The sequence below is a fragment of the Anolis sagrei genome, chromosome 1 (assembly GCF_037176765.1).
Source record: "Anolis sagrei isolate rAnoSag1 chromosome 1, rAnoSag1.mat, whole genome shotgun sequence".
Classification (NCBI taxonomy): Eukaryota; Metazoa; Chordata; class Lepidosauria; order Squamata; family Dactyloidae; genus Anolis; species Anolis sagrei.
This window is the reverse complement of record NC_090021.1, coordinates 277,089,351-277,161,439: the sequence shown is the minus strand read 5'-3', so window position 1 is coordinate 277,161,439 and position 72,089 is coordinate 277,089,351.

Here is a 72,089-nt window from a genome sequence, read left to right as displayed (position 1 = left end):
CAAAAAGGTGCCCAATGCCCAAGCAAGTGCAAATACATTAAAACAATAGAGCATAATACAAATAATGACAACAGTGAGCTAATCACAGAAAATAATTAAACATCAAAATAAGAAACAGGATACAAATAATCACAAAAACACAATACATTCAAAACAAAATCAACATTAAAAACATCTGTCATACTAATAACAATTAAAATAGGTGAACATTGGCTGTTATAGTTGCTCTTTAAAATGCACCGTAATGGCCACAGAGTACAAGTAAGTCAGCCAGCATTCCAATGGAATAGTTCTAAAGTGTCCTAGTCCTCCTCCTCCCCATATGCCAAACTGCAGAAGTGCATTGTAAGAGGTTTTGAAGGAGAGGAGGGTAAGGGAATTCCAGAGATTGGGAGTGATCACGAAGAAGCCCCCCTCCCTCATTTCCATCAGCTGTGCTTGTGACAAGGGTGGGACCAAGAGCAGGGCCCCCTCCGCTGACTGCAGTGCACAAGATAGTCTATGTAGGGCAGTGGTTTCCAACTTTTTTTTTTGACCAGGGACCACTTTGACCAGGAACCACTCTCCAACATTAGTACCAAAAGTATTACGAATCAGTTTTTGGTCAATGTTAGATTTGGTTTGGTTATTTGGGGTGCTGATTCAGAAAATTGCATTGGATAGACCACATCAGTGGTAATTTCTGATACAGAACATATGCCATCCAGTAGTCGCCATCTGCTAGCCCACAGAAAACCATATTTAATAAGCTTCGGCAGTATAAGAGGGTTTCGCGAGGAGTCACTTTTGCTGCAACAATGTAGTAATGGTGAGGCTGTGGACATTATTTTAGTTCTTGTGCACCACTGGTGGTCCATGGACCACAGGTTGGGAACCACTGATATAAGGAGATGTGGTTAGACAAATAGCCTACTATCATTACAGTTTTGGACATCTATTCTTCAGTAAATAATATTCACACATTTCTTGTCCTGTATGAAAGGATTGTTTAACACAACATGCCCCATAAAAACAATTGTCAATCACAATACCATTTTTCACCCTTGAGCAAGCATGAAAAGACTTTTTTGTCAGGAGAAAATGTATTTGATCCTCAAATAATGTGCTTGCACAAAAAAAAATCTCAAAGGTTTTGGAGCAAGCCCCAAAAGACAATCCCTCTATTCCCCCCTCCCATATACATACATACACATACAAAAACGCTCATGATTTCATTTATCAAGAGGAAAATTTGATATATTTTTTTAAATTGCATGTGAGAATAAAACATGAACAAATGTATATCTCTGGTTCTTCATTTCTACAGGGTCAACTGTGAGGAAGAAGAATCTATATACCTTTTTGTATATTTGAAGAGTAACTCAACGTCTTGAATTTTTGCTGATGAATGGCAGGTTCCCTATATCAAGCTGGCAAACATGCATCATGAATAACCATTTCAGTGAAATGCATTTGCCATGAAATGCTTTTCATCGATGCAAGCAGCTCTTGGTAGCATACTCACACACACACACACCATTCTATTGAGTGTTACCCTTCATGTGTTGAATGTTATTCTTCATGCCACCACTTCAGATGCAGAAGTAAATGTGCATTAATTTTCCATCCCATATATTTATATCAAGGTTTTACTGTGCAAATACTGCAGGGGAAATGATCTTGTGGTGATCTTTTCACATTTTGTCTTTTGAAAGAATGCTGCCTGATTTGCATCTTAGCAACTGTGCCTAAACAGATAAACTATAATTTCTTTAATGTAGCGAGACTTTGGCAATAAATTATAATAGAAATTAGTATCACAACAACATAAAGCAATCTGGCAACAAAGGGAAGCTGCTTTAAAGCATGGAACATTCCAGATGCAACCAAAAGAGTTATTCTAACTACAACCAACCTCAACTGATGATGGCTAGTGTTTTTGACCCAACATGTCAGATGATGGCCAGCATTTTTGCCCCAAAATGACTGAAAAGGAAGAGCTAAGAGTACTGTACTCTGGCACCATTAAAGTATTTCAAAATATTCAATTTGCCTTCTCCTTTGGCATCTTTTATTTATTTAGTACACTTGTATACCGCTAATATCTCAGCCTAAAACGGCGACTCATTGCGGTTTACAACATTTAAAAACAACAATATTCCAATTAAAAATATAAAACACATACATATACAATACACAGTATTGGGCCACCAATACAGACCAATGCATCTCTTAAATTAAAATCATAATCCAATTTCGTTGTCTGTGATTGCCAGTCCTTGATCAGAGATTTCATCGCATCGGATTAGCCGAATGCTTGCTCAAACATCCATGTCTTGAGTTTTTTCCGAAATACTATCAGCGAGGAGGCTGATCTTATCTCTATAGGGAGGGCATTCCAAAGCCGCGGGGCCGCCACAGAAAAGGCCCTGTCTCTCGTTCCCGCCAGCCGCACCTGTGAAGCAGGCGGGATGGAGAGAAGGGCCTCTCCCGAAGATCTTAGGGTCCTGGTGGGCTGATAGGCCGAGATACGTTTGGATAGATATGTTGGGCCAGAACCGTTTAGGGCTTTAAAGGCCAATGCCAGCACTTTGAATTGGGCCCGGTAGCTAATCGGCAGCCAGTGGAGCTGGTACAGCAGAGGAGTTGTATGCTCCCTGCGCCCTGCTCCTGTTAGTACCATGGCTGCCGCCCGTTGGACTAGTTGGAGCTTCCGAGCCGTCTTCAAAGGCAACCCCACGTAAAGAGCGTTGCAGTAATCAAGGCGGGATGTAACCAGAGCGTGGACTACCGTGGCCAAGTCAGACTTCCCAAGGTACGGTCGCAGTTGGCGCACGACCGAGATCCGGAGGGTCGAATGCTCCCCTGGTCACCGCCGAAACCTGGGGATCCAGGCTCAGCGATGAGTCCAGGATCACACCCAAACTGCGAACCTGTGTCTTCAGGGGGAGTGCGACCCCGTCTAACACAGGCTGTAACCCTATACCCTGTTCGGCCTTGCGACTGACCAGGAGTACCTCTGTCTTGTCTGGATTCAATTTCAATTTGTTCTCCCCCATCCAGACCGTCACAGCGGCCAAGCACCGGTTCAGGACCTCGACAGCCTCCTTAGTAGCAGGTGGGAAGGAGTGACAGAGTTGGACATCATCTGCGTACAGATGACACCGCACCCCGAAACTCCGGATGATCTCGCCCAGCGGCTTCATGTAGATGTTAAACAACATGGGGGACAGTATTGAACCCTGAGGAACCCCACAAAACAAAGGTTGTGGGGTAGAACAGGAGTCCCCCAGTAACACCTTCTGAGACCGACCCTCGAGGAATGACCGGAGCCACTGCAAAGCAGTACCTCCGAGACCCATTCCCGCGAGGCGTCCCAGAAGGATACCGTGGTCGACGGTATCGAAGGCCGCTGAGAGGTCGAGTAGCACCAACAGGGACACACTCCCCCTGTCGAGCTCCCGACGGAGATCATCCACTAAGGCGACCAAGGCTGTCTCGGTACCATGCCCCGGCCTAAAGCCAGACTGTGCTGGATCCAGATAATCCGTGTCTACCAAGAATGCCTGGAGTTGTGAGGCCACCACACGTTCCATGACTTTGCCCAAAAAGGGGAGATTGGAAAAAGGCCGATAGTTGACGAATTGAGTGGGGTCCAGTGATGGTTTCTTCAACAGCGGTTTTATCACAGCTTGCTTTAAGCTGGCTGGAAATATGCCTTCCCGAAGGGAGGCATTAACCACCACCTTAACCCACTCGGCCAATCCCCCTCTGGCCTCCTTTAGAAGCCAGGATGGGCAGGGGTCTAGGATGCATGTGGTAGCTCTCATTCCTCCAAGCACCTTGTCCACATCCTCGGTTTGAACTAATTGAAATGAATCCATCAAAATTGGACAAGCAGATGCTCGTGTTACATCCTCAGAGACTGCCGTTAATATGGTATCCAGTCCAGAGCGGATCAAAGCGACTTTGTCTGCAAAGAACTGAGCAAAGGCTTCACAGCGAGCTGCCGAGTCATCAGGGCACCCATCCTGAATGGTGGGTTTTAACAGGCCTCTGACAACTCGGAACAGTTCAGCCGGACGGTTCTTTGCAGACGCAATAGTGGCCGCAAAGAAAGTTTTCTTTGCGGCTCTTATTGCCGCGGCATATGACCTTAAAAAGGACACAAACCGTGTTCGATTTGGCTCGCTCGGATCCGAACGCCACACGCCCTCTAGTTCCCTCTTCTTTCGCTTCAACGCTGCCAGTTCCTCAGTAAACCAAGGGGCTGGTTTAGTTCGGCTACTTGAGAGGGGACGTTCTGGAGCGATCGTGTCTATTGCCCTAGTCATCTCCCCATTCCAGAGAGCGACCAGGGCATCAACAGGATCACCAACTGAGGTGGCGGGGAATTCCCCAAGAGCCATCAGGAATCCCTCCGGATCCATAAGCCTCCTGGGGTGGACCAATTTAATAGGTCCTCCACCTCTGCGGAGGTTAGGGGGTGCAGTAAGTCTAAAGCTGACCAGGTGGTGGTCGGTCCATGGCAACGGAGAGATGGATAACTCCTCAACACCGCCGCCTTCCTCCCATCCCTGACAGAAAACCAAGTCCAATGTATGTCCAGCACTGTGGGTGGGGCCAGATACTTGTTGGGACAGCCCCATGGTCGCCATGGTAGACATGAAGTCCTGAGCCGCTCCTGTTAGGGCAGCCTCGGCGTGGACATTGAAGTCCCCCAGCACAAGCAGCCGTTGGGACTCCAGTGCCAGGTCCGAGACCACCCCCGCTAGCTCAGGTAGGGAGACTGTAGTGCAGCGAGGTGGACGGTACACTAGCAGAATCCCTAATCTGTCCCGGTCACCCACCCTCAGGTGGATGCATTCAAAATTTGTTGACTGCGGGATGGGGGTCCTGGTCAGAAGAATGGAATCTCTGTAGACTACTGCAACCCCGCCTCCCCGCCCTCCGGATCTCGGTTGGTGCTGCACAGAGAACCCGGGTGGACAAAGCTGGGTCAAATTTACACCTCCTGCTTCGTCCAGCCAGGTCTCTGTGATGCACGCCAGATCTGCCCGTTCATCCAGGATTAAATCTTGGATGAAAGTTGTTTTACCATTGACAGATCTGGCGTTCAACAGCACCGCTTTCAATCCCGAGGGACCGCCAACCCGGTTACACCAACTTACCGTATCAGGAGACCGATTTGGGATTACTAATGTTGTTCTACGTTCCCTAGGCCGGATTAAAGGTCTCCCTTTCCCGTATCTCCCCTTCCCCACCACGACTTCTATGGGGGCTCCTCGGTTAACGGAAGCCTCTCCCTCCTCCATGACCCATTCAACATCCATAATAACAACCCAAGGATCATTGTAGACTGTTTGAGCTCCAATTTGCCATGGCTTTGCCTTCCAATCATTTCCCGTTCCTATTATGTTATATTCGGGTCCCCCTGAGCTATTCCATTCCCTCTGACCCACATATGTAATTAGCAACCAGATTAACAAATGCCAGGGAGTGGATGATGACATAAATAGCAGCTGTTAAACACAATCAGGGGGTTTGGTTAAGGCTCTTAGAGTACAGATGGAGACTTATGTCAACACACACGATGGAATAACAATTAAAGTGCGGTGGCTTAACAATTAACTCCAAAGTGCTTAATGAAGTGCGTCATGGAGGCCTAATTCAACGCTAGATGTATCGAATCAATTAAAGTGCTAAAGTTGGTTAAAGTGCCACAGAATAGTAATCTAAAGTGCTAATAGAGTAAAGTGCTAAGATCACGCAATTAATAAAGTACTCCGCACAACCACGCTGAAGTTAGTCAGCACAGTTGAGAAGGTGGTCACACAATCAAGGGTAGTTAGCACCATCAGAGGAGGTCAGCACAATTAAGATGATCAGCACAGTTTAAGACAATGGTCAATACCATCAAAGATAGTCAGCACCCTCGAAAAATGGATTGCAAAGTCAAAAGGATCAGCACTGACAGACGGATTAACAACGATCAGCACAGTTTGTCCAAAATTGGATCAGCGAGATGCAAAGTTAGCAGTAATTTGGTCACAGGTGGCCGACTCAGTCTTCCGGGAGGTGGTGGATACCGGGCAAACAGCGAAGAGTAATGGCCAGGTAGCTGTTAATTCAAAAACTGGCTCTATTATCTGTTGCCCGTCGGAGATGGAGTTTCTTCAAGGGCCAGAGCGTTAGGAAGATCAACTAAGGCTTTGATGAAGCAGCCTGGCTCTCAAGATGGCGGCAGCGTATCGAGGCCGGCGAGATGGAGCCCAAAATGGCGACACGACGCCGCCCCATGGCGGTCCAGCCGAAACCCAGCCGAAACAAGCCAGAGCAGGGCCCGGGAAACAGTCGGCCCCGGCGCCAGCCAGAGCAGCAGTCAGCCAATGCAAAGGGTTCCGCTGCCTAGGAGGCCAAGCAGCCCGGAGCAACCAACAGCGCACCCGCACGACAGCAACGCCGGTAGAGCCGCTCGGCAGCGGTAACCACAGCCCCGGGGGCCAGGTAACCCAGCGCCGGAGCGAGGCAACGGGGCAGCCAAACCAGGAAGTCCCGAAGGAAGTCCTGAAGGAAGTCCTGAAGGAAGTCTTGAAGCCACCACGGGCGGCAGCGGTAACGCTGAGCAACCCCAGCAACCCTGGAACAGCAGCGGCACCGACGCCGAGCAGCGGAGACGCCGAAATCTGCTGCGTACCGCGCCGCCGCAGCAGCCGCAGCAGCCACCGGCCCCAGCAGCGTCCCAGCTCGGCCTCCACGCCAGAGTCGGCGGCCGGCGGCCGAGCCCACGGGGCGCACAATCGGCTGAATCCAGGAGGGGGAAGGAGGAACCCCCCGGGGGGAAGAGAGAACCAACCCAAGGGACCGTCTACGTACAACTTTGGGTAATGCCTCTGATGGAAGACTGGCAGAATCTCAGTATCCAAGCTGGAATGTAGAAACAGTAGATCCCGAAATCTCTCAGTGTTAGGGTAAAGGGATGGCTTTCCACAGATGATACACCAGGACAATGCAGAATGACATACAGTGTGGGGGAGATGCAGCCAGGACGCTGACCCTCTCCTGTTCTTGCAGGCAGGCTGATAGCAAGGTGTAGCTGGGAGACAGAAGTTCTTAAAGCCTCCTTTCCTGGCTTGCTTTCTCACCAGTGTGGGGGAGATGCAGCCAGGACGCCGACCCTCTCCTGTTCTTGCAGGCAGGCTGATAGCAAGGTGTAGCTGGGAGATAGAAGTTCTTAAAGCCTCCTTTCCTGGCTTGCTTTCTCACCAGTGTGGGGGAGATGCAGCCAGGACGCTGACCCTCTCCTGTTCTTGCAGGCAGGCTGATCTTTTGGGGAGCTTGGGACAGCTGGGCTGGAACACTCAAAAGGTCTGTTGCCACTCTTGACTTCAGAGCCTGAAAACATATCTCCTCCACATAGAAATGAATAAAGAGTTAATTCTGTGATTTTAGTTCTTTGAGAAACAAACCACAAAGACACTATCAGAATCTATTTCAGAAGTCTATTTTGATTCATCAGCATCTTAAATTTGTTAAAATACATCAAACAATGCTTTATCATTTCACTTTTGCACTGAAGATTGAGGAACATATTGTCTGGCTGACTGCACAAAGGCACCAATTGTGTTCTTCTTGTGCTAGAGTTTATTGGAGGGGGGGGTAGCCCTTTATATGTCATTTCCTCCCCTCTTTACCCAAGGTATCTGGCATTTCAGAGGGCACAGCTATTTGATTTTCTTTATAAGAATCTAGAGCACAGTCAACAAAAGGATTTGAAATACACATATCTAATCAATTAGTTCAATTTCAGGTGATGAATCAATTATGAATTCTTTAATTGGTTCAAAGCACTACTGAAATTAAAATCTAGGCAACCGATTGCTTTTCTGCAGCAGTGTGCAAGTTAGATGAGCCCACCAGGGTTTCTTCAAATGCTGTGAATGCATCTTGGCACCTCTGTGATGCTACACCGTGGCTGATTCATCACTGTCAGCCCCCTTCTGCATCCTCATTCCTGAAGGCAAAGTATCAGCAAAGGTCAGAGCCATTATCTGAGACATTGTCAATCCTGTTAATCCTTTTCTAAAATCTCCACATTGCTGGGTAAGTATCCCTTCTGGATTAACCTGAGATCGCTATAATCTCATTGCACATTTTTGCACCAGAAAAATATGGACTAAGCATAGTGCATAAGAACTGATGCAAACCCTGACAAGATGATAAAGAGAAAGTTAATTTAAGCATAGAGCTAAAAATACCAGCATGTGCGTGTGTGTGTGTGTGTGTGTATGTATATATGTATCTATCAAACTATCATCGATTTTTGGGTCCCTGAATCCAGGTTAGTTTGTCTAACCAAATTTAGAAGGAACAGAGATGGTACAAGACAGAGCTATCAAAATAAGATGGTATAGTCAGCAATCTGTGAGACCTATGAAACAGATTACATTGTGACAACTAATGATACAAAATGAATTTGCAGCAGATAGTAATATAGTAAGATTTCTGGTCTATATGAAGTTGTCTTTGGATATACTTCAAGTAAAAGAATCCAAGAGTGGCAGATCTTTCTTTTCTGGGTTACAGTGGGTCTTTTGGAAGAAGGTCCTAGCTACTTCACAAGCCCTCGACACTGCATTAGCAAAATCCAGCATGCCTGAAACATGGTGCCCACCCAATATCTAACCCAACATTGCTAAATGCCTATTCTTTCAACCCTTTGGATGGGGTATACTGTGCAGCAACTTCAGAAGAAAATCTACCATATTTGCATCCTGTTTTCTTCAGTACTGTGCTGCTGGGAAACCTTCATATTACTGGAACTGCTACTATTGCTTGGACTTCTGGTATGTATGAGTAGATGATGCTTAGATTTCTATGTGTGGAGATCACTGAAAATATACCCTCCAATGTTTCACAGATGAAAACTGGTGTGTGTGTCTTCAAACAACATAAGAGAGTGGTGAAGAATACACAAGTTAGGGGAGGCTACAGCAGTTTGCTTTTGTCTGAAACTATGGAGAAGGACAAGATTTCATCCTCTTCATTCCTGTCCTCCCTGCAGCATCAACTGAGTGCCAGCTTCTTTTGGACTTTGAACCTTTGGATTGCAGCAATTGAAGGAGGATGAGGGGCAAAGTGGGAATAGGAGAAAGAAACTGAGACATTTTAAAAACAGCTCAAAGATGATGGAGTATTAATCAGGACTGTCTGTCACATTGGGACAGTTGGAGTGTATATAGCAACACATGCTGATGAAACCCAAAGAACTATCATAGTACTTTGACTTTAAAACCCTTAACATTCTATGTATAGAAATGACTGTGGGCCTGTCTACACAAACAAGATAAATAACACTCACCTCATACTGTCTTGATCCTAATACACTAGATACAACACCTTTAGCTGTGAAAACACTTCTTTTAGGCTTTGATGTGCTATACCAAAAAATCATTTCTTGCTCCACAGTTTCCAGTAAAAAAATGATCTGTTGCTGTGTTTTGCTACATATGTACAATCTAAATCAGAGTGACCTGAGGAAAGGGCAGCAAGCTTTGCCATTTCTCAAAACATGCCCAGGGTTACCTGCTCAACAATGAAAGGATCAGGCTATCTCCTCATTCTTGATCTCATGGCTTGACACCTTGTTCAGAGATCCATGCAAGTAATCTTCCTAGCAAGGCTCTGCCAGAATGCTGTTTGGCTGAGAATAGCTGCAGGAGGAGAAATAAAAACAATGCAGATTTGAATTTGATGTATATGGATACCAATATAATTTCAGTATAGTATATATTACAGGGAGGTGTGGGGCTAACAGAGTCTGAGAGGCAGTTGTGTTATTTTTGGTAGTGTGGACAAACCCCATTTTCAATATCTGGTTAAAAATCTAAAATACCTGTGCATATCCTTGATTATCCTGGAAAATTTGTGCTGCCATTTTTCATTTTTCTCAGAAGAAGCTGCTTCTACTCTATTAGAATCAAACAAAGTTGCTTCCGGAAATTCTGCTCCAAATTCTCCTTTACTAATGTTGTTAGCATATATTTTTCCAGATATTCTCTCAGTGACTGCATATTTGATATTTGCATTGTGCACTCAATTATATTTAATTTCAACATTTGACATTTAGCAGTTGATATTTCACAGTGCTTCATAGCAGACATACAGTGGTATTTAATATTTGACACTATTGATTCCAGACACATGTTGGTATATCAGAATGATTTTCAAACCTTTCGACACTTAAGAGAAAGCAGCAGGAAAAAAGAAAGAACACATTAAAAGTGGATAGAGCTTGTCAAGTAGTCACAGCCCCAAGTTTAGAAGACTTATTTAGCAGGACTGTTATTAATGGGATGTCCTAGAGCTCTCTCATTTATAGGATTACCGTGGAAATTGAAGCTAACAATGGCAATTAAGAACAATAACTTCTTATTGACATGAGTTCTTACATCTAGTACAAATATATATTTGCTTCTGAATATATACTGTAAGCTTCCATGTTGGAGGAAAGCTGAGACAAGAAAGAAAGAAAGAAAGAAAGAACCAATGCCTATCACAGAAATTTCTGAAATATATTTTACAGCTCATGCTAGTTAAGTGTCCCTTATCCAAAATGCTTGGAACCAGAACTGTTTTGGATTCCAGATTTTTTAAAAGTTTTGTAATGTCTGTATTTGCACAAATGTCCATAATGAGTTATGCTGAAGATGGGACCAAGTTGCACTATACAATTAATTTATGTTTCATATGTACTTTATATACATTTTAATAGTCCTCTGTGTGAAATAACATTTGTGTACCGAGCCCTCAGAAAGCAAAGAAGGACATTCATTCAAACAATTTTGGGGTGTTTTGATGCTAAATGTGTACTGTACTCTAAATACATGAGAAACTCCCGAATGTAACTATCACCCACTATCTGAGAAAGTGGTCTAGAAAATGCTTGTTACCATGCTACACGTATATAGCCTTCTCCAACCTGCTGTCTTCAAGATGTTTTGGATTTCATATGACCAACAAGGAAACAAGCCAAATGTCTGGGATGAAATATGCAGTTCATTTGGAAAATACACAATGTGGTTCCCTATTGTGATCAGCATTGTGATGGAGCCAACAGTTATATGGCTACATCTATAGTAGAAGTGGGACCCAGTATGACATAGTAGTTTCAGCAGTAGGCTATAATTCTGGTTGACCAGAGTTCCCTGCTCTACCAAGGAAACTCACTTGCTCAAGTCTCAAAGGAAGACAAAAGCAACCCATCCCCCAACACATTTTTGCCAAGAAAACCCTATGATAGGTTTGCCTTGGGGTTACCATAAGTAAAAAATGACTTTAAGACAGAAGACAACAATTGTAGAAGTAAGAAACAGAGGGGATGGTTAAGATAGAGAAACCTGTGAATGACAGAGAAAGGCTGGGGAGAAATATTTCATATGAATTATAAGGCTAGGCAGTTTGTAGAAGCCAATGGATATGTCAGAAGTCACATCAGGTTATATATATTTGCTACTTTTTAATAGTTCTGACATTTCAATCTGGAGTGCATCAAATGAAAAGCAATCAAGAGGTGTCAATGAGTCTAAATTCTAAAGTAAAAATGTCACATTAAAAATGTACATTTCATTTTGATTCTTTTAACATAATTTAAAATGTGAATGCCAAAACTGGAAAATGTAATAAATTGTGTTTGAGAACCACAGGGAAGTGAGTTGGGTCAACTGGATTGGAAAGGCTCTTATTTTTGTGGTGTACAAACCTATCTTTATTCTTGCCATGTTATTTTTGCCATTGGTACCACACTTTCTGTTAATGAAATAGTGCCCAGGATCACACTTACTTCTTTAATTGAGATATATCTGTATTTAACATGAATGGTCCTAGAGAAGTAAATGAATCATCCAGATAGCACAATCTATAGCGAGGGTGGTCAGTATGAGCCACATGAAACTCAAGACCCCAGGACAGCTACCAACCCTCGCTCATGGCTCCTGAAACTATATCTTTTTCTGGACTGTTCTAGGTTTTCCAGGCTATATGGCCATATTCTAGAAATATATCTTTTTCCCTCAAATGGTCAGTTGTGCCACCTAAACATCTCTGGGGGATATGAGTTACCAAAATTGTCTATTTTTTTAAAAAAAATCTGTTTTGTTTTTGTTACTTTTTAAAATCAACAAAAACAAAACAGGGCTTGGTTTTCAATGTTGGGTCCAATTTGTTTAGGGCAGTTAGAAGGATCTGTGAATCCAAGGCTTGTACAAACACTCCAAACATGGGGGAAAATAGCTCAGTGACCAGGATAACCATCATTCCAACCTATGGGAATAATTTTCTTGACCATTTAGATCACTCTGATTCCCAAATCCTTACACAAAACAAAGCTCTCCTAAAATGCACCCAGGGATCACTTTTGTATTTCACTGCCTCTGTTACTTTCCTATGACTTCTATTTTGGCAGTTAGGCTTAGTACATTATTCCATGTGTGTATTAGGCTTGCACACAGATTCAGGTTGGTCAGTTACCTTCAGCCAATCTGGCTTGTTTGGCTGGCCATAACAGTAAAGGTTCAGCCATCATGTTTTTTTCACCCAAATTGGGCCACACGGTAGCCGTTCATGGCTCCTCCTCTCCTATTCGGCATCACACAGTATGAAAAGAAGTTGCTGAGTGTTTGCACTGGGTTCCCCTGTGAGCCCTGCCTATTGGGCCAACCAGAATAGAAGAACATTGTGACATGTCTTATGCAAACTGTGTCTATTTAATGGGGTGAGCGCCTCCACTGCTCTCAGTTGCATCCTGGCTCTAGAGAGGTGCTTCAGTCCAATTGCCTTATTGCTCACTCTCAGCTTCATTTTTTGGCTTGGCTTGGCATGGCCTCTTTTAGCATTGAATCTTTTCCATTTTCATTTATTTTCCTTTACTGTCTTGATTTTTTAAATTTAGGACTGGGAATTGGGAAAATACAGGATGGGTGGGTGGGGTGCGTGCATGCACTTGGGGACTTTGGAGAAAGAAAGAGCATCTCTTTGCTCTTGTGAGGCATTGAATTTTAACATTATTTGTTGTAAAATGCTTTAAATCCCCCCTGGGGTGAGAAAAGTGGTATATAAATACAGTAAATAAATACAGTAAATAAATAAATAAATAAATAATCGATGTGCTTTTCTGTAAAAATATTTGGATGGCATCTGAGAGCCTTGAATTACCCTTTAGCCTTTTTTTTCTCCTTCTCTTCTCTCCTTCAAAAATACTTTTAAAAGATAATGATAATCATAATGATAATTATTATTAATAATAATCCCAGAAAACAAACAGAGAAGCCTCATTATCAGAAAATTACTACCTAGTTATCTACCTACCTATAATTTTATTCCTTTGTAAAGAAATTTTCTCTGTTTATATTTCTCTCTATTCTCTTTGCCTTCTGAATTTCAAGTAGTAGTAGTAGTAGTAGTAGTAGTAGTAATAAGTATTAGGAACAATCCTTTGGCTGTTGCCATTAGCAAGAAGAACTACAGAACTTAGTTCTGGGCTTCAATCTGTGGAGAAGCTCTGCCAGAACCCATCATTTTTTGTGAGAACAAAAAATGCAAAAGCTTTGGAAGAAGTTATTTATTTATTATTTATTTATTTACCAAATTTATAACCCGCCCTTCTCAGCCCCTGAGGGGGGGACTCAGGGCAGCTTACACCAGCAACAATTTTATGCCACAAGATAATACAAATAAAACATTAAGTTAAAAACACATTAAAACATTGTCATCAATCCATATAGCCATATAGAAGTTGCTTGATATTGTATTTTTTATTTGTAAAAAAGCAAATGTAATAGTGAGGCACTGGGCTATATGATGTGGAAGTGCATCTTTAACATTTGGCAGGAAGGAATGCTGCCCTGCTGCTGCTCCTGGAGAAGATACAGGGTGGGGCCTGCAGGAGGATACATCTGGGGGGAAATTTAAATGAAATTTTATTTCTAAAAAGAATCCTAAAAATCAGGGGATGACCCAAATGTTATGAAACTTGGTAGGCTAACATTGGTTGATGTGTCTTCCAAGTGTGGTCATTTTTATCCCAATAGCCCTAAAAATGATGGGAAAGGGAGCCCGGCAAGCCTCCCCCATTGCCGCCAATGGGCCAAATCTAGCCACATTTTTCAGCTGTGGACTAAAACGGTTATTCAGCTTCCTGCCCATTTTTGGGAGGCGTATGAAAACAGATCCGGGAGTCCCCTAAATTCGGCCAGCAGAAATGGATCAAGGTTTAGCTGAAATGCACAAGCCTAGTGTATATGTGTGTGGGGGGCATCATATTACCATGGTGTTCAGTCTTATAGCATTACAAAGCACATAGTTCCATTTGTCATTCCTCATCATATGTTCTTTCCTTTTCTCCCAAAATCATCCATTTTTGGATTTATCACAGGAGCGAGTGTAGTTCCCATTCACTCTTTTATATATATATTAAAAAACTTTGGGGATATTGGGCTTTGTCCTCCAATCCTGCTGCTCTGGAGGAGACCCCAGGCACTGATCTTAAAGAGACACCGCTCTGGGGATAGTGGGTTTTCCTCCCAATCTCAGTACTCTCCATTGCAGAAGTCTGAAATTTGAAAAGCTAGAAGTACTGACAGGAAAAACAAAGCTATTTTTGACATTTTGGTATTTCAAATGATTAAATTAATTTTAAAAAAATTACCATGCCAGGGTCATGAAGCAAGATTTTGGGAGATAAATAGATAATAAATAAATAACTTTATTTATATTCCTCCCTATCTCTCCGAAGGGACTCAGTGCGGATTCCAGCAACAGAAGGCAAACATTCAAAGCCTATACAATAAAAACTACAAATACATTGACAGACCACCCAAAACCCATAATAAACCAATATATGCCACTTTAGACTCACATATATCAAATTAAACCCACATGTGAAAGCAAATTAAACAAAATAAACAACCTGGAATTTAATTTAATTTAATATGATATAAAAGCATGAACCTACATTCAGAAAGAATTTACAGAAATGTCAATGCTTGGTAAGGGACCACTCATAGGAACCTTCCTTACTCCATGTCACTGAAGCAATTCAACATGAGCAAATTTGAAAGCTCCTATCCCACATGTTTTCTTTTTCTTTTGTTGCTCTAGTTATATATTGATTCCGGAGCTCAGGAGATAATTTCTGCCATCTCTCCCCCCCCCTTTTCAAGGACTTCTGAGACACTTTCCTATTTATTTATTTAAAACATTTATATTCCACCCTTCTCACCCTGCAGGGGACTCAGGGTGGAGCACAACATATATACGGCATTGAATGCCAAACATTGAATGCCAAGACATCAAACCATAAATATACACAAACATTAAAATCACTTATATCCACATTAAAAGTTGCTTAAAAACCATATCAGGACTCAATTTTCCTCATTGCACTGCCCCAAAGACTTGGTCCCACAGCCAGGTCTTCACCGTCCTTCTGAAGGACAGGAGGGAAGGGACTGATCTAATATGGCCAGGAAGGGAGTTTATGATGGGCTCAGAAAGGAAGCTACAATGTGGGGGGGGGGGGGGGGCATCATGGGATAATGTCCTTGTAGATCATTGCTTTATTGACATGCGGAGGGGGAATAACAAGCCAGGCTTATCTGCTCACCCATTTTTCCTTCTTAATGTCCACATTAAGACATTTTGGAGGTAGCTGGTATTTACTTTGCTTGTTGCTGAGTGGCAAAGACAACTATGGAAGGATCAGCTACAGTAGTATTCCAGTTTTTTTCTCTGAGCTCAAGGTCTATTGCATTGTTTATCACAGATTCACTGCTTCAATCTGACAACCAAGGTCTGTTTCTTCTGCCTACACATGGAGCAGAAGATAAGGAAGAAAATTGTATTTGGACACATCTAAAGAAGGCCTTGTAAAGAGGAGTTTCACTATCACAGGCTTTGTTAATTGAGGTATGCTAGAACAGCAGATAACAATAAGACTCCCTTGTATCAAGGTTATCTTCCTATTGAAGCTCAGAATACAGTGGGATGTTAATCCAAGTTCCACTTCATCTACACTGCATGTGCTATTTCAAAAGCATATATGTAGCCATAATCTAGAATTTCCTTATGCATAGTACATTAACCACATTACAGAAAACTACATTATATGTTTAGCATCTACAGCTCTGGATTGCAGTTTTATGCCACCTGGTATATTAAGTAAGGAAAAGTTAAATTAAAAGGGTTCTAAAAATGTGAAATATGTTTCTAACTAGCAGTTTCTTACAAAGGAGGGCCACCTGTGTGATATTAAAGTTGAGAATATTATTTCAATGATTACCTTATCTATGCCAGTTGCCATAAAATAACTATGAAACAATGCTCAGAGATTCCAATAAGTATAAGAATAAAGAAAATGAATACATTAAACTAACTGCCTATTTCTTGTAAAATGTAATCCTCAAAAATACTTAGCAACATTATGGCATAGGAATGATTTCATTCATTTCTTATGCTTGACATAAGGAATTTTCTAAATGATTATCACAAGATGTGCAATTTCTACAGTATGGGAAGACCAACCATAGATTGTTATCACTAAGAATATCACTAACAAATGATCAATGAATATCTTTGCAATTTTGTAGAGTCATTAGAAAGGTCCAAACAATGGGGCAAAGTTGACTTTCTTCTTTCGATGCCACATACCTGGGTACGTTTAGCTTGCAGAAGAGAAGGTTGAGAGGAGACATCTTAGCCATGCTTAAATAAGTGAATGGATGTCATAAGAAAGAGGGAGCAGGCTTGTTTTCTGCTGCCCTGGAGACAGAGCAATGGGTTCATATTACAGGAATGGAGATTCCACCTGAACATTAGGGTAAATTTTTTGACTGTGAGAGCTGTTCAACAGTGGAACTCTCTACCTCGGAATGTGATGGAAGCTCCTTCTTTGGAAGCTTTTAAACAGAGGCTGAGTGGCCATCTGCCAGGAGTACTTTTCCTGCGTGGAAGGAGTTGGACTAGATGGCCCATATGGTCTCTTCCAACTTTATTATTATATTATTCTAACAATGGATATGTTATCATCAAAAACAGTAGATTCATTGTTTGAGTTAAGGAAATAGCCAAAGATTGTTGGATCAACCTAAGCACTTCAGCACTGTACAAATCTAGTGTTGCCAGTGTGACAGCTAGAGGTGTCTTATAACTTTAAAGGTTGTACAGAAGATGGTATTTCAGAAGGTGTTGCTTGTCCCATGACCAGGTAAGAATTTTAATGAGACATCCTCTCTCCCTTTTTTGCATGGGTTTTCTTTTATTGCAGTCTTGCCTTGGGGTATTAAATATTTGTGAAAGTGTTACACAGATTTTTCAGGTACACTTTCCCAACAATGTCTGCATGTGATTGTGTGTGTGTGGGGGGTCTCCTTTCTTTCTTTCTTTGCTCGAAAAGTAGCTTTTGCATTCATCTGCTGGCCCAGAAATTTCAGCTCTAATTGCACATTATCTAGCCCTCACACAAAGCCAAGGAGCAGCCGTGAAAACGATAAAGCTTTCTCTTTATTTCTGCAGCAGAGTATCCTTTAATAAAGAGGAAAACGGGATACAGATTTGAAATCCCATTGTCGATTTTACCTCTTCAGTGATGATGCTTCTTTATATATGAAGTAAAAATGGGATTATAAAAAGTTACCCCAAATGTCTTCAGAATGGACACCTCTGACAGAACAGATTCCTCTGTACCCCCCTTCATTTTCCCCAAACAGCCCTCTAAATGTGCCCTAGAGATATGGAGGAGTCTCCAACAAAGTATGAGGGACGGGGAGAAGGAAAAGAAACATCCTATTGTGTCTAGATTAAGTGGAAACCCTTTATCAAGTATGCAGGTAATTCTTTGGGTGTTCTTACATCCTACACATACACACACACACTGTATATAGTAGTGAAAAAACTCTCCAATATACAAAATAAACTAACAGGCTTTTCAAATCTTTCACAATTTTACCTCCATTCCATAGGTTTGCTGCTGTTCTTTCCAACCTCTAAACACAAACCTCTGAATTCATGCAGAGGGTCACATGCCCAAATAGATAATTCTTTTTCTCATACATGCAACAAAATGTAGATTCAATTTTATTTTATTTGTGTTTCAAACTGACAGGAGTATTGAAGAGTATTGAAGATACAGTTGACCCCCTATATTCACAGATTCTGCATTCATGAATTCAGTCATTCATATATATATAGCCATTTTATATAAACAACATCACTTGACTATTCTGTATATAATGAGATGAGCATCCACAGATTTTGGTATCCATGGTGGGTCATGGAACCAAATCCCAGCAGATGCCAAGGGCCCACTGTATTTCCTTTCAGCAACAAAACTACAAAAGTCAGAGAAGAAACGAACTGAGAGATTTGTCAAGATATCCCTAGATTTTGCAAACCTGTCTCTTTATGAAAGGAAGTCGAGAAATATATAAAAGCTGAACAACGGCAACACAATTTCCATACAGCTTCCTTCAAACCGTCAAACCATATGACCTGTGCAGGCACATGAAAACCTGTGTGAGGAACCTGACAGGGCTGGAAGAGAAAGCGTAAGAGAACAGATCTGAAAATATAGCCTTAACCTTTCCTCCTCTGCCCTCTTTTCAGACCTCAAACTACTGCTCCTCAGGGAGGGTCAGATACCAACAAAAATGCTTTCATCTATCAACTTTGAACTTGTGATGGGAGTTATATGACAAAATGGATCTTACAGAACATTCTTGCTTCTTTCAGTATTGAGCTTCTTGATAGTACATGGCAGGCAGACAGTTGCAAGACTGAACAAAACAGTTTCAGCTGCCAAATCAGATTCATGAACACACACACACACACACAATCTCCTATATTTTCAGAGATTACTACCTTGTTTATAATGACCTTCTTGTTCTGCCTTTTCCAATTATTATGATAGGGACATGATACTTAAAAAGTCTTTCCCCCAATTCTAAACAAGCAATTCAGATGTCTTCTGAGGAGCATTTTTTCCCTCCCAGCCTTTGGTGCCAAGTTTTGAGTCTGCTGTGACTGGCATGGTTTTTAGGATGCTGCTTCTTTTGTATTTTTGTATAAACTGCTTTGGATTTTTGCTCCAAGTTCTATATTTTGGTTTGATGTTAACACCAAAGGAAGTGGAGATACATAATGAGATCAACATGAAAACAGAAAACATATTAGTAAGGCGACAGAGTGGGTCAACAATTAAATCATGTGCACTCATGATCATGCTTATTCATGCCGGGCTTTTAAAATGCATCATATCCTGCAGGAAAGGAAAATACTATCTTAGGTTACATTAATAGTAGCATAGCTTCCAATCTGAAGCAAGGAATAGTCTACCTATATTCTGTGATACTCAGGCCTTATCTGGAATCCTGTGTTCAACTCTGGGTGCCTCATTTAGACAAGGTAGAGCAGATTCATGGAAGGATAACAATTATAATGAGAGGTATGGAGAACAAAACATACGAGGGAAAGTTGAAGGAGCTGGACATGCTTGGCTTGGTGAAGGGAAGACTGAGGGTGACATGATCACACTCTTTAAATAACCCAATGGCTGCCATAAAGAGGGGAGCAAAGGTTTGTTCTCTGCTGCCTTGGAGGTAGGAGTAGGGATGCATCTACACTGTAGAATTAATATAATTTTAACTGCCATGGCTCAATGTGATGGAAGCTGGGGATATGTAGTTTGGAGAAGCAGCTACATTGGCAGAGAAGGATACACATCCTGTAAAACTATAACTCTTATTTTTTGTGTGTGTCTATGTCAGGAGCAACTTGAGAAACTGCAAGTTGCTTCTGGTGTGAGAGGACATTGCCCAGCAGATGCCCAGATGTTTTAATGTTTTACCATCCTTGTGGGAGGCTTCTCTCATGTCCCCGCATGGGGAGCTAGAGCTGACAGAAGGAGCTCATCCATGCTCTCCCCGGATTTGAACCTCTTCAGACCAGTTGGCACAAGCGTTTAACCCAACTATGCCACCGGGGGTTCGTACAATTCTTATGATTCCATCGCACCTAGTCATGGCAGTTAAAGTGGTGACAAACTGCATTGTGTAGATGTACAGTGTAGATGAACTCTCAGTCTAATAGTTTTAAGTAATAGCTGAATCGAGTCATCATTAGAAGGATCTTAACAGTGAAGATAGTTTGGCAAAGACACCAGTTGCTTATAGAGGTGGTAGGATCTCCTTCTCTAGATGCTTTCAAAAAGGGGGCCAGTAAGAGATCCTCTAGCACAGTGGTTCTCAACCTTTGGTCCTCCAGGTGTTTTGGACTTCCGCTCCGAGAATTCATAACAGCAGGTAAGATGCTGGGATTTCTGAGAGTTGAAGTTCAAAACACCTGGAGGACCTAAGGTTGGGAACCACTGTTCTAGCGGCACACCCTGCATTGAGCAGTGGGTTGGACCTAATAACCCTTGGGGCACCTTCCAACTCTGTGATTCTATTATTCCATGCTAAGAAAACCCCATGATTGGTTTTCCTTCAGTTTACCATAAGTCAGAGTTGATTCTCTTTCTTAAATGCTTAAGATTCTAGGTCAAAAAGGCAGAAATAAAACAAAACATCTTATTTCCACACAGCTTCTTAAAAAACTGGGCATAGCATCATTATATATGCAATTCATGTTTATAAAGGAGGTCAGGAACTGTTGTAGCTGAATTAATCAATTACTTGGTGTTAACAGATGTTTCTCTACTGGCTTGTTCTCAAATATTTGAGTTCAGATTTGACAAGGTGATGATAGTTTTGAGGGCAGATTGTTAGACTGGCATAAAAATTGGCTCAAATACACCTGTGCTGTTATTTCTAGATCTGTTAATTGTCTTTTGGACACTATACTGCAGGCTACAAGTTTGGAGAACGTTTTTAGTGAATTTTATTTATTTATGCATTAAGAGTCAGCCATCCATTTTCACAAGGATAGGGGCATAGCCCTGCCATGACACTGAAAAAACTGAGAATATTTCCAAGGGTGTGGTGGGGGGGGGGGGGGGGGAGAGAGAGAGAGAGAGAGAGAGAGAGAGCAGACAATGGGCAGCTCCCACCATGGTCTGGGAGGAAGTTCTACTTGTTGTGTCCCAGAAGGAGGAGCAGGCAGATTCACTTATCCTGCAGAACCCAGCTAATTTCCCCCTCCCTGCATAGTAAGGGAGATATGGGAAAATGCAGCACATAGGAAGAAGAGGGGTAATTGACCCTGCACATGCCTGCAATGTCACGTACCCTGCAGGTCCAGCTCCTTTTCATCTTCCTTGGTACTGTGTGTTTCTGTTCCTTCCACATTTTCCTTCCTTTGCCTGGGTGAACCGGGCACTCGCAGCACACAGGGCAAGGAAAAGGAACCAGAGCCACAGAGTAAGTGAAGTCACATGCGGGGTCTGCTCTTCTTCTTTCTGTGTGCTGCAAATGTATGTTTAGCCAGGGCAAAGGAAGGAAGGAAAGCACTAGAGAAAACACACAATATACCTGGCTTTAGAACAGCCACCCTCCTCACCTTCTGAGGATAGGGATGCTGTGTGAATATTCACAAAGCAGCACCATCTTCTGTAGATGGTATCGCCTTGGCCATGATCCCTCACCTCCTTCCACCTCTTGAAGAATGTTTACATGATACCCCCAACTTCAGGAGCTGGGAGTGTCAGATCATGCTCATAAGTAATCAGAGCTGTGAATGTGAAGGGCTGACTTTCCAAGAGCAGCAGTGGGTCCAAGAGCACTCTAGAAACCCGATATTTCAGTGGGAATACAACCTTATCCAGAATAGGTTGTGATCCCAATCCCAGGTTGGCTTTACTGCTGAGCAGCAGCACTTCTGTTGAGACTACGTGACCCCCCCTCCAAAAAAACTTAGTATCTATTCCAATCAGACACAAGAGATGAGGATATTTAATTTGATTTTAATTTGCAGACCAAAGCCATTAGGTGACAGGAAAAAGAAATGTGCCACATTGCTGAGATGTGTAGTTTGGTTTTACAGTCAGCACTTTTGAGCGTGTGCAAAGTTCAGTCCTTTTATTCTCTCTTATAAGTTCTTGTATCTGCTTGTATTCCTTCTCAGAAGCTTGGATTTCCCCCTCTCTCCCCCTTCCTGCTGAGCTCTCAGGCTCCCTCCACACAGCTGTATAAAATTCACATTGAATTGGGTTGTATGGCAGTGTGGACTCGGATAACTCAGTTCAAAGCAGATATTATGGATTATCTCCCTTGATATTCTGGGTTATATGGCTGTGTGGAAGGGCCCTCAGTTTCCAGCTGGTATTTTTTCTTCAGGGCCCTTTTAGGGCCCAAAATGTGTGAGCTCTCGTGCTTCTACCGGAGACATCCAAATGATGCCTCTAGTAAAACCGAATTAATTCAAGACAATGCACTAACTTACAACAATAGCTGCAACACAAAACAAACTTCAAACAATAACAGTCTCACAAAGTGCACGATGACATAATCTCTCAAATTTCTAAACATGGTCAAAGGCTTGTCTAAAAAGCCAAGTCTTTAATTATATACAGAAGGCTTGGAGAGTAGGGCCTGTTCAACCAAGAAAGGTAAAAGCCATTACAAGGCAATGCCTAACTTGCTTGGTAATGTTAACCCTATCAGATGATGTCAGCAACCTGCAAATGACTAAAAATCCACTGCTTTCATGCCAATTTCTGGCTCAATCCTTCTCTTGACATCCCTCAATCATTTTCATGGGTACTGTATAAAATAAGCATAATTTTGCAATTGCAGGAAAATCTCTGGCTAGATATTATTAAGTAGATGCAGTCCAGAGATTAAAATTTGCTGAGTCAAATGTTTTGAAAACTGCAGTTTCTTTTTTTAATTGAAGAAGTACTCCACAGGGAAAAGATGCTGAAAGTAGTAGAACAGAACATTTTAGGTAGAAAAATAGAGAAGCCTTGACTTTTTACATTGCAAAAGTATAGTTTCAAATGCTGTTTTTTTTAAAAAAAATATCTGCAATTAATTTTATTTACTTATAACCCACCTTTCTCCCAAGATTGGGATTCAGAGCTAGTTACAGTATAGTAAACAATTGTGGAAAACCACCACCAGAAACAAAAATCAAGTATATGAGCCAATGTTGTGTGGTGGTTTGAGTACTGGACTACAACTCTGGCCCCACTAGGTGACCTTCGGAAAGTCACATTCTCCCAGACTCAGAGGAATGAAATGCCATATTCCCTCAGTCCAAATTTGCCAAGAAAATTATGTTACGGGTTTGCGTGTAACAGAAACTGAAAATGACTTGAAGTATCTAACACAGGACGCTTCCAGACAGCACTAAATCATGAATTTTATACAGGGGCAAAAAATCCTGGAACTTAAGAGGAGGTCCACATACAGACCTGTTGGTCACGAGATTTCTGCGTCTGTTGTGCAGACTTTATGTTTTGTTGTGAGATTTAGAGGCTCCCAAGATGGCCGCTGTGGGACTTTTGCCGGAAACTTCAGTGCTTTTTTAAAAAACCAAAAAAACCAAGATGCGGATATGTGGGGAATCATGGCAGCAAATCACTGCAAAAGTTCAGTTCTTTGTCCTGACCAGAGAAATTGTGCCCTCCACACGTTACATGAAATTTCTGGCACACAAACAAAGATTTTGCCTTTTACTCATTTGTCACCTTCTTCTTAGGAACCATCTAATCAGGAACAAAAATCTAAAACCCAGGAACAAACCCAGATAGAAAAACCCTGTGATTTCCAATCGCAGGGACATACAGACATGCAAAGATGTGCATACTGAGCTCAAAACTTGCAATGAAAATCTCACATTTTTGCCTTTTGTAGTGATTGCTTCCGTATTTACAGGAAACAGCATCTAGCCACCCTCCTGTTTGCTGCGAAAGCTCCTGGGATAAGGTACTGTCTGGACAGGCCTACAGATTCCATTAATTGAAATTTCAATAAAAATACTTTCATTGAAAGTTCCACTTTCAAACCCCAAATTGATAAAAACTTTAAATAGTTAAACTGCACCACATTTATCTGGATTCACCAGCCTTTTATACAGTGGAGCATTACAATGCTGCTTAACCACTAAGACTAAATCCTGGAGTTTGTAGTTTGGTGAGACAGTTGAGATTTCTAAATGCCCCTCTCTTAAACTTCAAGAATCCAAGATTTCATAGGATACAGGCATGGTAGTTAAAGTGGTCCCATCATGCTATAATTGTGTAGTGTGAAAGGACTCTGAGGTTTGTAGCTGAAGGCATGTCAAAATAACAAGAAATGTATCTTTCCTAAGATAGTGAAAACCTGGAAAAGTTAGATAATTTATCAATATAAATTGACTAAGTAAGACATGGGCTATAGTATTATAAGAAAAGTTAGCTTATAAATTAAGAGTAGCAAAAAAAAGTGCCAAACAAAACTCATTTGATATTACAAAGAAAGCATTTATTAGTTATGTGTGTTAAAGCAAATAACCACCAAATGATAAAGTAAAGTTTTGGACAAAGAACTAGATAAATACCAATATAATAATATGAAATGGAAGAGATTGAAAAATGCTGTTGTAAGATATTTGATAGAGATCTTATATTCTCATAATAAAATAAGTCAGGGATGGGAAGAAGGGTTAGTTTAGTTCGGAGGATGGAAAAACTTGTTAAAAGAATGATATTGTATTATTGTCAAATGCTTTAAAAAAAGGTCATTCCTATTACAGTGAATGACAAGCATTGTCTAATCGCCCTGGCAGATTTGATCAGAAAGTGAACTCTGGAAATCCAATGCTAGCCCTTCCTCCTGCCACTTCCCACCCCCTCCAAAACACCAGATAAAGTAAGAGAAGACAGCTTGTTTAATTTGGAAGCACTTCTGACCCTGTCTTGCTCCATCAATCCCTGCCTGCACTCCCCATGCCACTGGCAGTAGTTGCATTGGCAATGAATAGGCAGTGTGGTGTTGGTTTGTCAGCAGGGTGGAGGTACCTCTAGCTCTTTCTCCTTTTCTTCTCACTTTGTCTCTTTCTCCCATTCTTCTTTCAGCCTGGCACTTGCAACACAGCTATGGCAACTTCCCAGGTATCAGATGCCCTGGGAAAGGTCATTTTCCCAGAGAAACTATCCTAGAAGCTTTACAAGCATCAGGGAAGTGGGGGTGGGGGTGGGGTGGGCTGGAGAAAAGGAGAGAATATCCAGTGAAGGCAATCTCTGACTTATTAGAACCTTAACTGGAGATGAACTACTGTGAATAAGCCTTCCTTAGTACCCTTTTTACATGACCTTTCCATACCCACTTCCTTTTCCAAAACAGAACAAGGCAAAGTTAGGTGATATCAAACCCAGTGATAAATCATTGTTTTATTATGTATTCTGTGATTTTATACTGTTGTGAGCTGCTCTTGAGTCTCTGCAGGCAAAGGGAGAAGGAAATACAGTTGATATTATTATTATTATTATTATTATTATTATTATTAGAGCAGAGTATCAATTACAGGGCCAGGAAAAGTGGAAAATTTTGGCAATTTTTGATGGAAAGATTTTTAAAAGATGACAAAAAGTTCAATACAAGCATCGGGATCTCTTTTTCAGACTGTCACTTCCAAGCGGTGTAGTAGCTACATCTTCAGTTTAATATTTCTTTTCAAAAGGCACCTTTGCACTTTGCCAAAGTTCCAAGGAGCAGTTCAAATAGCGGCAGGCTGTTAGTTAAATGTTTGGAGTACAATCATGGGATTTAAATGCCACGAGTTGGGCTTTTGAAAGACACTGGCAGATTATACTCTTGTAAGTACCTTAAGTGCTTAAGGTGGATTTTTGTTCCAATTTCTTGCAAAGTTTCTAGTGAAAATACAAAGGGAAGAGAATAGGTTTTAAAAACCATTTCTCTTTGTAAGGTGCACACAATAGCCTATAGAGATGAGGCAGCTGACCCCCACCTCCCTTTCAGCACTGAAATCAAAAGGCTCCCTTCTGTCTGGGAAGTTTAGGGAAGAAAAGAGAAACTGCAATCTAAGATAAATAAAGGAAATACAGGTGGGTTTTTCTGTGGGGTTGCATCTTAGCATGTGTGTGTGTGTATCATCATGCAGAAGTTTGGCAAAAAATGAGCAGACTTTTAATTTTATACTACACAAGTAGAAACTTTTTTTCCAAGAGCACCTTAGATACAATGTAGGGGAGTTATTGTTTATGTTGCTCCACGGTAGTCCCATGATAGTTGGATCAAAGAATGTTGGGAAGAAGGGTAAACTCTGTCCCAGTTTTTTCTTCAATTCAATTCCTTGCCAATTTTACTTGCCCTTAAATGGTGCAACCTTCCCTCCCCATTGGGTAAATATCACCTGTGGGATTTAAACTGGGAAGGGGTATGAGAAAAAAGGATTAGCATCCTCTATTCCTATTGTTGCTTCCTCTCTGCCAAAGCAGGATCCCCAATGAACTGTTTCAAAGTAAGAAACAAAGATAAAACTGAGGCAGGAGGAGAGCACACATGTTTCTTATGCCAAACCTAGTATGGAGATTATATACTTGTTCTATATTTTCCCTTTTCACAAAAAGAAATCCTCCCCCTTCACTCATCTTCATTCAAGACTCACTTTTTAGGAGATTCTCGAAAGATAAATAGATCTTCATAAGAGATCCTATGAAATAGCGCCTTAGTTTTCATTCAGTAAGCCTTTTCAAGTGACCCACAGAAATATAGAACATAGGATTTAATGAGAGTGAACAGTACCTCTACCTTCTTTTGGTCATTTTAGCCCAACAGTTAAACTTTTCTGTGAAACCTCATGTTGCCATCTTTAAATCTGGAGATATTGAGAAAACCTGTGCAATATTTCCATGTTTCTCAGTCCCAGATTGCAGTAAATAACCTTTGTATGCATATAAATACTTTTGTATTCTCGTCTGTGGAACTCTCTCCCCAGTGACATCAAATTGGCTACCTCCCTCTTGTCCTTTAGAAAGAAACTCAAAACCTGGTTATGGGATCAAGCATTTGAACAGTAGCAGCAGCAATCAGGCATAAGTCTCAGTGTGATATTTATGACAATGGACTGTCCCAGACACTGATTTTAAAACAGCATCATTTTAATCAAATGGTTCTTAATGTAATGTATTTTAATGAAGTGTTTTTAAATGGGTTTTATGATTGTGGTTAGCACTCGAATAAGTGCTTGTTGTGAAGCCACCCTGAGCACGCACACCCCCGGGGTGTGTGTGTGTGTGTGAGAGAGAAGGACCATGTACAAATGTACAAAGTAAGTAAGTAAATAAATATTTGTTATGAATGCTAACATATTTGAACTGGCATAGTGTACATGTGGAGTAGACAAACACCTCTCTAGCATTTCTAGATCCTCCAGTCTGACTCTATGGTCAGCCTGCTACAGAAGCATACCACAGGATCATGCTGGATGGCCTAGAAAATGCCTAGAGAGAATGCATTTTTTCAATCATAGGCAAGTGAAACTGAAGGTACTGGTCCCATAGATATGGGGGTTATATTGTATTATAATCAGGAAAGCTTAAACACATTAAAAGGGGAAATGCATACCATCTGAGAATGTTGTTTAATTATGAAATCCACAGGAGCCTGTTCAGATGAGGCACTTGTTTCAAAGAGCACATCATATATTATACACACAATATGCTTCTACCTATCTAACCTCTGTGAGGAAAAGTTTTTATCATCTTCATTTTTTTCCTCACCGGCCACTTACGCAAATGAATTATTTATGAAGGCTTAGTAAAGCATAGTCTGTATGTACATCTGCATGCATGCACAAAGGGAGAAAGGGGTGAAAAAGAAACTAAAGACAACACAGAAGTCCCTCACTGAACTATTTATACAAAGCAGAGGGGCCAGTGGGATAATGGAGTACACTGACATTTGTTCATAAACCCACTGTACTCAGAGCAGAAAGGTCAACCTATTATGCTAAAACAATTTAGAATTCCCACTTTAATTAGAATCCTGTATAAGATCAAGGAAGTAGCTATATGCAATAGGCAGCCTGAGAGAGTGAAAAGAACCCCTATTGCAAGTACTGTGACAATGGTCCACATAGCAGAACCTTGCTACCTGTGAATTTTAGTTCTTTGAAAAGAGCATTACTTGAAGTTCTTAAAAGTCTAACTAATCCTATGAGGCAACTGAAACTCTGGATAGATTATAGCCCCATTCTTAACGATTGCTTCACCTTCATTAGCTATAGGAAAGAAGGGTAAGTAAAGGACTGCAAACGTGTATTCATGACTCTCATTAGCAAAAATGGCACTGTGCAAATCAATTTTCATGGATCCTGCTAGGATGGGCTTTCTAATTAGTGTATCATTAGGCAGCAAACTTCTTACTACTTCTCAGACATTAAATGCCCCCTCACCCCCAACATATCACCCAAGCTTATAAGGAGAATTTTAATGAAAGCACACTGATCAGTAACATTCATTGAAGGAACAAACAATAGGTTGTTTTATTAAGTTTTCAGTTGTCCCCTCTTTCAAGCTATGCTCCAATTTCGGCTCTATTTAGTTTTGACTGACTACTAAGACCTGTTACTAGGGCCAAAATCACAATGTGTAAGAGAGATGCATTATATATTTTTGTCACATATGTTCAGGTCAATTTTTTCTTATGACAAACCCATAGAGGGATTTCTTGAGACAACTGTCAAAGAAAGTTTGTTGTTGCCTCTCTCTGGGGTTAAGACAGTGTGACTTATCCAAAATCTTTTAGTCAGATTCCACAGCTGACTAAGTCCCTGATATCCTCAATCCTAGTGTAACACTCAAACCACTATGTCATGACATTTTTCTGCATCCTACGTACCCGATGCCAAAACTTTTAGCACAGCCTTCAGCACCAGAGAAAGGAAAGTGAAGAAATGGACATTGGCTGCTAACAGTTTCCTATACTTAGGAAAAGCTGGATGAGGGGGAGCTTCCAAGAAGCCAGAAAATGTTCTTGCCTTAATTTTTCCTACACATCTGATGTTTTGAAGTAAGGCTTCCAAAAGTCTTAACTTGTTGGCTCCCCTACTGTTGTTGTCATTGTTGTTGTTGTTGTTATTTCTTACCCGCCTTTCTTCGTGGCTTGAGGTGGGTTACAACATGGCTAAAACACATGATCATCATTATATTGTACATATATTAAAACATATTGCTACAAAATATGTATATTAAAATACACAGAACAAAGACTAAAATATAGTGAACACAAGATGAGAGTTTAACATGTATGATCTCATGAGTACATCCTTGAGTTTCCATATGCTCTCAGTAACCTATGTGAGGGGGGAAATGGTAACCAAATCATGTAGTTGTGTGAAAGCACTGGTCAAGAATTGAGGGAGAAATAGGGAGTGAAAATATGGTCCCTATCTTTAAGAAGGGAAAAAAGGAATTAGTGTCTGGTCAGCCTCATGTAGATACCGGGCAAGATTCTGGAAAAGATCATTAAGGAAGTGGTCTGCAAACACTTTGAAAGGAATGTGGCTATTGCTAATAGTCAACATTGATTTTTCAAAAACAAGTCATACCAGACTAATCTGATTTCTTTTCTCTATAGAGTTAGGGAATGCCATGGATGTAGTGTACCTGGATTTCAGTAAGGCCTTTGACAAGGTCCCCCACGACCTTCTGGCAAACAAACTAGTTAAATGTCGGCTAGGCAAAACTATGATCAGGTGGATCTTTAATTGATTAAGTGAACAAACCCAAAGGGTAGTTCTCTGCAATGCTTCCTCTACATCCTGAAAGACGTGAAGAATGGAGTGGCATTGGGCTATGACTGGAGACTAAGGCTTGATTTCCTACTCAGTCATGGAACAACTGGGTGACCTTAGGTAAGTCTTCAGTAAAAAAAAATGCCACTAAAGATGGCAGTCCCATTGTAATGCTGGCTGGCCTGCTTTATGTGATAAAATCCTCAGTCAAGGAAATCACGTCCCAGAGTCTGTAAGATCTTGACAAGGCTGTTAATACCAGGGTGTGTAGACAGGGTTATCATAAGTCCAAACTGATTCGACAGCAATGAATAAGAATATATATGTGTGTATTATTTAATGTTCTGAATTTCTCCCAACATGGGATTCAAGACAGCATACAATATCTCTAATGATTCCCTTTTAGGTCCAATTTATATTATACTGAAAAAAGGAAGTCTCTTCAGTATTTTAAGAGCAAGCAGCATAATCAAGTTTTAAAAGGTATAATAAAATGAATAATCCATGCAGAATTACTCCATTTTAGAAAAGCTGCTTTTGCCTTGAGAAAAACCGCAGGGTCAGGAACCCCTACCAAGTTTATTCCTACCAATTTTCCATTCTTCATCATATTTTCCCCTTTCCCCCTCTTTACTGGCATCAACATTTACATGAAACAGCATCTTTGCTTCAAAGAATTCATCTGTTCCTGCTGAGTTATCCCCCTCCCCACAAAACCTGAAGTCATAATCCTCTGTATGTGACGACAGAATACTTTGCACTGCAGTCAATTGTGTTGCCACAAGCAGAGGATTATGGCTTTAGGTAGGAAATAAACAGCAGGAACAGATGAACACTTAGGAAACAAAGATCCTGTTTTCATGTAAACGCCTTTTGTCATCAAAAACAAGGTTAGAGCAATAGAGAAAAGGAAGGAAACCTATGCCAAAGTAAGCAAGTGAAATGGGTGCTAAGCAGAAACTCTTCACCAACTTCCAGGAGGCATTCAGCTGCTATTTTTTAATTAACTTCCTACATCGTTGAAAAGTTATACACATTTTTGGAATATTGGCATTTTTGCCCATATTAAAAAAAAACCAAAAAAGCACAACAACAGTTGGCAAAACACAGCTGGATGGGAATTATTGGCATCTTATTGTTGGTCAATTTTTTTAGAAGAAAACCATGAACTATTGAATAAATAACTGCACTGAGATCAGAAAAGAGCCCTGCTGTTCAAGGAAAAAGAGGTCGTCTCTTCTTTAGCAAAACAAAAATATAAAATAATAGGATTATTTCTGACCAAGAACCATCAATGGTATGGAATCAGCTGTGACCTTAAAATCTGCCACTAAATCAAGAACTTAATATTTACATGTGTTCCAAATCATTGTCCTCCCAAAGTTGCATTGAACAAAATCTTCTCTTAACTTTCTATGTTCATCTGATATAACCTCCTTTACAACCCTGAATTATTATAATTCTAATAACTATTGTTTTATTTTTGTTCAGATATGAGAACTTTTATGGAAGAAAAGAAGAGGGAGCTTATGACACTGGGATGATGTAGAAAGCACAATATGCATGTGTATTTTGGTTTATTTATTTATTTAGATTATTTATATCCCGCCCATATCAGCCCGAAGACGACTCAGGGCAGTCTCAGGGAGGTTTATTAACTCATGATACATATTTTGATATATTTTATTATTTTTATCAACACATGATGTGTGTGTGTTTGTGTAACATTTAGGCCCATTTTACAGGCAAACTACCAACTACAGACTAACAAAACTAAGGCATACATTACATACTGTAAACAAAAACAAGAAAAAGAGGGAAAAGACAACAAATGATTTGCAACTCTCTAACCTTTATAGGCACTAAAACATCTTGCTTCCTCTACATTAACTGATAATTAGACTTCTACATGTTATTCAATCCCATTCTTCAGGACGAATATTGATATCCCCCTCCCACCCGCATACGCATTAAGCCTACTAACATCAATATCTTTCGAGGCCAGTGTAGCACATCAAAATAACCTCTTTAGCTAACAATAAATTCAAAACTTGTTAACAGACTTATACACTTTCCTTACTGTTATGTGTTTGATCTTACCCTCATCTCTCCTAAGTGAACCACATCACCCACATTGCCCCTCACCTTATCCCATGGGGAGAAGCATCAGCACCCTGCTTCCCCCCATTATTTATGCAACATGGGAAGCCTCCTGTGTTCCTGGTGCTGCTCCTGTGTTCCTGGTGCTGTTCCTGGTGTTCCTGTGTTCCTGGTGCAGTTTGACTTCACTTCAGACATGGAGCCCCAGAGGAAGTAGATCTACAGCATGTGATGGGATCTGGTAGGCTACATGCCTGAAGGGAGGTCAAACTGTTCTAGGATGGGTTCCAATTACAAGGAAGGAGATTCCACCTGAACATTAGGAGGAACTTTCTGACCATCAGAGCTTTTCAACAGTAGAACTTCCTGACTTAGGTTGTGGTAGAAACTCCTTCCTTGGAGGCTTTTAAACAGAGGCTGGATGGCCATCTGTTAGGGGTACTTTAATTGTGCTTTTCCTGCATGGATAGTCCATATGGTCTCTTCCAACCCTATGATTCTGTGGTTCTATGATTCTAAGTTGACAGGCGACTTGAAGGCAAATACACACATGGGAAACTGTGTTTATATGAAGGAAAGGCTCCAGTTTTCTAATACATTCTGAGTTCTGTTTGGAGTCACAGGCATAGTACATATATTTGTTTCTGCTTTTAATAAATACATAAGGAGCAAGAAGAAAGTTTACCATACTAATCTGGACCGTCAGACATCGTCATTACCTACCAACGTTATGTGGGTGAACCTCTTCAGTGGCAAGGCTTTTGTTTTCATATTCCAATGCAATTTGGAACTTCATTCACATAAAGATTCTTACTGCAGGCATTCATCTTCCCCATGTGTGGGGCATTGAGGATTGCAATGAACAGAGATGGAGCAAACATGGTCATCCTCACTCTGCCTTCCATATGTATTCAATAAACAAAGAAGCGAATATCTGAATATGGACAGAATCTCAGGAAATTAACACACCATATAGTTTTGTTGTATTTTTTGGGGATTTTTAATTATTATTTTTTTGCTAGTATGGTGCATGACTCCCTTTGGTGCTTCATTGTTATCATACAGTTATATCACTCTTTGGGCATTGTTGCATTGTGTGTTATTTAAAATGTTAAACATCTGTACAAACAAGGATGGGAACTAGAGACAAAAAAATTCGTAATGCTCTGCAATTCTTTTAAAAATTTCTCACAGCACACATTTATGGAAGATATATCAGAACTGACTATCCAATAGTGAATACCTCTAGCATTCTCCTTGTTCTCTCACTTCCTTTAGCAGTTTCAAATCCTTATTCACATCATCACCGCTTATAACTCAAATGTATAATATAACCCTCTGTGAGGCGAGACTGAATTTGATCTCTGACATGTAATTTCACAGCTTCTCTGTAGACTACACTTTAGTTTCTCACAACCCATCTGTGTTTGTATCTGATGGAAAACTGAACTGTCACTTGAAATGATTTTGCAATGTAAAAACTCATACAAACATATGAATATGGATGTAAGAAACAATGCAGTGGCCAGTAGCTTATTAACTGAGTGACCCTATACATATTTATTCAGAACATAGTTTACTAAGACCCATTTCATGGGAAAAAAATACAAGAAATTAGAGCAAGGTATAAAACTTCTGTGAGTATGGGTCCAAATTTCAGCCTCTGGATCCCACAGGCCACACAACCACCCCACTGCTGATTTTTTTCCTACCAAGATGTGGTTTTGGTGTTCGATCAGCTACAGCAGCAGAAAATGAACAGGTTTTTATACATACCATGTTTTAAATGCACGCCTTGTTTCAATGCAGGAGTGGGCGAATTGTAGCCCTCAATCCACATCAATCCTCAACACCTTTTTAATGATTTTCAAGTACTTCTGCACCTTCACCCATTGTTTTTATATTCAAATTCATATGGCACCCACTAGGGCAGTGGTTCTCAACATATGGGTCCCCAGATGTTTTGGCCTTCATCTCCCAGAAATCCTAACAGCTGGTAAAATGGCTGGGATTTCTGGAAGTTGTAGGCCAAAACATCTGGGAACCCACAGGTTGAGAACCACTGTACTAGGGGGTATGAAGGGAAATGTCAATATGTGCCATACTCTGAACCCCAGAAAACCCTATCACAGGGTCACCTTAAGATCATCATCATAAGTTGGAAATGTCTTGAAGGCATATAACAACAGCTCTTCTAAACCTGAAGTCATTTCCCATTTAACAAACTGAAGTGGTTAAATGAGAAATCACTTCTGTTTGTTTCTTGTTATTGTTATATTTAATGCTGCTCCTAAAACCTAAAACAATTAACTGGGCTAAAAATATAGCAATGGGTGTTCTAAAGTATAACATTTCTAGCTATCAGAAATGGGAGGGGGGTGAGACTCCCCAGTGTGCTGGGCAATGGTACTATGTTTGTAGCAATTGGCTGTAGTTGTTTAATTCTATCCTGATACTTCATCCCATTGAACAGGTCAAGTTTGGGAGAGTAGCTTTACCATTCAGCTTAGATATATTCTGTTTTGAAATTAAATGGATGATTTTCCTACCTTCATCACACACTTTTCAATCTTTCCGTTTTACTCAGGAGTCCTCCATTGATTTGCCACCACACAATTGAAATTGTCCCCGCCCACTGTCCCTCCCCCATTTTCTTTGTGGGAAAAAAACCTGAAGAAAATTGCTGACAGTAGAAGATAGCTGCTATTACAGAAAGTTATGTACCATTAAAATATTTAAAATCCACCAGTCTATAACATCAATCCATGGCAGCTGAAGTGGTGTCAGACTGCCTAGCAGCAGAAATCAGTTGTACTATCTTGCTTGTTAGTCAGACAATCATTTGTAAGAAAGGACTAGAACCCATATGAATCAGAACCAGAATCACCAGCAGAACAGGTCTCTTTCACCCAGTGCAGCTCCTGGTAGTTAAAGTAGATGTGAAGAAGTAAGAAATGGGCCTAAAGCTTTGAAACATTTTCAAAAGTTTTATTAAAGTTCAGTGTATTCCCCAGAGTGCCCTTCTTGGGAAAGAGAGGTCTGCCTAGGAAAGAAACCTGCCCCCATCCCCCAATCATTACCAGTCTAATGGAAGCTGTTCAGAGGAACTCTGTCCTCACTCAGTGAGGTGAGACCCCTCAACGGCCCTGAGAAGCCTCCTTTCAACCCCACTCTTTCCTTGCCCCCTTAAACCTACATTAGCTCCATTCTGAATTCAGTTCCTGAAGCTCCTTTCAAATCTTGTCTCTTTCTCTGTATAGCAACCAAAGCTCACAGATAGAGCACAATGATAATGGAAAGGCTCAAGTGAAGCAATGTGCATATTTTTAAAAGAAAGCACAAGTGAATGCCTGGAATGGCACTGTTGTGGGATCCAACCAGGTAGAAGGGATATAAGGATGAAAGAGAAGGTGGATGAGGGAAAGAAGGGGTAGAAGAAAGAATGGAAGATGTCGAAAAAGGAAGAAGGGAGGGGGGAATGAATAAAGGTAGACAAGGATGACAGAAGGGTTGGAAGAGGGAAAGAAGAAATAGAAAGGAAAGGAAAGGTGAAAGATGGGAGGTAAAGGGGAGGAATGGTATGGAAAAATGGTATGGAAGGGGAAAATAAGGAATATAAAGAGGAAAGAAGAGGGAAAGAGACAAGAAAGAAGGGAAGGAAAAGAGAAAGAAGGTAAAAGAAAAAAGGTGAGAAGAAAGGAGGGAAAGGAGAAATAATGTGGAAAGCATGAGATAGAAGGGGAGAAGGAGGGAAGAAAAAGAGAAAGAAGAGAGTGAAGAGGGAAAGGGGATAAGAAAAAGGAAAAGAAGGGAGGAAATGAGGAAAAGAGGGGAGGAGAGATTTCTCTCTTCCAGGAGATGAAGCCAATGCCCCCCTTTCCTTCCATCGCCAGGCCAGCTATCCTCCTCTTTCTCTCTCTCTCTCTCTCTTCTTGAACAAAAGGTGAGCAAAAGGTACTAGTAGAGTTTTTTTTCTCAAAAGAGCATTTTGGCTCCTCCCACTGTTTCATTTTAAAGCAGAGAACAGGAAGAATTAATCACATGACAAAATCGGCCATTTTGCTCATCCCCGTGTGGATATTTTTTAAAAAAAAGTCACTTGTTAATCAGCTTAGAAAGAGTCTGAAAAGATAAGTCATTTAAAATACTTTAAAACCGCCAAGATATCTCTATCCTACATTTAAACCCTACATCATGTGATCAACACAGTACGTTGCCCTTTTTAGTACATGGCTCAATAGAATTTAATGCATGTTATGAAGTAGCTGTAAAGATTCTGGGAACTGCTGTAGTGCTGTACTGGTGTTATTCTTTGTTTTACAGTAATATTGTGGTTTTTATTGCAGTTCACTCTGTTTTGTAAGCTGCTTTAAGTCACACTTTGGGGGAATGTCAGTGTCTAAATAAAAAAGTTGATGGATGCCTCCACCAGTTCATGGAATCCCACTTCGAGTAGCACAGCCCTGAAGGTCAGGAACTGCCTTTCTGAGTTAAAAAAAAGTGTTTGGAAACATGGGAGAGTCCCCCGAGATCTGGTGGGTGGGTGGTATGCGTAATTCCTAAACCTCTGCAAGTTGCCCACCCTGTTTTAAAGTATAATCATTTTTCCATGGGTTTTTTTTTGAAATATTAGTGCTTCAGCAGCAAGATGTCCATTTTAGTGAGTGAAGCAACAATATGTGATGATGTGATATATGTGTCCATGTACAATAAGTGACCATGAATTAGTGTGATCGACAAATGGAACAGCCCTAGATTATGATTTGGATGGCATGATTTTAAAGTGATGTTTTAATAACTGATGTTTTAACTGGTTTTTTAATGGTAACTGTTTGTTTTTATGGACATATGTGTGCATGGCATCAAATTGCTGCCTGTTGCAAGGCTGCCTTGAGTCCCCTTTGGGGTGAGAAGGGTGGGATACAAATATGGTAAAATAAATAAAATAAATATTTTTTTAAAAAATTGGACAGAAAACTGAATATGGATAATATGTTGCATGTTGCTCACCCTGAAACTGGTGTAAGAAAAATTGAAAATATGAGCAAAAGGGAGAAAAAGAAAATGACAATAAATTAATGCAATTTTATCGTACTTCTTTCACTGTATATTTCAATTAAACCAGTAGTTCTTAACCTGTGAGCCGCAGACTAGTGGGCCATGAGGACGAAAATCTGGTCCGCGAGCTTTTTATTTTATTATTTTATTTTATTTTATTTTATGTTATGTTATGACTGCTTCTTTCATTCCGCTTGCCACTCCTTCCCTGTTGCTGACCATGGCATATGTTTTGAATCAGAAACTAGTGCTGATGTGGTCTATTCAATGCAACTTTCTGAATCAGCACCCCAAACAGAATCTAAAGTTGACCAAACCTCATTTGTAACCCTATTGGTAGTAATGTTGGAGAGTGGCCTCTGGTCAAAATGGTCCCTGGTCAAGTAGCCCCTGGTCAAGTGGTCCCTGGTCAAATAAAGGTTGGGAACCACTGAACTAAACAAACAAACAAACAAACAAACAAATCTTTGTTACGGTCATAGACCAGCATAAGGAGAGTGGGGTGCAATCTCATAAAAACATTATACATTAATATCATTCGAGTCTAGGCTCAAAGCTAGAATACAGAGGTATTTAAAAAGGATAAAACACAAAAAACTATTTTGAAAGAAAAAAAGACTAGAAGGAAATGAATAGGGAAGAAAATCTGGAGGGAGGGGTAGGAGCATTTAGGGAGAATGCGAGAACCAGTCATTTCAACTAATCTTTTGGTGACCCAGCAAGAAAACTGGATGAGGCCCTAAAATGAAGACTTTTAAATTTGTCTTTAATGATGGAGTTAACAAAAAACTGAACATAATTATGTTCTACCAGTTGGTGTGTACCGCTGTGTATTTGAATGAGTGTGTTGGTATTAAAACACAGTACAAAAGAAATGTTAGGGTAGTTTCTCTTCTAATTTTCACTTATGTTAACTGCATTAACACTGAACCTTAGTCAAATAAAAATAGAGTTATGCTAACATATATTTAATATACCAAAGTAAATGCTGAAAGATGAAAAATGTAGAATATATTTTTGTATACCATGTTTCTGTTTATCAATAAAATAAGAGAACAGTGCATGCATTTAAAAACAAAATGTAATGGTTTTTAGGAAATCAATCACTGTTTCCTAAGTAACCATTTTAAATATGCTTTGCCAACTAGCAATATTTATTGAACTGAAGATTAATTAGGAACATTAATAAAGAAAAAATACATTGTTGAAGAGATAAAAGTTTTTTTTCTTCTACCCACTTTTCTGCTTTACTTTGTAATCTTAAGTTCTTGTCCTCATTTTCATTAGCTTCACTAAATTAAGATTACATAATATTCATGGAAGTCAAAGGCTGATGTTGGAAATAGACCACTGCAGAAGTGTACCAGAGAGATAAGCTTAAGGCCTTAACAGGGAAAAATGTGTTGATAGAAAAGAATAGATAATACAACAAAATGCAAGAAATATTGATAAGAAAGCCAGAAACTACTGCAGTGAGTGAATCAGATTGTGTTAAGTTTATCAGCACCAAACCTCTCTGAGAAAGGAAAATGGCCCACTTTCATGAGTTGTTACTTTGGTACTGATAGTATATAGGAAGCAGCACAAGGGTACTTCCACTTAGATAAAATGTCAAATAGCAGGTTTATACCAGCAGCCTAAGTTAGGCCCAGAAGAATAACAGTAATTAACAGTGCTTGTTAAGAGCTGTCTTCTATTACCAGTGAAGTTCCATCATTCTCCAACGAAGAGAAGATGAAAGACACTCACAGATTTCTGCAGTGAACTGTGCAGGTCAATAACATCCATAGAGACCAGCCTTATATTAACAGCTCATAAAAGGAGAATTATTTGTGAGGTTTGCATGAGAAGAGTTAGACGGTACCAATTTTACCAACCTAGCTTCCATCCTATGTTATTCAGGAGCACATGATCTTCTCATAGCTAAATCCAAATTATTTCTGTCCTCCTTTTAGCTTTCAACAAATACAAATTTCCACTCTCACTTGACTCCTTATATGACTCTAAAGATTTTATCACGCAAGGCAGGCAAATCAGCATAGTGACTGGTCTGTGATTTCTGGTCACAGTCCTTATAACCTGATACCCTGTGAATCTCATTACTAGTTTGCCTTTTATCCCCATGCTTCTCCTATCTCTAGCTATCAATGGACACAACCCATCAATAGCTTCCAGTCCCACCACATTCCCATCATTTACCTACCTTTTATTTTACATTTTATATTTATCTTCGTCTTTTAAAAAAATGTTAAGAATTGCACAATTGCACAAATAAATAACAAATAAAGCGGCCCCATAGTGCAGGGGTTGCAATGGTTTACCGAAGTACAATTGTGGGACCATGGAATGAGGAATCATCACAATTGCACTGGTCAAAAGAGGTATAATATTGAAGGTGTTCAACCTAGTATGTTTCCATTATCTACTCTAAAATGACTGTAGTAGAATGGATGTGACAAAGTTCTTCGTCTTTTCTTTGTGGAGCTGTTGAACCGTCCATTTGGATTTTCCACTAAGGGAAGTGCCTCCTTCCTCCAATCTTTATGAACTCCTTGAAAGTTTGCTTTTGCTAATTTTTCTTGCTATCACTCTTTGTGTGACATTAAAACCATTCATTTTTCAGTGCCATCTATATGTTGATAACACTAAGCCATACTTTTCTAGATTGTTGTAGGTTTTTTCGGGCTATATGGCCATGTTCTAGAGGCATTCCCTCCTCACGTTTCGCCTGCATCTATGGCAAGCATCCTCAGAGGTAGTGAGGTGACCTCTGAGGTAGTGAGGTGACCTCACGACCTCTGAGGATGCTTGCCATAGATGCAGGCGAAATGTCAGGAGGGAATGCCTCTAGAACATGGCCATATAGCCCAAAAAAACCTACAACAACCCAGTGATTCCGGCCATGAAAGCCTTCGACAATACATACTTTTCTACTTTATTTATGCCAAGACCACAAAACCACTTCCTTGTCTGGTGTACAAACTTGACCAGCTCAGTACTACCTCACATTCAACCTACTTTATTTCCTCCAAAGCCTTCCTCACTCCACCAATTGTTTGTATCTGTTGACAACCTCACAATTTGCTACTTTGATGAGTCATTCAGCTCTGGCTTGATTTTCAATTCCTCCATTAAGTTAGTTACCCTGCAAAAATCTCTCTATCCTTCTAGTGAAAAGCTGAGCTTTCATGCTCTAATTGTTGTTGGCCTTGTTCTCTTTGGCTTTTCTATTTAGCACTTCGCTCCAAATTTCAGCTGCCAAACCATTTACCAACTTCTTTGCTTTGACCATGTGATGTCCCTCCTGAGAACTCTTCCATCATTCCCCAATCCTTTCAAAATCATTAAATCTCTCCACAGAGTTGTCTGAACATTTGGCTTTTTCTTAAAACTCTGCCCACTCCCCCCACTTATACCAACTCACAAATATGCCAGTTGTCTCTTTCAACTCCACTTGTGTGGAATAAGTGTTGTTAAGAATTTTCTACTGGGTTTTGTTTGTAATACAAATATACCAGCATTAATACAATACTTTATAAACAAGATAAAAAGAACCCACTTTTTTAAAAAAAAGAATGTTGAAGAAAGCAAAACTTACATGTATCCATCTCTTTCAAAGTATAGGCAGGTCCCCTTTATATCAAACAGTTTTTAATATGAAATTAGGATTGATATCTATTTTTCTTTAATAGCCATGGGACAGACATATCTTCATACTGGGGAAAAACCTGTATCCATACAACTCTGTTTGCTGCAAATGGTTAGAGATTCATTCAGATGTTTCATTATATATAATAAATAATATAAGACAGAAGAATTTGGGAGTTTAAAAGGTTAATTCTAGGAGAGATAAATTATTTTGTCCATTGCTAGTGTGAAACTCTTTCTCTGAACAGATATTTACTTTTTCATTTTACTTCTTCAACAACATGTCTTTTTCATCTAGCCTTTGAGTGGTCCCACTAGTTATTATTTCCAGTAGTAATAATCAATCTCCAGAACATGTATTGCTCTTTGTCCACCTTTGTTTCTTCCTATCTGGATCATGTTTCTGCATGATGTACTTTAGATTATAAATATTTTACTTGCAGCCAATTTTTAATCTTCAAAGTACCACATTAAGATCATTGTAACACTTCTATGGTGGTGCAGTGGGTTAAACCACTAAGCTGCAGAACTTGCTGACATGGAGGTCGGCAATTTGAATCCGTGAGATGGGGTGAGCTCCCATTTTTAGTCCCAGCTTCTGCCAACCTAACAGTTCAAAAACATGCAAATGTGAGTAGATCAATAGGTACCACTTCGGTGGGAAAGTAACGGCACTCCATGCAGTCATGCCAGCCACATGACCTTGGAGGTCTCTATGGACAAAGTCTTCGGCTTAGAAATGAAGATGAGCACCTCCCCCAGAGTTGGACTCAACTAGACTTCATGTCAAGGGGAAACTTTTACCTTTTAACACTAATGATGAAAAAATAGTAGGAAGAGGAAATAAATGCTATGATTGCCTAGTGGGAATAAATTATTTACTGAGATGCACTATATCGAAATTCTAATGATTATATGAAAGACTTTTTTGTAAGATGGAAAGAACAGCTAATTCAAAGATTAAGCAATGTAGAATTGGTGAAATATTGCAAGCAGTGAGTCATAGTCCTACACAATTTTGAGCCTTTAGATCAGGAACCTTTAAATGAAACTTTTTAATATGAAATTAGGATATAGATTATTTACACAGATAGTTTAGAAGAAACTATAATGGTTTTAAATACTAGATAATTAGATTATCAGAATGGCAGTAGGTTGTTACAGACTGATTTTTTCACTTTATATCCATCTGATCTCACCACTTAACATCTCATTTCTCTCTTGGTATTGACTTTTCTTTGTTCACATTTCAGAGTCAGAAAGAAGAGAAGAGTTAAAAGTTAGCTTTTCACCTGAAGAATTCCATGAAAACTGTGTTTTCATGAATACAGCAAAGAGAATATTTAGGGAACGGAAAGAACGGGCTACCTGTAATATGAAATGCTATCATTCTGTCGCCAGATGAAGCTGTAACTGCTACAAAAGCAATTGATCAAAAATTTTAACAATACAAAAGGCATTAAAAGTAGTGATTTATCTTTTAATTTGTACACCAGCTTTACAAAGGATAGCAAACAAAAGAACAGTTGGGAAATGCTGGACTATTAAAGCTATAAATTCACCTAGAGGAAAATAAGTGAGCTCTTTTTCCTGAGGATAAAGACAGAGGAATGAAGGAGGTTTCTCTCTTTCTATTAGCTCAGTATATGGTGCCTTAAATTTTACTCGCTTTGAGTTTAGTTGCCACACAGTTCCCTCTTCTTCTTGAAGATGTGGAGATGCTTTTTAGAAAGCGAAATGAATAACTTTTGGTGCATTCTTCTGTCAAGGAGGAATCAAAGGCCTAATTAACAAACAACACAAATATTTTAGACCTGCGATTAACTATCCCTGGCTTGAAGTTGACCTCAGGATTTTTAGGAGGAAAAAGAAATAGGTTTGATTACACATTCAAAAGTGACTTCTGCTTCACTTCAAAAAAACAAAACAAAAAAACAAAAAAACAAAACAACACATATATGTTTAACTGGAGAAAAACTGGCCACAGGTTATATTGGTTGCAGTTGCACATAGGCTTGGTGCCTACATAGGTCTGGATTCAAGCATTGATTGATCAATTGATCAATGACCAATTCTGATTACCAGGGATCTGGCCAAGATCCAGACTCTGGACATGATCCTTGCTGCCTACACTTGCAGAGCCCCATAATGGTGCCTGCACATTATTTGGATGGGTACACAAACTCCAGCTACCTTACTAGAATCATAAAATCATAGAGCTGGAAGAGACCACAAGGGATGTCCAATTCAGCCCCTTGAGCTCCATCTTCTGTTTAAAAACCTGCAAAGAAGAGGACTCCATCACACTCCGAGGAAGCTTATTCTATTTTCAAACAACTTTTACTGTCATGAAGCTCAGCCTAACATTTAGGTGACATTTATTTTCCTGTAGCTTCAATCCATTTGCTCCATGTCCTAGTTTCTGGAGCAGCAGAAAATAAACTTTCTCCAGCCTCAATATGACATTGAATCTGGATCACTATGACATTGGAACCTCTTGATCTGATGCTACATTTCCTTCAAAGACTGTAACAGAATAAAACACCCAAACAGCACTACAACATTCCATACAAAGATAGATAGATAGATAAATAAAGGATGATTGGGACAAACCTCCAAAAATACCTGAAGCTGAAACACCAGGCAGCCACCTTAAATATCCAGCACCTGAAGAGAGTGAAGCCTGCAATAAAATGTATCCAGTCCTGCACACCAACCAATGAATTCAAATTTGACTGACTAGCATTTGCTATTACTTCCCAAAGCCTACATCAAGCTCATGGCTTGATGTAGGCTTTGGGAATGCCATTTACAGCATGGTGTCCATTGCTCCATGCCTCTGACCTTCAAACACACCCCACAACATGGAACGTTGTTGTTCAATACCTTTACTGCAATGATTATATACAAATTGAACTGATAGACCACTCCATTACCAAAGATTTTAGCAACATATAATATATTGAAACAACCAATTCAAAAAACTACTATGAAATTAAATGTATTAATAGAGTGTTAGCTGGAATTTATTACTTAGGAACCTCTCTAAAAAGAAAAAAAAACCTTTAACTTCAGTCCACTACAAAGTATGTACCAAAATTTAGCTGGGAGGGCATTTCAAATGATGCATCAAAACTTTGCTGGAAGGGCATTTCAAAAGTCTATTCCTGATATATTCCAATAGCATCTAGACAGACAAAAAAGGGATTTTAAATCCCAGTTAATCTCAGGATTGAAGCCACATAGCAGCCTCCATACTCAGGATTTTGCAAGGGGGTGGCTATCCCAGTTCCCCGCTAAACTTTCCTCTCTAAACTTACCAGAAGGGGCTGTCAGCATCCCCAGTCCCCTCTGGGAAAGCTGCAGATACATTATTTTGACACAAGGGGCCTGAGGACACAGCCAGGCCCCTCTGGCAAGTTTAGAGGGGAAACGGGGGGGGGGGGGGGGGGGCTGGGAGGGGAAGGTGGGGTGCCATCCTGTTCCTTCAAGCTTTTAGAGCCTAAAGAATTGGGATGGCAGTGGGAATTGGCACTCGGGACTGAAGAAGGCAATCCTGAGACAGGCCCAACATCTCAACAGAGCTGGACCTTGCAGTAAGGTCCAGATCTGTTGAGGTGTTTTTTTCTAAATCCAGTGTAAAACGGGAAATTCCATTTTACTCTGAATTAATCCATATTAATTTGAGGCATTGTTTGAATGCCTCAGGTTGATCCAAAACCCATCACAGGTTTTGGGCCTGTCTGGAAAGGCTCCCAGATTCATATGTACCAACCAAGAGAGTATCTTCAGAAGACCTAGGCTGGAACTACACTGCTCTATAACCCAGGATCTGATCCCAGATTATCTGCTTTGAACTGGATTATATGAGTTTACACTGCCAGATACTATGGGATAATCAGATAATCTGGGACCAGATCCTGAGATATAGGGCAGTGTAGACTGAGTCCTAAATCATAAGGTAGCAAAAACAAGAGAATATTTGCCTTCAGATATCCTACTTCTAAATTGCTTCTGCTGCTTCTCATCATTTATTTATAATGTGCCATCAAGTGCACATGGCACTTTACAATAAAGGCTTAGTGCTTTGTATGCTAGTACAAAGAATATTAAGTTGCTAACAAAGAGGCAAGCAGTAAGGTTAATAAATAAGCAGATCCCATTTCCTGAGGTTTCAAGGCCACCACCTGAAATATGAGAGGACACTTGCTTGAGACACCACACAAGGTAGACAAGACAGGGAAGGTAGGCAGGTAAGCTGTAACCATTTCTGCCTCAGCTGACAATGGAGAAAGGTATAAAGGTAACAGATTCAGTGCAACAGTGATTTCAGTATTGGACTACATTTTGGAGACCAGGGTTCAAATCCCTTCTTGGCCACAGAAACCTGCTGAGTGATCTTGGGCAGATTACACTCTCTCAGCCTGAGAGGAAGGCAAAGGCAGACCTCCTTGAATAATTTTGCCAAGAAAATGCTGAGACAAGTTTGCCTTTGGGTCATCATAAATCAAAAATAAATTGAAGGTACAACAGCTTTAATCACGAATTTTAAACTTGTGTCTTATGTTTAATTTTTGTTCTGTGTGCTTTAATATGTATTTTGTAGAAATATGTTTTAATACATGTATTTTATATCATGCTTTTAGATGATTATGTGTTTTTAGCGATGTAACCTGCCTCGAGCCACGAGGAGAGCCAGGTAAGGAATATAACAACAACAACAACAACAGCAACAACAACAACAACAACAACACATAATATTTTCTCCCATCTTTTTCTCCCTTTTCTAATCCATCACTTTGCATCAGAGGCAGAAGTTTCCAGAAAGACTGCAACCAGCAAAATTTCCTTTTGTAATGTATTGTTTTAAGTTACCTTATGATAGCCTCCGTGAGGCACCCTTGAGGCTCCATTTCCTAAGTGCACAGAAACAGAGCCTAAACACCCTCTGACAAAGTCCTAAGTCTGGGTACATTCTAACATATAGACATTTCAGGTTCTAAATTGGCATCTTATGCAGACTTTAAACTGGAAAGGAATTAAATGTCTTAGGCTGGATCTACACTGCTATGGAGTCTAAACTGCATTTTATCGCAGTGCAAGTCCAGCCTCATAGAAAACTATAACATAATCATCAACTATTTACTTCAAACAGGCATCTGTGCAGAAAAATTGCATGCATCCATAGGCATTTCTATACGTTCATGGATATTTCAAAAAGGCAACATCTGTTCTATGTTTTACATAATAGGCATTGCATTATATTGTAATAGCTAATAGCCTTAGGAACAGCACAGAAGGCTGCTATTATATACAGCCATATGAGGACATGGGGGAAAACATTACAGGCTCTTTCCCTTTTCTCTTTCAGGCCTGTTTTTATACTATGTTTTGCTTTTCCTATCTGTTCATCTTTTCTGGTCAGGAGAAACTTTTACTGGTGTTTGTTATATGCCATTTACAGGCAAGTTTTACTGGTCTTGAGTTATTAATAAATCAGGTAAGACTTGTAATAGTCTGCCTGTTCAAGGTCACCCATGTCCAATTGAATAAGGTCTTACTAGCTGTGCCCAGGCTAGGGAAGCAACAGGGAGCTGTCTACAGCAGAATGTTGACCTGGGATAGGGCATGAGGGATTCAATCACTTGTGACTTCCCTGGCAGAAGCCTCAATGAAAAACTCTGCATGCTTCCAAAGGTGGAAGTATCATGTGGGAAGGAGATCTGGCAGATAACAGGATAGGGGCTCAGAAGGCTGGAGTAGGAGCACAGAATAGACAACAGCAGGGGAGTGGCCTTAATTTTTGCAAAATATGGTATATCACCAGCCTGCAACCATACAAGGAATTACAATATAGTAAAATCCCCATTCATTTTCAATGTCAAAGTACTCATCTACACACACATTCTAATCTGTACTCGCCCTGAGTTCATTTCTGGCTGTTCCTATAATGTTCCTCCACTTCCAGTAAATAACACAAGGTAAACAAGCTCATCTAGTTTACGCTTTTTTTTATGTCAGGGGCAACTTGATAAACTGCAAGTTGCTTCTGGTGTGAGAGAATTGGCCGTCAGCAAGGACATTGCCCAGGGGATGCCCAGATGTTTTGATGGTTTACCATCCTTGTGGGAGCCTTCTCTCATATCCCTGCATGGGGAGCTGGAGCTGACAGAGGGAGCTTACCCATTTTCTCCTTGAATTCAAACCTCCAACCTGTCAGTCTTCATCCTGCCAGCACAAGGGTTTAACCCATTGCGCCACCAGGGGCAATAAATCGATAAATCATGCAATGATCTAGAGCAGTGGTCCTCAGACTTTTAAAGCAGAGGGCCAGTATATAGTCCCTTCAATTGTTGGAAGGTCAGACCATAGTTTGCTGTTGTGTGCGAAGTTGTTTCAGACTTAGGGTAACCCTAAGGAGGGAATTCATAAATGGTTTGAACCTCATAGACTGTGGCTCTGAACCCACTCGGTGTTGTTAGGCAAGTCACAAGTTTTCTTGTCAAGATTTATTCAGAAGGGATTTGCCTTTATCTTCATCTGAGGCTGAGAAAGTGTTACTTCTCTAAAGACACTCAGTTGGTTCAGAGCCACAGTCTATGAGATTCAAACCATTACTCCACACTTTATGAATTCCCTCCCTCTCTGTTTCCTACCTAACTTTCTCCCTTTTCTCCTTCTCTTTCTTTTTCCTAACTCCTTTTCTTTCTTACTTTTTCTGTTTCTTTCTTTCTCCCGTCTTCCCTCCATTTTGGAGGGAGCAAAAATAGAATGAAGAGAATTGCCTCCATTTGAAGGGTAAATACTGAAAGGGGGGGGAGAGTTAAGGAGCAAGACGGGGTGGAGAGAATTCCTTCCATTTAGAGGGAGATGGAGAATGGAAAGGAACAGAAAGTAGAGTTAAGGAAGAAAGGGGTTGCAGTAGCAGCAGGGCAGAAATGGGTGCAGTAATAGTAGTCTAAAGGTTAGAGCAGGGGCTGGGTACATGACCCGGGGGAGGGGGGGGATCTAGTCTTTGGGTCTTCATGTGCCTTTAACTCTGGAGCAATGCAGCGGCTTTGAAACAGCATAGATAGCAAGACTGGGTCCGATTTGAAAAGCTTGCTGTCTACAGGAGATTGCCACCATCCCATCTTCCCTGTGTTCATCAGCACAGGGGGAAAGGAATGGATTGTGCCTGTGTTGTGGCCATTACAGGTTGCTTTAGACCAGGGGTCCTCAAACTAAAGCCCGAGGGCCGGATATGGTCATCCAAGGTTATTTTCCCAGCCCTCACTCAGGGTCAACCTAAGTCTGAAATGACTTGAAAGCACACAACAACAACAACAACAACAACAATCCTATCTCATCAGCCAAAAGCAGGCCCACACTTCCCATTGAAATACTAATAAGTTTATATTTGTTAAAATAGTTCTTCATTTTAATTATTGTATTGTTTTTAAGTGGTTTTTTTTTTTTGCACTACAAATAAGATATGTGCAGTGTGCATAGGAATTCATTCATGCTTTATTCAAATTATAATCTGGCCCTCCAACAGTTTGAGGGACTGTGTTTAAAAAGTTTGAGGACCCCTGCTTTAGACAGTGTGAGTTTCTGGCCATCGCAAGCACCCCATGCCTTTGCGGTTAAGATGAAGGTGGGAAGACTGGCTCTTTCTTTCTACCTGATCACATGGGCTCATTTCTGATGTCAGCATGGGGTGCCCATGATGGCCAGGAGTTCTCATAGAGCTCTGCAGTCATTTGGGAGTGGAAATGGTGTCATGAACAGTTAGGAGATGGTCCAGCAGAGTCAATGCAGAGTTGGCCTGGCTGGACCTTGTGGAATTTGACCTGATGACATCATGGGTTCAGGAGGGAACATACGGCAATTCAGAGCATTTATGCTCTGGACTGGCCCTGGGTTTACTGGCTAGTCTAGCCTTATCAAAAGGCATCCACATAATAGATCACATCAAACTGCATCTTAAGTCAGTATTTGGCTAAAACATTTTAACTGCATGATGCCACAATACAATTTCTCTTAAAAGAAGAATTGGGGGAGTACAGAAATTATTTCTCAATATCTAAAGCTCTGAGCTCTTGACATTTTTGACATGATTCCTGACAACCTCTTTTCCAGCTCCATCTCAGAATAATAGTGCATATCTTTTGCACTGCTTCACAGGACTTAAATAACTAATCTCACTTTAATTAAACTCCAATATACACCTTCTGCTTTCAGATTTTCAGTGTGTCACTTTTCTTCCTGATTGTCAAGATTACGCACTCCTCTTCCTTGCCCTCATCTTATTATAGAAAACAATCCTCTGTGTGCCCCGCAACCCCTCCTCTCTCCATACACTTTTACTAGCACTTCTATGTGATCAGAGAAGAAGAACTTAATGAAATGTCATAATTTTACTCATGTGTGTGGCTGGTGCACAAGCTCAACCCCCTCCTCCACATATGTCATGGTTCTACAGCAGAGAGAATGAAAACGCCCTGTCATCATCACATCTATGTGGGAAGAAATGACAGTGCTACGTATAACAAAATGAAGGTGAGAAATGAATCTCAGCACAAAAGATGGGTTTTATCAGCAGCTCTGATATAGAACATGGAATATCAGATTGTTCAGATGGGGATGGAGGGGATTCCATCCATAATGGTGTTTATTTCAGTGGCTATATTTTAAATCCTTTCTGTAACATGAGATTTCTATAAGAACTTCAGATATTTGGGAGAATATATACATCTCAGAAGCACATATTTACAACATGCCTAGTGAACATACAGTATCCAAACACAAAACTCATATTTGGGCCCTGAAGAAGAGGAACAGCAGAGAAGTGAACAAGGGGATCCAAACAAATATGGAAGAATGGAACAAGATATATAACGAGAAGAAGCAGAAACTCAGAGAGAACCATCACAGAATGGACCCCTGGCAAAAATCAAGGGACAAAACATACAGAGGAAACATGGAAATTTTCAATTTAAGTTGGGAGATATCTTTAAAAATATTGGTAGTCTAAAAAATTTGTCAAATCAAATCTCCATTCCCTTTTGGCAAATACAGAACTCTCCAAAAGCAGATGGGAAAAAAGAGAATCACCATAGACTATGGCTAACAGAATTTTGGGACCGAGTGGAAGAGTATAAGATCAAGAAGAATGCTATGAAAACTTGATGATTTAAAATTTGAGTATTGATTCATATATATTTTAAATAACATGCCTAATGTAGTTAACTCCTCATATAAGAGATATTCTATAGTAGAAAGGTTGTGTAGTGGAAAAAGAGGGGGTGAATGAAAAAGATACATAGTATTGTCGAAGAGTTTCATGGCTGGAATCACTGGGTTGTTGTAGGTTTTTCGGATTGTATGGCCATGTTCCAGAAGCATTCTCTCCTGACGTTTTGCTTGTATCCTCAGAGGTTGTGAGGATGCATGCCACAGATGCAGGTGAAACGCCAGGAGAAAATATTTCTAGAACATGGCCATACAACCTGGAAAACCTAAAACAACCCACATACATAGTAGATTAAGTATATATAATATAAGTATATATAATACTACTTGCTAACAAATAGATTTAAGTAATATTTCTCTAAGGATAGTTTGGCAACAAAAAGAAACAACCAGACAGAAATAACCAAGAAGACTCTTCAAGCAGAAAAGGAAAGAAGATAACCATCAGGAATCAAAGATCCAGCATAAGAAGACAAGATTATTTGGTTTAAAGGACATAGAAAGAACACAAATGTTCCAAACATTTTAGTAGTGTAAACAATGAATGTTTGGGTAATACAGATCCTAAAACTGAATGTAATACAATACATTTTAACAGGTTCCTCACCTGCCCCCCTCACTGCCCTCCTTTTTTAAATGATTTATCAGACATTTGTTAAAATCTATGAAACTAATTTAGAAAATTTCTAACAATAACATGAATAAATCCTACCATCCCCCGTCCACCTCTCTGCTATACATTGTGAAAAAATTAATTAAAATAAAATTTAAAAGCACACAAAACAATTTTCCCTCCATTACTAATAATAATAAGAAGAAGAATAAGAAGAAGAATAAGAAGAATAACTTTATTTTTGTATCCCACTTCCATCTCCCTGAAGGGACTTGGGGCGGCTTACATGGGGACAAGCCTGATCAACATAGTTAAAGTATAACACATAAAAATTCATAAAACAGCAACATAAAACAAACAATAACATAACATAATATATTGAACAGACAACCAGTAGCCTGAAATAGCTAAACAGTTTTGAGCTCAGGTAGGAGGGAATGAAATCAGTTGAGGACAGGGTTGATAGATAAGTGCCAGATGACAAAAAATGGGAATAAATTGATATTTCCTCAATGACTGTATTGTTATGTGGTTTGCATGTGCATCCCTGATGCATACACTGACATCAAAAGAGATGTAACAGCTTCTACACATGATGACATTAAATGAGACACTAGTTCCGCCAACTCTATCTCTCCTGCTCCTCAATACAAAAATGTCAAAATATGGTAATTTAAATGCACTTTGCTAATGATGAGAATTTGTCCCTCAGTTCTTGTGGGTTTTTTCGGGCTATATGGCCATGTTCTAGAGGCATTTCTCCTGACGTTTCGCCTGCATCTATGGCAAGCTTCCTCAGAGGGTGAGGTCACCCTCTGAGGACCTCACCCTCTGAGGAAGCTTGCCATAGATGCAGGCGAAACGTCAGGAGAAATGCCTCTAGAACATGGCCATATAGCCCGAAAAAACCCACAAGAACTGAGTGATTCCAGCCATGAAAGCCTTCGACAATACGATGAGAATTTGGCTGGCTTATCTAATGGAACCTAATAGTGCCAAACACAGACGTTCACTGTCTTAGGTTCTTGGACTGGATGGAATATTTTCCCAAGTGTTTCGTGGTTTTGCTTTTAAGACAGGCAGATGTTTTTCAAAGACTAAGAAACAGTGATGGAAGAGGCAGGACAAGCAATTCAATTAGGAAAGTGCTGCCTGAAACACTTGCAAAACCAGATAGAAGTTAGCAGACTGCCAAAGGTTAGTAGGGAAAACCTAAACAAATCTGACAGATCCTATCACTCCTGAGGCCCAGGGAGGCCTTTATCAATGCTGTTTAATTTTAAAACATCCCTTTGTTGTTCCAAAAGCAAATACGTGGAGAATAAGATGAAAAATCTGTTTTCATCTCTGGCCTCGCCCTTTTCAGTGTTGGTCCCAATGGTAGCTGGGAACTGACAGCTGTATATGGAGCAGTAGCTAAGACTGCCAATAACAGATCCAAGAAGAGTGGAAGCAGTCCTCTTGTAAGGACACAACATCAGCTCAAAAGAAGATTTCAGTATTTGTTTTTACACTCAATTATTTTAGAGGATGCACTTACACTATATGTACCCAAGGCTGTGAGATGGAGTGAGATAGGCTAGCTTTCATTTCAGCTTTCAAGCCCTCCTCCAGAAGACCTGAGTTCTATCCAGTTTGTCTTTCCACACAATGGAGATAAGGGCCTATGCCACAAGGTTTCATGTGGTATGACAAAATAAAAGTGAATATGGACTTAAAAAATAATTATGCTAGATGTGCTTTATTACTAATATGGGAAAGATATAGATTGAAAATATGCCCAAAAATGCCAATGTTGACTAAAGGGTTAAAATTCGCACTATGTTATGATTTGAAAGATGTTTTTATAAAACAATATACCAATGTGACATGACTTCCAAAAAGCTTTTAAAAATGTTTTAAAAGGTTTGTAATACATGTTGGAAATGTAAATGACAGACGAAAAATCCATAAGTTGATCCAGAAATTATTTGGGGGGTGGGGTTTAAAACCCGAGACTTTCTTTTACAAAGACTGACTAGCATAAGTTACTATGGTAGATTGTCACAATATATAATAGCAGCTAGATTACTTTACATGCAGAAATGAAAGAACTCAGCAACACCAACAACAGAAAGGTAAAGGTTTCCCCTAGCATTAAGTTTAGTCATGTCTGACTCTGGGGGGTGATGCTCATCTCCATTTCTAAAGAGCCGGCATTGTCCATAGACGCCTCCAAGGTCATGCAGGCAGCATGACTGCATGGAGTGTTGTTACCTTCCCACAGAAGTGGTACCTTTTGATCTACTCACATTTGCATGTTTTCAAACTGCTAGGTTGGCAGAAGCTGAAACTAACAGCAGGAGCTCACCCGGCTTCCTGGATTCAAACTGCCAATCTTTTGGTCAGCAGGTTCAGCAGCTTAGTGGTTTAACTTGCTGCACCACCAGGGGGCCCATCAATAGAAGATAGGACACTACCACAATGTTCTCATCTTATGCATTGGTGCGATGGGTTCCTTCCACTTCTCAGCCAACGTGCTGGCACAAAATTAATATCTCTTGCCCTCCCCTCTCCCTATTCCCATGCTGAGTCTTTTTTCTTTAAAGTTCATAGTTGCCTTTTAAGGTTTTAAAACTAACATCAAAGGCCCGTTTACCTTTTGTATTGATTGCATTTTTGTTTCAGGAGGGGCGTAACAAAATGGACGTAACAAAATGGAAACACAAATGAAACGAATGGGACAAATTTTGGGTCCATGACTAGTATGTATGCATGTATATGTGAAAGTACAGTGGGTCTTTGATATCTGCTGGGGGTTTTCAGGTCCCCATGAATACCAAAATCTGTGGGCACTCAAGTCCCATTCCATAGAATGGTGTAGTAAAATGGTGTCTTTTATATATAATGGAAAAATCAAGGTTTGCTTCTGGGAATATATTTAAAAATATTTTCAAGCTGTGGATTTCTAAAACCGTGGATACGGCCAGCTTTTTGTATGCATGTGTATAGAAATAATACATCATCCAGCCTGGTTGCAACAGTTAGACCATGCTGTTTACAAATTCATCAACATTTGTAGCTCCACTATGCCTTCTTTTGCTGGCTGACACATCTAAACAATTTCCTAGCTTCACAGGGGTAACATTATGGAAAGCTAGTAACCCAGGCATAACTTGCAAGCTGAATAATTTCCTGTCTTTTTCAAAAGGTATTTTCTCTCTTGCAACTGTGTCAACAGCTAAAAAGTAGATAAAGCAAGAATTAAGCATAAAAATTGAGCACAAATGCTTATGTTTATTTCACAGTCAATTCTCTCATGAGCTCCCTGGCCAACATAGCACTGCCAGCTATTTTTTGTTTTGTTCAGTGTTTTTTTGTTTATTTGTAGGAATTGTGCAGGAGTGCTAGCCAGACAAGCATGGAACATGAAAGTTAAGCTGCATTTCGAGCCTTGAAAACAACAACATAACTATGCCTGTGAAATAGTAGGGTTTTCCCCACATCATCAAATAGCAATGCAGCTTGACTTAGGTCAGCTCTATGTCTTCAATATATTGATTCTGCATAATTCCAACAGACTCCTTCAGAGATTATAATCAAGGAAGTTTCCTGTTACACTCCTCCCCCGTAAGGTTACCTTTATGGGTAATGCTACACCTGAAAACCATCTCTCCAATATAACATTAGGGAATAGTAAATTGGGACTTTCCATTCATTCATTCCCAATATCCTTATTTAGTTGTTAAACAATACCTCCCAGACATGTGGCGGTAATGGCAATAAAATCTGTTATGAATAGTTAAAAATAATTCTCTATTTAAAGGTGAACAGTTCTTCTACACAAATTAGAGCACTGGTGTTTCAACTAAGTAGGTTCAATAAGACATCAACTCTCAGAATCCTCCACAGATAGCCAATTTAACTCAGGCTTCTGCTACTTTAAGTCCAAAAACATCTAGAGCCTCACCATCAGAAACAACACTTTTATAAGGCTTTGATAGGAAGCTGAGAAGGCACACTAAATGTTTCTGTCAACCTGCAGGCCACAAGAAGTCACATAGGAAGCTATCATTTCAAAAGTGGCCAATCACACAGCAAAACAAGCTATGGTTGGAACTTGCCAAAAACTTTTGTTACAGACATCACAAAGAAGGATATTGTCAAAGCCATGTAGTATTTTTCATCCTCATGCTGAAATGCAAGTCGTGGCTGACAAAGAAACAAGGGATTGCGTGTGGAAATGTGTATATATTAGGCTTGGTTGATAAAAACAATGGTTCAAAACCTGTTTCGGATGTAGGGAGTGCTGGTGGTTCGATTCTAAAGTCACATCTGAATTTTTCTGAAAAAAAGTCAGAACTTTCCGAAACTTCCAAAACTTTCAAATTGATTCATTAATGCAGACGCGCATATGCAGTAGGGAAACACAGCACTGGCACTGGGGAAACTTCAGGAGATTCTCCCTCCCTCATTTTTAGACCAATCCTGATGAAACTTGCTACAGTGCTAGAACACATGGACCATTGTTAGCTCACAAAATTTCATAACCTTTGACTTATCCATGGATTTTTGGCGAATTTTTTAACCTTTTATAAACACATTTTTAATCTATATAAATAAAAATGTAATGTTCGTTTGTGGGATTAACATAACTCAAAAAACACTGGACGAAATGACACCAAATTTGGACACAATACTCCTATCAAGCCAACGAGTGACCATCACTCATAAAAACATTGGAAAACACAACAGAAGGGACTTAAAAAGCCAAAAATTTACATTACAATGCATTCACAAAACCACATATATACATATACACACATATACACAATATATATACACACATATACACAAATATATATACACAAAAACATATACACAGACTGGGCCACAGCAACGCATAACAGGGGATGGCTAGTAATAAAGTAAAACTGTTCCTGGTTTGAAGATGTTTTTTTCAGTGAAGATCATATCCATTGTTCATTTGGAGGGGCAGAAGCCATTCAGGGATCCAGCAGAGATGTCTTCTGAGATAGGCAGAAAGTGGTTTGCAAGGATCATTGTGAGGATTTTCCTAGCGGAGGTCCAAAGGGAGACACCGCAATAATTTCCACAATCTGTCATTTCCCCCTTTTAGAAAAAGGTGCTGATAGTATCGTTGTTGAAGTCTGCTGGGATCTTCCTGGTCACCCATACTTTTTCAATGAGCTGGTAGAGTTCTTATTAAAGCTCAGATCCACCTTCAGCTCAGCTTACAGACTCTGATATCCCTTGGTGGTTTCCCATATAAATATTAACCAGATCTGACCCTGTTTAGCTCTTGGGATTTGGTGCATTCAAGGTATTTAGCCCTCTAGTCAATGGATTATGTGACTAAGATCAAAAGATGGAAGCCATCTCTTGGTGGAGTGGTGGGAAATATGGGGCCTTCCAAAAATAGTTGGGCTATACTCCCAGCAGTTCTCAATACTGTTTATGCTGACTAGGGCAGGCTGTTGAGGATGATGTGGGTGGAATTTGGAGGGGGATGTTTAGCCTTTAAATGTAATTTTAACTGCATTTTAACTTTTGTATCCATGATACAAATATTTGTTTTATATTTTTTGTATTTTCCTTGTTTTAAAACTTTATTGGGTTACATCATATTATTGTTAGTTGCCTTGAGTGCCCATGGGAAGAAAGGTGGGTTAGAAATTAAATAATAAATAAGACTGCTATGAATTGGAGGGCTTCATGGTGTGCATCCCAAAGTATTTAGCACTTCCTTCCTTCCCCATATTGCCGCTCTTTTGGGCACTCCTCTACAATCCAGAATAGCTTTCCTGAAAGTTTCACACCAACCTGCAATACCTCCTACATGTTTTGCTCCTTTAAATTTTCCTCTCCAACAAAATTAAATTGCGTTTCCATGTCTGTTTCCCCAACACTATCACATCCTGATTCTATCTATAGAAAGCACTCATTTAATCAGCCAGCCATTCAACATACTGGCTTTTTTTTTTTTTTGATCTTCCATGGTCAGAATTCTCCTTATGGGAACTGATAGGCACAGAAGCTCAGCTGCTAATATTCACACTACCATACAGTAGGGATGTGTGAGAATTGGAGTGTATTTTGAAAAGAATTTACAAATTTGCATATATTTGCAATTCAAAGAAGTTGAGTATTTTTTAAAAAAAAATCAAATGTGGGAGAATTGAAAATTGATAGATTTGCCTATCCAGGCCTTTCAGAGCTCAATTCTTTAAAATCTGCTTGAATTCAACTACATGACACTCCATTCTTCCTTAATTGGGTTTGACAGCTCCTTTTTTGCCCTAAGAGGTAATTCTGAAGACTTTCCTAAAAATGCACACATTTCTTGATGTTTAAGATTGAAACAAATTGTGGTTTTAAGATTCTGAATGTTGGGGGCAGATAAATTTTAATATGTTCCCATTCCTACTTCTTTTGATGATGCCAATTTACATTTCAGGACATTCATACCTCTCTAGAACTCTTGCCTTCCTGCTCTTTCTCCAAAAGACTTAAGCAAATAAATCTTATGTTCTATGTAAATTCATGATAATTTGAGAATTATTCTGACTTCTCGTGCTTTAAACTCGAGCCATATGTTTGACCCTCAGGCTGTGGACTATCTTTTCAAGCAATAAATGCAAGTCCATCAATAAATGCGTCCTCTTTTCTCTTTCTCAAAATGTGGCAACTTTATTTAATCCAATCTGACTGTATTAGTTGGGAGACCAGTGTCAGGTTGTGCCAATGGCTAGGGCATCAAAGAAACCGTCATGACCCCATAGTGATGGAAGGCAGTCAATATAAGAGCCAGCAACCAGTAGCTCTGCTGGAAAGTGAATTTTTTAAAAAGAGGAACAGCTGTGGGGTCTTTTTTGTGCCAAATTTAACCTTGATAAACAACACGATCCGTGATGTACTCTATATTACACTTGCAGCATTACTATTGAACTCATAATACTTTTCTATCATATCCAGCATTTCAGTGTAACTTGCAATTCGAAGAATAATTTAAGACAATTCAAGCCTTTCTTAATTGTTTTTGGCACTGTAATTAGTCTCAACAAAGAGACTAATATGCTATGTTTTTTTCTCCAAGAGAACTATCCTTTTTTTCTCCAAGAGGACTAACAAAGCAACTTCAAGTGCTTGTAGTGTCACTCCTGACACTACATGTTGTAAGAGATATGTTAATAAAAGGTCTCTCATCATTTTAGCCTTTACCTGGTAAAGCATACAACTCAAAGAGATGCAGGTGGCTCCATAAATGGCAGACACGAGCTTAAGTTAAAGAGGTAATGTAATATATACACAAGCCCTACAGGGCTTGGTTCCTTTTTGAACACAACAGGAGTAGGAAGAAGTACAAAACAGACATTTTATATAGTCTAAGTCAACTGCATGGCTCCCTCAAAATCATATTGATATGCTGATTCAAAGATAAGATTAAGGCTTTTAAAATCTGTCAGCAGGAGTGAAGACATCAGTGAATTTTCAAAAAAGCTCTGCTGGTGAGTATATGTTATAGGTATTTTCAAATATGAAAGATATGGAAGAAGAGAATATGAGAAATGAGCTAATTCTTAATGTTACCTCGGCAATATTATCTGCAGCTTTCCAGATAATATGGTAAGCAATATTAACAATAGCCTGGTAACAATGCTATGGCACACAGATTTAATAGAATGGGTTGTTTTCATGTGTAGGTTTCAAATACATTCTCAAAACATGAAACAATTTGAAGTTCCTTTTTCTCCAAGTGATGAAATAGGCAATCACTCATGAAGGTTCCAATCACAAAATTTAAGGCAGTACAAAGGCCATGTTAACCTCCACCCAATATTGGACTCCAACATCCATGAGTCCTTTGTAGCCTAAATAATTCTGAGCAACTGGGGAAATGCGAATAGGGGTCATAGATAAGGCTGAAGGACTTAATATCGTCTTTGCTTCAGACTTTTCTCAAAAGGAAACCAGTGGTCTAATTGGTGAAATAGAATAAACCATTCAGTAAGGGGAATACAGCCCAGAATACAATAATAACAACACTTTATTTGTATTCTGCCCTATCTCCCCGAGGGAACACAGCACAGATCCCAGCATATATACGAAAACAGGTAAACATTCAATGCATTTGAAACTTCAGAAGGAAACTCAGGACTTGGTTGTGGGACCTTGCATTTGACCATTGAATAGCGGCTAGTGAAAAGAAGACATAAGCAACTTAAAGTGACAATGAATTGACCTGACTCTGATTTTAACTGGCGTGTTTTAACAACTGTTTATGTAATGTTCTGTTTTTAATGAATTTGTTGATTGTTTTTATTATTGTGATGGCACCAAATGGTGCTTGCCATGAAGCCGCCCTGAATCCCCTTTCGGGGGTGAGAAAGGAGGGATACAAGTATATGAAGGTATATATAGGTGCTCATCTCAGTTTCCAAGCTGAGGAGTCTGTGTGGTCCATAGATACCTCCTGGTCATGTAGCCAACATGACTTCATGAGAAGTCCTTTTACCTTCCTCATGAGGTGGTACCTATTCATTTACTCACATTTGTATGTTTTTGAACTGCTAGGTTGGCAGGTGCTGGGGCTGACAGCAGGAACTCACCCCATCTCATGGATTTGAACTGCCAGACTTCAGGTTAGCAAGCTTGGCAGCTCAACGGTTTAACCCATTGTGCCACCATGGCCCCTAGTTAAAGAAATAGTAAAGGAATACCTACTACTTTAAATGAATCCAAGGGTCAGATGAGCTACATCCAAGGATATGAAAGGAACTTCCAGATGTAAACTAAGAGCCATAATCAAAAGGTGTTTTTAGAATCCCTGGAGGTCAGGAAAAGTGTCAGAAGAATGGTGAAGGTCAAAAAGAAGACGTGAGCTTCAAACATTCAGAATTTTAAACTTGCATCTTATGTTTATTCTTTGTTTTGTGTATTTTAATATGTATTTTGTGGAAATACATTTTAATATGTGTTTTAAAGTATATTTTTAGATGAATGTGTGTTTTAGCAATGTTGTAACCCATCTCGAACTGTGAAGAGACATGGCCAAGAAAGAAAGAAAAATATATTATTATTATTATTATTATTATTATTATTATTATTACTATTATTATTATTAAGTTTCTGTTCCTCAGTGCTGCAGGGAAGAAAAAAAGGGGGGGGAGCAAAATTTTAGAAATGCCGACACATTTTCTAAGTGAGTATATTTGTCTTTAGATTGCTAATTATATTTTCCCATAATACAATTTTCCTCATGAATTTCAAACACTTTATAGTAAAAAAAAATACAGAGAAGTATTGCATAAATGGAGCATTTAAACTGATTCATTGTACCTTGAGTATTCAAAAGACGAGTAAGAACAAAACACAGAATGTTTAAGAGCTACATTTACCCCGTTATTACTTGGAAATACAGATGGAAGATAAAAGCAGAAGTGTCAAGTATTCCCATTTTCAAAAAGCTTTTGCTCAACTTCAGAAGACGCTGTTAATAAAACTTTGAGGCCTCTTTAGTAGGACTCCCGAGACTTGGATCCAGTTTTTCTGTAGATTTCTTTTCTGACCTTGAACATTTTACTTGTTGAGTGCCACAAATCCCTTCTCTATAAAGTAAAAAAATAAAATAAAAACATAGTTACTAATATTTTTCTCTCTCTCTTTGTAGCTTTCATCTTTCTTGTCTTTTTAAATTGCAGACTCAACAGTTAAATTGCAGCTTCAAGTTCTTTATCCTTTGATGAAATTTCTCAAAAGTATTTTGTGAAAATGAACTTGAATCTGACATGGAGAGAGGACTGTTTCTTCACAGTTATCTGATAAAGTTGGGGATATATTTTTCAAAGGTAACAAACAAATGCCACCAATGCATTTCTCTTACGATGGCAGACACGCAACCATATAAAAGATGCTGCACCTTAGTGCACTCAACTACCTGACATTTCAATGCACAAATACTGTTCCCAGGAGAAATGTATTCAATTTTTGCCCCAGGTAGAGCTGCTCTCTACCATATATAAGCAATACCCAACAAGGCAAGAGACAGCTGTTTCAACAGTATTTAATTTGCCTGGGAGATGAAGGAGAGTATGAAAAATCAGCATCTGAGGCAGTGCCAGGATTTCTAAACAAGATAGATGTAAAACAATTCAAGGTTGTGTCCTAAAAGTTTTTCATCAGGTGAGATAAATTATCGAGAACAAAATGTGGGGCCATCAGCTCCTGATTAAATTCAGAGTGTGTCCTTTTCATACTTTCTCATATCCACCACTTCATCTGCATTTTGTCTTTTGAATATTCCCTTTATAGAAACCAGCCAAGATGACAAACATGCCAATATGGGCATGCTACACAGTGAACAAAACCTAGGAGAAGGAAGCTTATTTTTACAAAGTCTTTTTATGCCTGTCTAGTCTGCCCTTTCATCATTATTCGCTGTATACCGCAAATTTGTAAACAGTGTCAGTATTGGGAAGATGGTGAAAGAGGGCTGGAAAAACACAAAATGTTAGTGTTGGGTTGCAGAAGCGCTGCCTGTAGTAAACAACACAATAGAGCTTAGGTGGGAAAAGAACAGGGTTCTACACTAGCCGATCCAGTGGTAGTGTTATGTGTCTGCTTACAACAAACAAGATAAATAGCAACTGCCTTTGAAATTCATTACTAAGTTTGTGGGAATAGTAAAACAGAGAAAACAGGAGAGCAAATAAGCCTCATTAGCAGTACACAGCATGTTAAAAATAACACCCATAGCTCTGTGACTTTGGCTACTACAATAGAAATTCGAAAAGTGGAGACTGTTGAAAGAAAGCAATATTCTCCAGATATAGTTTAGAAGAAGCCTTGAAGTGGTCTCTAGAAAATTCCAGATGTTTTTGTTTATTTCATATGTAAAGCTTACCTGGCTGGGCTGTTTCATTTCACATGTGTTTATCTTTAGTTCCAAATGAAAGGTTTGCTGAAATATACTTTGTATGTGCTCTTGGAATCTTTACATGTTCTTTCTGCCCCTGGTATCAATGTTTCTGTTAAGAAGTAATGCCTAGGAATAGAACTAAGGATATGTCTACTCTGCAGAATTAATGCAGTTTGACATCACTTTTAACTGCTATGGCTCAATGATATGGAATCATGGAAGTTATAGTTTGATGAGGCACCAGCATTCTTTGACAGAGGGCTAAAGACCTTGTAAAACTAATGATTCCACAGAACTGAGCCACAGCAGTTAAAGTGGTGTCAAATGCATTCTATAGTGTAGATGCATCCTGGAGATTGCCTGTACATTGGTTATAAAGAAGGAGGGAATAACCAGGTCTATTCACACATTATTTCTAACAATGTTTGATTCTACAGTGAAGAATTTTTGATTTTCCAGCCAGGAAGCTTAGGTAGGGTCAAACACAGACTTTGCCATGTTTCCACTGTTATCTGGGATGAGACTGTCTTGGATCGCATCACTTGCTTCTGGTACATTTTACTTTCCTTACTTGCCTTAGAATTCAACCAATGGCTTATTTTGGCTGCCTCTAACCCCGGAGAATTTTGGTTTCTGCTGTTGGACTACATCCGGGCGGATATGAGTGGGATAGAAATGATGTAAATAAATAAATAAATGAATGAATGAATGAATGAATGAATAAATAAATAAATCCGACCCTAAATGACACCACTTGCCCCAATCTCTCTGGGTCCTAACAGTTTGCTCTCTGGTTCTGCTTCCATGCTGCTGAGTGGATAATGTTGTATCACGTAGGTAGTAGCTAGCACAGAGTGTAGCATAATCAAAGTTAGATTTGATCAAATAAAGGCTCTTCTATGCTGACTACTTGGGTCAGATTAGAATAGGTTTGGGAGAAACTAGTTTTGCTGTGTGGATGATTAGATTAACATGACGAATAGTTTTGAGGCCAGGATAATGATTTTATTAACCTCGGAAGTTGGCCTCAAATTAGTTCCTGAATCCACAGCATTTTTTCCATCTCCAGGTGAAATGCACACTAGTGCTCCAGAGGCAGGGAAAAGAAGATAAAGTGACAGCAATAGGGGCAATTAAGTACTTGCCCCAGTGGATCAATTAGTCCCTGCTGCCCAGGTATAGCCTTGGGGTGCTTTTTTGGCAGCCCACCACCACTTTGTTCTGAATTGCAGTGCAGGTAGATGTCTATAAAGCACTTTACATCCCATGGAGCTGATTTCACTGTGTGATGTGGTTTCAATTTAGGAGTAGTGGAAGCACAACTGGTTAATCAGCTACAATAAATCACTGCCGACCAAAAGGTGGCATGATTTTCGAGCTCTTCACAAATGATTTTCGAGCTCTAGGAGCAATGCTAAAAGAATGTAATGTACAGGTGGTCTTTTCATCCCTCCTCCCTGTTGTAAGACACGGACCCACAAGAGCCAGAAAAATAGTACAGGTCAATGACTGGCTTAGAAAATGGTGTCAGGAGGAACGCTTTGGCTTCCTCGACCATGGCCTGCTATTCCAGGAGGATGGCCTACTGGCAAGGGATGGGGTGCATCTCACACAAGCAGGAAAACACTTTTTTGCTCACAGACTCGCAAACCTCATTAGACGCACTTTAAACTAGGTCCACCGGGGGAGGGGGACAACAGCCTTGCGAACGCTACTTTACCCATAATGTCTGGGAATCGCCAGAAGGCTAAACGGAGGGCTGCACAAACACAACAAGGACCACGTACCAAAAGCACAATAATCCCAATTAAACAGCTCAAGGGAAGATCCCAGGGGCTCACATGTCTTTACACTAATGCACAGAGCATGGGAAATAAACAAGACGAACTCCAACTTCTAGCACAACACCACAAATATGATATCATAGCCATCACTGAAACCTGGTGGGATGACTCCTATCGCTGGAATGTAGATATCGAGGGGTATAACCTCTTTCACAGAAACCGAACAAAGGGGAGAGGAGGCGGAGTAGCCTTATATGTCAAAAACTCTTATGCTGCAGAAGAAATTCAAGACAGCAATCTGGGAAACCAGCTTGAAATCATCTGGATAAGAATCAAGGGAACTGGGACTCAAAAAGATGTCGTTGTAGGCGTCTACTACAGACCCCCAAGCCAGGAGGAAGATCTTGATGAAGTCTTCTGCCAACAGTTGACCAAACAGGCACAGAAAAGAGATGTAGTAGTCATGGGCGATTTCAACTATCCCGATATTTGCTGGAAAACAAACTCGGCCAAGAGTACAAGGTCCAACAAATTCCTCGCTTGCCTTGCAGACAATTTCATGGTCCAGAAGGTAGAAGAGGCAACAAGGGGATTGGCTACTCTTGATCTCATCCTAACAAATGCGGAGGACCTGATCAATGCGGTCGAAGTGGTAGGATCCTTAGGGGCAAGTGACCATGTGCTCCTGCAATTTGAGGTACAAAGGAAGGCCGAAACTAAGACAAGTCAAACCCGCATTTTGGACTTTAGGAGAGCTGATTTCCAAAAAATGAAGGAAACGCTGAGCAGCATTCCGTGGACACAGATACTAAAAGACAAGGGAGCTACGGATGGATGGGAACTTCTCAAGAGTGAAATACTCAAGGTGCAATTGCAAACCGTGCCAACAAAGAGAAAAAATAGGACAAGTGCAAAGAAGCCAGAATGGATGTCCAAAGAACTTCTAACTGTGCTAAGACACAAAAGAGACATGCACAAGAAGTGGAAAAAGGGAGAAATCACCAAAGAAGAATTCAAACAAATGGCCAACACCTGTAGGGAAAAGGTCCGCAAAGCTAAAGCAAAAAACGAGCTCAGACTTGCCAGGGACATTAAAAACAATAAAAAGGGCTTCTATTCTTATGTCAGTAGAAAAAGGAAAAACAAGGAGGCGATAGGACCTCTTCGAGGAGAAGATGGGGCAATGCTGACAGGGGATAGGGAAAAGGCAGAACTACTTAATGCCTTCTTTGCCTCGGTCTTCTCACAAAAAGAGAGTCTTCAACCTCAGCAAGATGGAGTGGATGAGGGATTGGAGGACATCCAACCCCAAATTGGGAAAGAAGTCGTCCAGGAATACCTGGCCGCTCTTAATGAGTTCAAGTCCCCAGGACCAGATCAACTACACCCAAGAGTATTGAAGGAACTAGCGGAAGTCATTTCGGAACCATTGGCAATCATCTTTGAGAGTTCTTGGAGAACGGGAGAAGTTCCAGCAGATTGGAGGAGGGCCAATGTGGTCCCAATCTTCAAGAAGGGAAAAAAGGACGACCCAAACAACTACCGTCCGGTCAGCCTCACGTCGATACCGGGCAAGATTCTGGAAAAGATTGTTAAGGAAGTGGTCTGCAAACACTTAGAAACAAATGCAGTCATCGCTAATAGTCAACATGGATTTATCAAAAACAAGTCATGCCAGACTAATCTGATCTCTTTCTTCGATAGAGCTACAAGCTGGGTAGATGCGGGGAATGCCGTGGATGTAGCGTACCTGGATTTCAGTAAGGCCTTCGACAAGGTCCCCCATGACCTTCTGGCAAGGAAACTAGTCCAATGTGGGCTAGGCAAAACTACGGTGAGGTGGATCTGTAATTGGTTAAGTGGACGAACACAGAGAGTGCTCACTAATGCTTCCTCTTCATCTTGGAAAGAAGTGACGAGCGGAGTGCCGCAGGGTTCCGTCCTAGGCCCGGTCCTGTTCAACATCTTTATTAATGACTTAGATGAAGGGCTAGAAGGCATGATCATCAAGTTTGCAGACGACACCAAATTGGGAGGGATAGCCAATAGTCCAGAGGACAGGAGCAGAATTCAAAACGATCTTGACAGATTAGAGAGATGGGCCAAAACTAACAAAATGAAGTTCAACAGTGACAAATGCAAGATACTCCACTTTGGCAGAAAAAATGAGATGCAAAGATACAGAATGGGGGACGCCTGGCTCGAGAGCAGTACGTGTGAAAAAGATCTTGGAGTCCTCGTGGACAACAAGTTAAACATGAGCCAACAATGTGATGTGGCGGCAAAAAAAGCCAATGGGATTTTGGCCTGCATCAATAGGAGCATAGTGTCTAGATCTAAGGAAGTAATGCTACCCCTCTATTCCGCTTTGGTTAGACCACATCTGGAATATTGTGTCCAATTCTGGGCACCACAATTCAAGAGAGATATTGACAAGCTGGAAAGTGTCCAGAGGAGGGCGACTAAAATGATCAAGGGTCTGGAGAACAAGCCCTATGAGGAGCGGCTTAGGGAACTGGGCATGTTTAGCCTGAAGAAGAGAAGGCTGAGAGGAGATATGATAGCCATGTATAAATATGTGAGAGGAAGCCACAGGGAGGAGGGAGCTAGCTTGTTTTCTGCTTACTTGGAGACTAGGACACGGAACAATGGCTTCAAACTACAAGAAAGGAGATTCCATCTGAACATTAGGAAGAACTTCCTGACTGTGAGAGCCGTTCAGCAGTGGAACTCTCTGCCCCGGAGCGTGGTGGAGGCTCCTTCTTTGGAAGCTTTTAAACAGAGGCTGGATGGCCATCTGTCAGGGGTGATTTGAATGCAATATTCCTGCTTCTTGGCAGGGGGTTGGACTGGATGGCCCATGAGGTCTCTTCCAACTCTTTGATTCTATGATTCTATGATTCTAAGTTCAAAGCCCAAGTCGGGATTGAGTGCCCGACTGTTAATAGCTGTTAAAAAAATTCCCAGCTCACTGTCGACCTAAGCAGTTAGAAAACAGCTGTGAGTAGAGAAATTAGGGACCGCTTAAAGCAGGGAGGCTAATTTATGATACCATAAAAATGCTAGAGAGCAAGGAGGAAATAACTACAATCAAAAAGGTTTGGCGTCATTGTGGACGAAGTGACAGCTCCCCCTGTGGCTGAATCAAGCCATGGCAGTTAAGGGGGAGCCAAACTGCATTAATTTTAGTGTAGATGCAGCCCTTGATTTTTACTGCTTGATAGCCTGAACTCCTAGTTCCTGTCTTGCCCCTAGATTTATGGCACAGCCCTGAGAATCCAGTTTGTCAAGCTGGAATAGACTATTATCCCATTCTATTTCAGTTATGCCTATACTGAGTCAACTATCAAGGGAATTCAGCTCAGATCCTCACAAATTATATGCGTTTGTCAATAGATTTTTTCTTTTTTTCTTGAATCCCCTGAACTCCTTTTATTGTTAGTAGCTTATAATGCCACTCTTTGGTTTTAATATATTCTTATTCTTTTAAAATTTAATATGTGGTATACAAGAGCAAATGAAACAGTAGGCTCATACCACAATAAATTTTGCCCATGTCAAGATGTCAAAAGGATGAGCACAAGTATTGTTCACAATAGAGAACCAACCATCAAAGTTTAGAACAACTACACTACAGAAATAGTGAGGAAATTCTTCTCATCTCCTGGTGTCCAAAGTACTGGTCCTGAACTGTATTACACACTAAAGGCTTTTATCTAAAAGGCCTCAAGAGCAAAGTTAGGACCTAGAAAATTTAATTGAAAAAACCCGTCCTAATCTTCAAACCTGAAAAGCAATTACTCTCATGGCTTTCAAATACAAACATATAGCAGTTTCAAACACAAACAAATACACACAAAAAGACACTGGGGAAGGGCCTTTCATATTTCAATTGTGCAGTTCTATCGAATCCTTCCAGTTAACAAGATTTTAGTCAAACATGCAGGCACAATAGATGAGTTGATGGTGGCATCTCCATTTCCCATAAGCAAATCAGAGTGTTCAGTGCAAGCAATGAAATCTAATTCCTACACACAATATAGGCATTTGGGGATGCTTTGAGTTTATGTTCAGAAACAAAGACACTTTTGGCATTCACATAAGCTTTTCTCTCTCTTGAGAACTCATGACCAGTTTCAAGTTGGCAGCAAAAAGAATGAATTCTTTCTTTCCTCTGGTTTCTTTAAAAACCAGCAGTTCCTCAAAAACGCCAACATTATGTTCCAAAATTATTGACAGTTGCATACTCAGGCGACCATAGCCACAATAATACCTGAAACCAGGACTGTTTCTGTACTTGTGAAAAACAGAAAAGAGGCACATCTCTTATCTCATTCCTTTAGGAGTCAAGCAGTGCTTATACACACATCTATGAAGATTTTATTTAGCACATTTTAGAAATAGAACGTGACAAGAAGTTCATCCATTGTTGTGTATAATACCTATGCAACAATTTCCTAATCAATCATCTGGGTTCCTAGGGGTATGAAAACTAAACAGTAGCCCATGCTTCTAGAACATGGCCATACAGCCCAAAAAACCTACGACAACTCAGTGATTCCGGATATGAAAGCCTTCGACAATACAGTAGCCCTCTATAAAATACATATTAAAATACACAAAACAGAGATTTAACAAATGACACATATTTAAAATTCATGCTTAAGCACTGGCTGCATTGGCCTGCCAGAAGAGATAGATGTTTATATGTTTTTTAAATTCTGACAGCTCATTTAGCTGTTGGAGTTCTTCCAGCAGGTCGTCCCAGTCTTGGGGCAGCTGGTGAAAAGATCTTCTGGGTGGTGGTTGCCAGTTCTGGCTGGTTGGAGCAACTGCCTCCCCAGAGGACTTCAATGTCCTAAGGAGCAGATTGTACAAGAGAAGGTGATCCTTTAGATGTGGACCTAAGCCATGTACAGGGGTGGCTCAACCCATTATGCAAAGTAAGCATTTGCAGTATAGTTGATTTTGCCCAGGGGCGCTCTTGAGTCGTTACTGGGGAAAAATAGACCTTGACATTTGTGAGTTGTAGTTACTGGGATGTATAGTTCACCTACAATTAGAGAGCATTCTGAACTCCACCAATGATGGAATTGAACCGAATATGGCACACAGAACTCCCATGACGAACAGAAAATATATATCAGTGATTGGTTGGGGGGGGGGGATACTGTTTGCTTACCGTTGAAAATTACCTAGAGCCACCTCTGACCATATAGGTCTTTAAAGGTCAAAACGAATACTTTGTACTTTGCCCTGAAACGAATTGGTAACCAGTGGAGTGAGTTACCAATATCCTCACTCTTAGGTGTTCCTGTAACCAATCTGGCTGCAGTATTTTGAACCAACTAGGGTTTCCAAACTTGGTAGCCCAATGTAAAGTGCATTGCAGAAGTCCAATCTTGAGGTTACCAGTGTGTGCACTATCATCTTTAGCCCTCCAAATCTAGGAAGGGGTGCTGATAGTAAGCACTCCTGACCTTCGCATCTACCTGGGCTGACATTTGGAGAGATGGATCCAGGAGCACTCCCAAGCTGCAAACACAGTCTTTCGGGGGAGTGTAACCTTATCCAGGACTGGTTGACACACCTCCATCCCCAGATTAGAACTCTTGATGGATGGCAAGCAACTCTGTTTTGTCTGGATTCAGTTTCAATTTGTTTTTCCACATACAGTCCTCTACCTCCTTCAGGCATTCATTCAGAGGAGACACACTATCCTTAGCTAAAGCTATTTTGGAAGTCAGCTTTCTGTATTGATGGATGATTTATCCACTGATTCAACTTGAAAATATTTGAACTCCATGCCCCTGCTCAAAGCAAACCTTGATTTTGCCATTTTATACAAGGGATATTATTTTACTGAGCCATTGTATATAATGGGACTTGAATATACATAGATTTTGCTATCCATGGGTGGGAGGCCTGAAACCAAACCCCAGCTGTAAAAAAAATACCAGTATTTCTACAAACGTATAAAATTACTATTCCCTCATGTTCTTATTTATTATTTATTTATTATTTATTTACTTTGCTTATATACCGCTGTTCTCAGCTGGGGGCGACTCACAGCGGTGTACAACATAGAAAGAACAAGGTTCAAAATTCAAGACACAATCTAAAATAATCAGTCCAGTATTAACCAAAAACATAATCATCAAAAAACATAATCAATACTACAAAAGCCATTCCACGTCGTCTCATCGTCTAAACCATCTTATTTTAATGTCTCTATTTGAGATTAGTTTTCTCATGCAACCACTTCAAAAACAGCATCAATAATTTTGCTGCTAGTAAAAGAGTAAGACAAAACTTTACATTTAGATTATTTACACGTTATTTTATAAATCTCAATAGAAGGGCACAAAAACATAAGAGCAGTGAAATTCTATTATGTCTTTAATTCCTTTGGGTATTTTCCTTTAAAATACTAGTATGTCAGGGCAAATTAGTTTTACCTTTAATTTTTCATCGGTACAATCCAGTGAGCTAAAGCAGTCATAGGAAGACTATTTGCCTAGACCCAATCAGTCAATGGATAGGGTTCAGCCTCTAACAAAATGCTACTTACCTAAGAAAATTAGTAATGGATATACTGTATTTACTCGTGTGTAAGTCTAGAAATTTTAGTCAAATAATTGACCCCAAAATCCTTGGTCAGTTTATCCATGGGTCAATGTAAATACTCTACCTTAACTGAGTAGTGAAAGGTTCCTAGTCTAGTCTGGGAGGGCATAAAAAGAGAATAGAGCACTAACTCCTCTATTCTTTCCACTATAGCAGAGTTTCTAGCCTCTTTGTATTCATGGTTGGGAAAATGATGTAGTGGTCAAGGGTGGATGGATCCCTGAGGTGATGTTGATGCTTTGTCTTCTCTACAGAATGACCCTTGACTTATCCATGGCTCATATCAAAATTGTTAATTTTGGGTTCCCAAATCTACCCGCAGCATATACATCAAGTTATTTTAATCATGAGTATATATGGTGTTGATGTGGTATATTTTGAATTTGGTGGTAATAAGGATTCTCCCCCTCCCCCATATTATCCATGTGGATTCCTTTCAAAGCAGTCCATTACCTACTCTTGACAGGCAAAAAAGGCAATTTATGCAATGGTGCACAAATATGTCTGCAAAGTCATCATGATGATGAACAAATTAAAATGTAGAACCTTGAAGTGCTGGTTGATATGGTGAATGGAAAACAGCAGCAAACTTGGCTGACTGTGCATGGCACTGGGCTTAAACAACACTGCATGTCAGTTTAATGAACATTTCAAGACATCACCGTCAAGCAGCAGGAGCCCAGCAAACAGTAGGAGATCAGTTAAAACTCTATTTATACTATACCTGTCAGCTGACAATATAATCGCATTCTTACTTTGCACTGACTTTCATTATCAGGATGGCATTTCTGTGACAAAGGCTCTAATTGGTCAGTGGAATAAACCATGCTGCACAAATATCAAATAATCCATGCTGCAGAAATATCAAGAAGCCCAAAGAGGAGGAGGGAGATTCTCACACCTCAAATTTGGGGTTTTGCTTACTTTAAACTTGTTTCCTTTTGGTTTCCAGATGGCTTTTGTTTATAGAGAAGAGAGTTGGGCAAGCAGCCATTCCTACCTATAAAGATGTTGATCGGATTGAGGCATAGCTTGTCATGGCTGACAAAGAAGAAAGAAAACTGAAGAGGAGGAAAGCAACCAACATTTGAGATGTACAGCACGTGTTCTTTGCAACATACAGGAATTTTACTTTTCCTGTTTGTGCTTTATGAACAGTGAGGACATATAGTAGAAGAAGATCCACCCTAAAGTATTTTCAGCATGAAATAAATACTCCTTTCTCACCAAAATGCATGCAGCCTGGAACACATGGGACAAAGGGGAGCTCACCCTCCCTATCAAGTTTAGACTAGAGGGGACTGAACAACCCCACAAAATGATTAGGCAAAAGTGGACAGAGGAGTGTGCAGTTAAGCCCTTTTAATGCTTGATCATATTGAACAAAATGACCAAGCATTAAAAAGATTAAAATACTAGCTATTGTAGTTGAGCTTCTCAGGTTCATGACCTATCTTAAGTAAGCTGGACTGCCATAGCTATTACCTATTAGGCGATCCCTCATTGTCTGAGTAGGATAATACTCCAGGTTCTCAACCTGGGGGTCGCAACCCACAGGGGGGTCGCTGGGCCATTTTCTGGGGGTCGCAAAGGCACCTCGATTGGCCCCGCCCCCTCCGCCTCCTCAAAATGGCTGCCGATCCTTGTGCCAGGGAAACAGCCAGACTTTCCAGGTCAGCTCCTCCACTTAGCACGAGGCCTCCCTCACCTAGATCATGCTCCCACCGGCTGGCAGGGGTGTGGGTTAGGCGAGGGCCACTTCGTGCAAGGCCATGCCTTGCACGAGGCCTCCCTCGCCTAGATCGCTCTGCCACCAGCCGGCAGCAAGAATCTCCATGTAAGGCCAGGCCATGTGGGGGATCCTCCTCTGCACGGCTCTCACTGCCTGCTGGGCTTGCCAGAGGCATGAGCCTCCCTGCCGGATCTGGGCCCAGACTCCAAAATTCACCAAGCAACAGCAACTCCCAATTGTCAAGGTATGTATATTTTCCCCAAACTTCTCCAGTGTTTTATGTTGGTCATGGGAGATCTGTATGTCAGGTTTGGATCAATTCCATGATTGTCGGAGTTCAGAATGCTCTTTAATGATAGGGTAACTATATTCCCAAGCAACGGCAACTCCCAAATGTCAGGGTCTATTTTCCCCAAATGTCTCCAGTATTTTCTGTTGGTCATGGGAGTCTTGTATGCCAAGTTTAGTTCAATTCAATTGTTGGTGAATTTCAGAATGCTCTTTGATGGCAGGTGAACTATACATCCAAGCAACTGCAACTCCCCAATGTCAAGGTCTATTTCCCCCAAACTCCACCAGCGTTCAAATTTGGGCATATTGAGTATTTGTGCCCCGTTTGGTCCAGATCCATAGTTGTTTGGGTTCACAATGCTCTCCAGATGTAGATGA